Source organism: Bos javanicus, chromosome 23 (assembly GCF_032452875.1).
Source record: "Bos javanicus breed banteng chromosome 23, ARS-OSU_banteng_1.0, whole genome shotgun sequence".
NCBI classification, from domain to species: Eukaryota; Metazoa; Chordata; class Mammalia; order Artiodactyla; family Bovidae; genus Bos; species Bos javanicus.
The window spans coordinates 8,037,651-8,107,885 of NC_083890.1; the positions used below are offsets into that span (position 1 = coordinate 8,037,651).

General features: G+C 53.6%; 2 long non-coding RNA genes across 7 annotated transcripts in view; one reads left to right on the forward strand and one right to left on the reverse strand.

Annotated features, from left to right (window-relative positions):
* Positions 1-2,953: 2,953 nt before the first annotated feature.
* On the reverse strand, positions 2,954-23,773 carry LOC133236124 (uncharacterized). 2 transcript variants are annotated; one of them, XR_009732746.1, is made up of 2 exons: positions 7,335-23,773; positions 2,954-3,420 (listed from the first exon to the last, which is right to left on the reverse strand). It is a non-coding gene; the product is annotated as an uncharacterized LOC133236124 (long non-coding RNA). The 2 variants fall into 2 exon arrangements; XR_009732747.1 differs by lacking the exon at positions 7,335-23,773 and adding an exon at positions 4,558-5,270.
* Positions 23,774-61,001: 37,228 nt separating this feature from the next.
* LOC133236125 (uncharacterized) overlaps positions 61,002-70,235 on the forward strand; it is a 9,276-nt gene continuing 42 nt past the window's right edge. The window contains exons 1-4 of one of the 5 annotated variants that reach the window (XR_009732751.1): positions 61,002-61,433; positions 61,654-65,261; positions 65,801-69,190; positions 70,070-70,235. The exon at positions 70,070-70,235 is cut by the window's right edge and continues 42 nt beyond it. This is a non-coding gene — a long non-coding RNA (uncharacterized LOC133236125). Of the gene's footprint in view, positions 65,262-65,800; positions 69,191-70,069 lie in introns of all 5 variants that reach the window. The other 4 variants (XR_009732750.1, XR_009732752.1, XR_009732749.1 and 1 more) reach the window with 4 other exon arrangements.

Sequence of the window (70,235 nt, forward strand, 5' to 3'; positions counted from 1 at the left end):
GCACGCAGCCTCGGTAGTTGTGGCGTGCAGACTCCTGGAGGTGTGAGGGCTCTGGAGCGCTCAGGCTTCCGTAGTTGCCCCCGTGGCCTTAGTGGCTCTGAGGCGCGTGGGATCTTTGATCCTGGACCATGGATCGAACCCATGTCCCCTGCACCGCAAAGCAGATTCTTAGCCACTGGACCACCAGGGAAGTACTATGACCGGTATATTTTATATTTTATTTTTTTAGAAGACCTCATAGTGCGGGAGAAAAATCACCTAATTTGAAGTCTGACCAATCTGGGCTCAATCCTTAGCTCTGATTCTTGCTAACTTCAGTTTTCCCCTTCCGTAAAATGGGATTTAAAGAACTCTCTCCCTTCCTTCCTCCTTAGGTTATTGTGGGATTTGAGGGGTTCATCTCTGCAACTTGGCCCTGGGTTTAGCACATAGTTGGTGTTCGTGTGTTGAAGAAGACTCTTGAGAACCCCTTGGACTGCAAGGAGATCAAACCAGTCAATCCTAAAGCAAATCAACCCTGAATATTCACTGGAACGACTGATGCTGAAACTGAAACTCCAGTACTATGGCCACCTGATGCTAAGAACTGACTCATTGGAAAAGATCCTCATGCTGGGTAAGATTGAAGGCAGGAGGAGAAGGGGACGACAGAGGAGGAGATGGTTGGATGTCCATGAGTTTGAGCAAGCTCGGGAGCTGGTGACGGACAGGGAAACCTGGCGTGCTCAGTGCCTGGGGCCGCAGAGTTGGACACGACTGAACTGGCTCAGGTCGTGATCAGCTTCTCTGACCTTCCTTCCCTCTGCTGCCCTTGGACCCTGGACCAGAATCTAAACAAGCCTCACTTGCCACCAGCCCTCAACCCAAGCTGTCTGGTCCCTGCGTCCCACTACACTTGTCCGTCTTGGGCTGCCAAAGTCAGGACTGCCCCGCAGGTGGGCCACTGCCCAGAACCCCACTGTTAGGCTAACTGCCCTCATTCCCATGCCAGTCTCCCTGGGCTCTTCTGAAATCAGATGACACAACAGGTGGGAAAGCCCTTTGCAGGCTCTGGACATGTGAGGGGTTAAGTTGCTGTCTGCACTTGCCACAAGAACCAAGGGGGTATGCCCGCGGTCCCCACAGAGCCCTGTGGGAGAGGGACGTCCTTGGCCCACCTCCTCCTCCAGAGCCGGCCTGGAGGCCTCTCCCTGCCGGCGCTCTTGCCTCTCCATCCTAAATGCCATTTCCCCTGTCTGCCTGAGCCACTGCCTACTGTCTGGGGCGGCTGGAAATTTCTCAAATGTCGCTTTGATTTATGGCTCTAGTTAATTCTCCAGGAGGCCTGTGAGATGCCCTGAGCTCTGCAGCCTCAATGGGATAAATCATTTAACAGGTGGTTAAATATTCTTTAAGGTCTGAGGAGCACAGGCAGGGTGTAGATGGAAGGGGGCTGGGGGTGGGGGCCAGCCTGGAGGAGACTTGACAGATTTCTAACCGGAAAAAGGGAAAACGATGTGGTCATTTCAGAACCCGTGAGAGTCGTTTGTCATAGCTATGGCTGGAGGCAGTGGGCCCCTTCCTGCCCTCGGGCCCAGGAGGCTGGGGGTCTGGGGGCGGGGGTTGGAGGGTGAGGGCTGGGCCCTCCACAAGCCATATGTTTCACGCAAATGATCTTCCTGTTGGGAGGTACCCACAGGACCCCAGAAGCTTCCAGTTGGGAGTGAAGACTTGATATTAACACGACAAAGGCAGGCTATGATGCTGCTGGCTGCTCTGAGAAAGTAGGCGGAGGGGAGGCCTGGCGCACACCAAACTGGCTGCGCTCTGCCTAATGGCATCCAAATACGAGATGACACCCGGCCAGCCAAACAAAACGGAGCCTCGCTGGCACCTGGAGACCCCAGAATTAGGCAATCCCGCTACCGCACATCTGTAGCGGCTTTCGTGGTTTCAAAGCACATTCCCATTCTTTGTGGGGGAAAAGAGACCCTCCTATACTGTTGGTGGGAATGTAAGTTGGTGCAGCCACTATGAAGAACTCTATGGAGGTTCCTCAAAAACTAAAAATAGAGCTGGCAGTGATCCCGCAATCCCACTCCCGGGCATATGCCTGAACAAAACTATAATTCGAAAAGATACGTGTTCACAGCAGTACCGTCCCCACAGCCAAGACACGGGAACAACCTAAATGTCCACTGACAGAGGAATAGATAAAGATGTGTCTGTATATACAGTGGGATACTCTGTGTATGAAAGCTCATTCCCTCTGCATGTCTGAATTTTTGCGGCCCCAATGGACTGCAGCCCGCCAGGCTCCTCGGTCCATGGGATTTCACAGGCAAGAATACTGGAGTGGGTTGCCATTTCCTTCTGTAGGCAATCTTCCCAATTCAGGGATTGAGCCCACGTCTCCTGCGTTGGCAGGCAGATTCTTTACCACCGAGCCACCTGGGAATCCCCACAATGGAATATTATTCAGTCATAAAAAAAAGAATGAAACAGGGACTTCCCTGGTGGTCTGGTGGTTAAAAATCTGAGCTTCCACTGCCGGGGGCTGCAGATTTGATCCCTGGTTGGGGAACCAGGATTCCCCATGCCGTGTGGTGTGACCCCCCCAAAAAAAAGAAGGAAATAATGCCATTTGCAGCAACGTGGATGGAACTAGAGATTATCATATTAAGTGAACTAAGTCAGAAAGAGAAATATAAATACCATACGATATCACTTCCATATGTTGGATCTTAAATATAAGTAAACCTATCTACAAAACAGAAAACAGACTCACAGAGAACAAACAGACTTGTGGTTGACAAGGGGAAGGAGGGTTGCAGAGGAGAGTATTGGGATTTGGGGATTAGCAGATGCAAACTATTATATATAGAATGGATAAACAACAAGGTACTACTGTATAGCACAGAAAATTATATCCTGAAATAAGCCATAATGGAAAATATAAAAAAGAATGCATATATTCATACCTGAAACACTTTACTGTACAGCATACATTCAGTTCAGTTCAGTTCAGTTGCTCAGTCGTGTCCGACTCTTTGTGACCCCATGAATCACAGCATGCCAGGCCTCCCTTGTCCATCGCCAACTCCCGGAGTTTACCCAGACTCATGTCCATTGAGTCAGTGATGCCATCCAGACATTTCATCCTCTGTCCTCCCCTTCTCCTGCCCCCAATCCCTCCCAGCATCAGAGTCTTTTCCAATGAGTCAACTCTTCGCATGAGGTGGCCAAAGTACTGGAGTTTCAGCTTCAGCATCATTCCTTCCAAAGAAATCCCAGGGCTGATCTCCTTCAGAATGGACTGGTTGGATCTCCTTGCAGTCCAAGGGACTCTCAAGAGTCTTCTCCAACACCACACTTCAAAAGCATCAATTCTTCAGTGCTCAGCCTTCTTCACAGTCCAACTCTCACATCCATACATGAACCCTGGAAAAACCATAGCCTTGACTAGACGGACCTTTGTTGGCAAAGTAATGTCTCTGCTTTTGAATATGCTATCTAGGTTGGTCATAACTTTTCTTCCAAGGAGTAAGCATCTTTTAATTTCATGGCTGCAGTCACCATCTGCAGTGATTTTGCAGCCCCGAAAAATAAAGTCTGACACTGTTTCCACTGTTTTGCCATCTATTTCCCATTGTAAATCAGCTATATTTTAATAAAAATTTTTTTAAAAGAATTACATTCCTATCCTTGATAATGTTTGACCCCCACCACAGGCTCTGAGGTCAGCAGAACAACGGCTTTGAGCCCAGTGTACAAAGGAGTAAATGAGCCCAGAGAGGCTAAAATCCTGCCTGAGGCAGCACAGCTGGCTAGCAGCCAAAGGGAATCCCAGCCAGGGGATGGCAGGATGCAGCTAACCCAGAGGGAAGGGGCCCTAGAGATGACCAAGCCCAAAGTACCCATTTTACAGATGATGAGACTGAGGTCCTGAGAAGGTTAGAGAATGGCCCAAGGAAAGGACAGTGGTGAAGATGGGGATGAGGTCCCAGGCAGGAGGGCTGAGGGTGGATGCCTGCCCACCACCCCCGACCTTAAAGTGTCCCCTCTTTGTGACCTAAGTTCCCTAAATGAAGGTTGCTGGTAGAGTCTAGGAAGACTATATAAATGGAAGTGGCAGTAGCCCTGGTGGGAGGGGAGGGAGGTGTGGGAAACCCTCCCTGGGACATCCTCCCCTCCCTCCCTGTCACCCACCCCCCAGCCCGAGGCTGGTTGTTTTGTGTACTGGCATTTCGCCTCTGCTCCCCCACCTCCATCTGTCCAAGGCACCCCCGGGGCAGGCTGGGGTGCTGTGGCTTTGTGTGTGAGGGAGGGTCCTCTTGGACTAGGGCTGAGCTGTATGGGGTGCAGAACAGGACAGGCCCAGCTGCAGATTGCCCCCTGGCTGAGCCTGTGCCAAGAGAGCCTAAGCAACCCTCCCCAAGAGGCAGGTCTGCTCTGGGCCCCTGGGGCCCTGGCATTCCCAAGGGTGACTCCTGCCCCAGCACTCTGAGCAGGTCAGAACACACAGGAGTGGCTCGAGGGGCCCAGGGCATACACAGGGATGGGGCAGGCTGCCCTTACCTACATGGCTTCGTTAGGAAGCAGCAAAGGAGGTGTTCATTCAAGTGGATGAATGGGACATTTTCAGGACTCAGGAGGTGGTGGTGGACACGGAGGATGCCCAGGTTGTGGACGTGACTCTGGCTTTCAAGACAAGGCTTAAGTCATCCCTTCCCTCTGCTCTGACCAAGCCCTCCCTCAGGGTGCCCTGGAATTGCCAAGGAAAAGTGCTGGGGGATGGAGGGTGGGGGAAGATCTCAAAGGCATCTGATACTCTCACCCCTGCAACCATCTGTGTTTGTGAGAGAGAGAGACAGTGTGTGTGACAGTTGGGCAAATGTCACAGGGTGGCACCCATGCCTGCCTCTCCAGCCCACAGCGGCCAGTGCTGTGTGACTGCCAGCTCATGTCTGGTTGGGAGTGTATCGAGCCCGTGGTCAGTCCCTCTCTGAGGCTGGTGCCTCCCGCGGCAGGCTGAGGTCTTGTCTGCTGCACCCCCGGAGTTACATGGCCCAGAGCATGTCAGAGCGGGCCACCGAATCCAAAAGTGATGCCAGGACTAGAGATGGTGAAGGAGGGGCCCAAAGCCCCCCAGTGAGCCCGGCCAGGTCACCCCTGGGCCCGGGCCAGAGCTGAGGGTAGGAGCAGAGCAGCAGTTCCTTCGGGTGAGAGGCAGTACCTGGAACACCCCCCGGTCTCGAGACCCTCAAGTCTCACTCTTGCTTATTCAGCTGTGCGGGCTCTTTGTTGCAGGATCTTTAGTTGCAGAAAGTGAACTCTTAGTTGCGGCATGTGGGATCTAGATCCCTGACCAGGGACCAAACCCCCAGCCCCGGCATGAGGAGCAGGAGTCTCAGCCACTGGACCACCAGGGAACTCCGCACGTGGCTCTGTCTTAGGACCACCAGCGCCTGGTCATTGTCGTTGATTCAGGGTGAGCGTGTGGCCTGTGGGACCCACGAGGCTCAGTTATTATGTGGCTTCTGCTGGGACTTGGCGGGGGTAAGGGCGCAGAGAAGCTTTTGCCTCCTCCTCTGGGGTCTCTCAGCTGGTTCTTACAGGATCTGAAGCTAGACCCCAGCTCTGTTTTGCCACCCTGGGAGGTACATGACGAGGAGAGAAAGTCTGAGCCCGAGGGATGACATTTGGATGGCCTGCAGTCAGCTCTAGCCCTGGGTGTCCCAGTGGTGTCAGCCAGTAAAAGTCACAATACACTCTGAGGAAAAGGGTTCAGCAGAAATGAGCTAGTCAATGTTTAGCAACCAGCATTTGGGAGGAAGGTCCTGATGTGTGGTGTTTGCCAATTCCCACAGTGTAAATGCTCTCACTGTAGCTGGTTCATATTACCGCTGGATGACATTGAATGTGGAGTCGGGAAGGGAGGCATGTTTTGCTCCTGCAAGTCCCTGCAGACCAGCCTCTGCACACAACTAGGGTGTAAGTGACGCTGGCCAGGTTTTCTGTCATTTATCACCAGAATAATCTGACCTGAACACCCAGTCTTGCTGTTCTGGGAGGGAACTTCTCAGTGACGCCTGGGCTCCCCATTAAGGTCGTGCAAGTATCTGCTGTCTCCATTCACTAAGATATGGGGGCACTCATGGTTTCTTTGAACTGTGGTCTGCTGCTTGGGGCTCTGGAGGAGGCAGAGCACCCCTCGGAGCCCCTCGGAGTCCCTCCACAGCCTGGCCAGAGGCTCTGCCTCGCCTTCCCAAGCCCCACCAGACACTGGCTCGTCTTTGAGCTCAGGCTCTGACAAAAGGCAAGAAAAGCCCCTTCAAGCAGTTTCTGTTCTCTGTCTTCACTACCTGGCTGTGCAAGTTTTGTCTTGGTTTGTTGTGGGGAGAGGGCACAGGGAGGCGAGGAGGAGCAGAAGGAACGCAGAGTCATAGCTTAACCAACTGTCCAGCCAAAGAGTGCAAAAGCAACACTTCCCTCCCTGGGTTGTTGGATTAAATGAGATTATGAGTTTAGAGGGCTTGGGCTGCTGGAGCCTCACGTGTGCGCGGTGCTCTCTTCCTGCCGGCAACTATCGTATCTCTGTTGCTGTCCGATCTGCACCCATCTCCCCCGCAAGAAAAAAACCCCACTTGCTCCTCCTGAAGCTTCATCTCCTCTCGCGGAATGGCAGCCCCATCCTTCCGGTCAGACCCCGTCCTGGGAGCTGTCCTCCATTCCTCTCTCACACCCCACACCCAGTCCATCAACTGGCCGCCAGCCCCACCTCCAGATGCGAGCCAGGTCTCACCACCTCCACACCTTCCCCGTCTGGTCTGGAGGCTCCCTGCTCCTCCAGATGGATGGCAAACAGCCTGGCCTCGCTGCTCCTGCCCTTACCTGACGCTCCGTGCAGCGGCCGGGCCGTCTTGTTAGCTCCAGTTGCACCATGCCATTCTTCTGCTGTAACCACTGCAGTTCCTCCAGTCTGCACTCAGGAGTCCAAGATCTCCCGATGGCCCATGGGGCCGAGACCTTCTCCACCCTCAGCCCTCTGGTTCACCTCCTGCCTCCCGCTCCTCGCTCACTCTGGTCCAGCCACACCAACTACATCCCACCTCTGCCTCTTTGAAGGTGGAACCTTCTCCCCGCCCAGTGTTCCCCCAACTTGGTGCCTTCAAGTCACCTCCTCGGGAGGGGCCTCCCTGCATCCCTGGTAGCTCTGTCTTCATCCCCACGGTGCCTGCCTTGTTTCCCCCAGCGCTGATTGCCATCTCTTTCTCCTGGGTTTGACGAATCACCTGCTTCTTGTCCACCCCTCCCGCACTGCTCCAGGAGGGCAGGGTGACTAAGCTACTTACCTGGCCGAGATGACATGTTCCTGGCTGTCCCAGAGCCTGGCACAGAGGAGGTGGTCTGTGCACGTGTGTTTGACTGGCTGACGGCATGGCTGTCTTGGGATAGGTTTATCGCAGTTGCTGCCAAGGGAGTTAGTGTTTGGCGAGGGTCCACCATGGGCCTGTGCCCTATGGGGTGTGTCGGGGTCCTGAGAAGCAGGGAGGGAAGCACGGCCCTTGCCCTCCAGGCACTGCATTCTGCTCGGTACATCCGCACCTGTGAGCCAGAGATGACCTGGCAGGTTTCGTGCCAGGGGAACAGTACCCAAACCGGGGCTCACGGAGGATGCAGGTCCTGTGGGCTGGAGAGGGAGGTGTGGGCCCCCTGGCCCAGCTGACTGTACTTTTTACACCTTCCTCAATTCAGATCCATTTCCTTACCCCTGTCCATGTCTTTAATATCCCCATCTGGAGTGTTCCAGCATCCCTCCCACCCCCCAGGCAGCTGCCCTTAAATCAGTTATTCCCACACTGCCAGCGTCCCTGTTATGAAAGACAAAGAGTAGATGCTGCTGTCCTGATCAGGGTGCCTCCACCGCCCACACCAGAGCCTTAAACTGGCGGCCTGTGGGTTAAACATAACCTGCAGTCATGATTTATCAGGACCTTCTTGGCACTGGCCTCCCCAGTATTTCTGAGAAATTTAAATTCATTATCTTTTGAAATCAGGAGATTTCATACATGAATCTGGGGTTCTGGCTTTGCTTGAAAAAACAAAACCAGATGTGGCCCCATTGAGTCCAAATCCCTGCAGGCAACAGGGCAGAGGGGCCAGATGGGAGCCTGTGCTCTCTAGCCACAGTCCCCACCAGCCCCTATTGCCCTTCAGTCCCACTGGCCTTTCTCTGCTCTCCTCTCGCACGTGCCATGCTTCCCTCCACTCGCTCTCACATTTGATTTTTGACATTTGGGTCTGTGATCCTTGATTCAGAGAATGTCTCACCTCCAAGTATACCAGGTCTCCTGTGAGGGGCCCCTCCTCACAGCTCTGGTCACCTGCTGCTCCTGGGTTTCTCCTGGAATCTAGTAATAATGAGCTGCTCATGGCTTCCCATAATCACGTGACCTTATACGTCTCTGGGCCTTTGCCACCTCTCTTAGTTCCTACTCATTTCCCCTCTACTCATCTTTTAAAGTTTGACCAGAGTGATTGCCTGGTGTATGAGACTTACATTAGTGCCAGAAAAGCCTGCAGAACAGGGCCAGGCATGAGAGGATGGTAGCTCCTGCTCTGAGCACCCAATGGTAGGCGCTTGCACTGGGGCCTTTAAGCCTCACACCTGTGTATTAAGTTCCATCATTAGCGTCTCTTCTGAGTTGCCTAGGGCCTTACATCCAGTGAGTGGAAAACTGGGAATGGAACCCACGGGACCAGGGAGCCTCTCAGGGGCCCAGCAGGCAGGCTTCTTTCCACAGCTCCCCTGTCTTCCACAGTTAGGCTTCCAAGCCTGATACCACTCAATAGTTGTCCAGATGTCTTCCAGAAGCTCTAGGGGCTGTGTGCTTTGAGTTCATTTATGCAGGAAAGAAAGTGAGAAAGAACAGCCAGTGTCCTAAGCTGCATTCTAGCTGGACTGGATAGATATGCAGGTCACCTGACCAGAAGGCATTCAGTTGGCTCACCCCAGGTCATGTGGTCTAGCCCTGGGGTAGCATGTGCCCCCCAGAACCCTAGGATCCCCCAAAGAGAGCAGAGGCTCTTGACACAAAGAGGGAGGGGACACATTGAGGGAAAGAGCCAGGGTTCCCCACAGACGCCCAAGGGCCACTCCCTAGGGTCTCCCCTCTCTGGGCCGTTCTGTGGGGCAAGGATGGGGGCAGGGCGGTGTTGGATGGGTAAAAAGAGGGGCCCAGAATCTGAGGGGAAAGGTCCTTCAGGCAACTTGTGTTGTCTCTATATCCACTGAGCCCCCATCCCCTCCATCAGCCCACTTTTGGCCCCATCCAGGATTCTTGGGTCTGGGCTGGGGGGTGGGGGAGGAGGGCAGGCCTGAATACTTGGAGGTAAGGAGGCTTGAGGGAGAGACCCAGGATCTGAGGGGGTACACCTCTCCCCATGCTGGTTGGGCTTTTCCCTCCCTGGAGCCTCATCCCCCTAGAGAGGGGCACCTTCACTCATGCAGTCTCCCCTCTAAAACGTCAGAGCAGTGACTTGACTGCAGTCTGGGCAGCTAATGGATAGCCATTCTCTTCCGACCTGACCTGAGCCTCCCCCCAAACGCTGGGGAGCCCCTGCTCCGTCTGGAGCCTTCTCCCCGCCCCCCACCCTTGGGGCCACCCAGCTTTTCCAAGAACTTCACATCTTCCCTGGACGCCCAAGGCCTCTGCCAGCCGGACAGCCTCTCCCTTGGGGCCCCTGAGGCTTCTGCGCCTTTCTGTGTGGGGTGCTGTCCTTTGCAGGACTGTCCTGGTGCCCGCCCACCCCTCCTTGGGGCTCATGGCTGCCAGAGCCCACAGGACCCTGTGTTGTCGGGGTGGCCCGGCTCTGTCTCCCATCAGAGGAGACAATTCAAGGCCGGGACTCGATTCCGATGTCTCAAAATTGCCAACTCTAAACACGGAGCATGGGACACAGATGATTCAGGAAAGTTGCAAAAAATGAGTGAATGCACACAATGTTGCACAGTATTGGGTTCAGTCGACCCCAAAGCCCTCCAGGTGATGAGCCTCTAGAGCCAGGGATCTGGCAGCAATACGGAGCTCCTGCTGCGGCACTTGCCTGTATATGGAAATTACCAATGAGAGCAAATCGGCAGGTCTGTGGGCTTTTAGTGAGCCCAGAACCCAGGTGACTGGCTGGTGCCTTTGACTAACTTTTCCTGAGGGGGCTGTGCAGACAAACCATGAATACTGAGTCTCTGCTGGTCTGTCGTGTGTCCCTGTGTGTGTATCTGAGTGTGCTTGAGTGTGTGGGAGAGTGTGTGTAGTTTAAACTGATTCTAACCCCCTCCCCACCCCATCCTAACCCCCAGGAACATATCCTAGAATCAAAATAGAAGTTTGCCCACATTCATACAGAAACATTAAAATCTGGACAAAGTCCTAGACTATCAAACAGCTTCACATTGTTTTGGAAAAAAAAAATACACAGGACCCATATATGCATGCACATAAAATTTCATAGAACCTTACTCTTCACTGCTTGCCGTACCCACTGGTATATTCTACCCTGTGTGTGTACATGAGTGTGCATGTGTGTGTGTGTTGCGTGTGTGGGGTCATGCTGGTTACAGCCCATGAAACTGATTTCACTACTCACCAAAGGATCCCCATCTTGCTGTGTGAAATCCGTCGTCTTAGGGCACCCCCACCCTCAGGTTTGGTAAAGGTGGACACGAGGCCAGCTGCCCTGCTCGCCTGGTGGAGAGGAGGGCGGAGAGCAGCACAATGGCTCTCAGAGGATGAGGTGATGACACGAGTCGTGGCTCCTGAGAGGCCACCACCGGTTCTTATACAGCCATCAGCAGATGAAGACCCCAGTGGCCACGGGGGCTCAAGAGAGGTGGAGACTGGCACTCAGCTGCCAGCCTGGAGGTCACGCAAGTGCAGGCAGTTTCCCAAGGCTGGAAGGGAGACCTCCCCGCCTCCCTTTCCTGCAGCCTCCCTGCCGTCCTCACTCCCCACTTCCTGGCCCCAGGCTCCCGCCCTTCTCTTCCCTAACCTCCTTTCCTCCTTCTGGGCCTGCTCGGTCACCACCCAGGACCTGCTGGGCTGGTGCGCTCTGCACCCTTGCACGCCAGCTCACGGCTCTGGCTGAGCCCCTTCCTTGCTCGAGGCCCTGGGTGTGCCCCTCGCCCCCGCTCATCATTTCTGGGAGCCCCTGGGGTGACTGACCACCAGGGGCCGGTGGGTGAAGAGCCTCAGAGGCCTGTCCATGGGTGGCTGGGTGCATAATAAGAGGGTGGGGGGGTAGACTGAGATTCCCCCGATGCTGGTATTTGTTTTAATGCTTTCTAGATGCGCAGCCCATCCCAAGCATATAATTTTCATTACACGATATCAACATTTAGCTTCAGCAATGGAAATGTCAACTTTAATTATTTTCAAGGAGTCTTGATGGCTCTGGGAATAAATCAATATAAATAATGTTTTCATAAACTCTGAATCATGCTCCTAATAGCTTTATATCTATAATTCTAATATTCAAAACAATTTTTCTTTGCATCTCAGCAATTAATTGTTGCCAAGTGCTCGCTTTCCTGTTTTCCCCGTCGCTGTGGGCTCAGAACCCGGGGCTGGGGTTGGGGGAGGGGACTGACATATTGGCACAGGGGCCGTGTCCTCAATCTCGAGTCAGTTCCTAGCTCTACTGTCCGAATAGTCAGGCTTCGTTTAATGTCTTTTCTGCAGAAAACCATCCCCTTTCCTCTCGGCCCATTTCCTCACCTTTCCGACCCACCGTCTCCACAGTCTGCTCTCACCGCCACGCCAGGCTGGGAGGGACGTGTCTCTGGCACACACGTGGCCTTTGTGGCTCCCTACAGCTCCTGGGCTGACGGCAGGGCACGCAAGGTGGCACCGGGAGCTCGGGACTTGTCCCAGGTGTGCCGTGCCCAGCGGTGTGACTCTGGACAGCTGACAGGTGGCAGTGCCAAGGAGTCATCTATCAGGCAGGCTTCTTATCTGCAGGTCGCAGAGAAGGACACCGGTGGATGTGAGCAGAAATGGAACTTTAGACTAAACAGACACCGGGCAGTTCAGACTCTGCCAGGCAGTTGAGTAGGAACAGCACCCGAAATGCAGCCCTGGAGCTGGTCCAGAGGCCACCACTCTCACCCCCAAGGCCCTGGCCCCTGCAGTTTGCACAGCAGATAGACAGGCCTGGAGGCTGTGGGCTGCAGAGGCTCTTGGAAGAACAGCTGGTCTTAGAAACCAGCCCGGTCACCACTGTCCCCGGAATGGAGACTTCTCCACCCCCAGCATCTACTTGAGGCCTGGGGTGCTGTGCACCACTGATGGGCTTGGGGCTCACCCCACAGCCAAGCTGCAAAGGAGCATGAAAAGTGAGTATCTGGTAGTTTGCCTTTCTGTAAAAGGGGGCAAACTTTCTGCTTCGTGGGGGGAGAGGGACCCCCAGGCATCAGAAGAGGCTGAGAAGCTAAGAAGTAGGTCAGAACTCCTTTCTGGGGCCATGGGCCTCCCTCTGTCCGATGGCTGAAGCCCCTCCATAGCTGTTTTGTTTGATGCTGACATTTTCTCAGTAGAGAACTATACAAATGCACGCCTAAGGGCCTCGCCTCCAGTCTGACTTCTGCCCCAGACGTTCAATTATCATTTACCTTCTCACAGCAACTGTTCTCTGAGGGAGTGTGCTGATGGGTCCAACAGGAGGCTCTGGTCCCCATGACAGTTATATTCTCAATGTAAATAAATAACTGGCATTTGTTCTTTGGGAACTGGCTGAGATTACAGCCCATGAACCAGTGCCCCAGGCTCACTCAGTCCCTTCTGAGCCATTGAGGGTCCCCTTTTTCTGAGGCTGGAAACCTGGCCCCAGTTCCTGGCGACAGGATGGGTCTGTCTGGACTACCACGGGCCCCACCCATGACCTGGACCCAGCAGTATCTTCCCAATTCACATGAGTGCTGGGCGGTGCCCTTCCTCGGTCACGATGCCTTTGGAAGCAGCCATTATACCTGTAGCCTTTGTGAAGTCACTCGCACAAAGGTTTAAGAAAGATCAAGTCCATAACGGGTTTGTTGAAATATATCACCTTCCCTTAAAAAATGAAATTATATTCAACTAGGACTCTCTTGGAAATTCCAAGTTCCATGCTGTGGGAAAGATAAAAGAATGGATCGAAGGATGGATGGATGGATGGATGGATGGGTGGAGAGCATGCCTTCCTTCCTATGCTAAGACATCAGGGGAGGGAGGACTTGGAATACATGAGTCTCAGCTGTGAAAAGCTTTGAGCATGAGATTATTCCTCCTTTGTTTTGGGTGGTTGAGGGGATGAGTTGGGGTCAAACCAGAGGTAGGGGGATGGGTAGGATGATTTCCTGGGTCCCCTTCTGGGAATTTTCTCAGAAGATGATCAAAGAGTCAAGACCTGATAAAAAGCAATAGACAAGCAGAAGGTGACAGAACTGTCATTCATCCACATGCACATTGTTTTTGGGGATCCACCAAAAAAAACAATGTCAAAATATCTTCCCTTCATGCATGGAGAGCAAGGAGCGAAGTTTGAAATCTCTGCTTTCAAACTGTGTTCCTTATAATAAACAAAGAATACAAGTGTTCATACAGTAGAGCTGTGCGTTTGAGTGCTATACCCAGGATGACCAATTCATATGATTCCTGGGCAAGATCTCCGGAGATCCACTCTACCTCCCATAGGGTATTTATCTCCAGGGGTCAGCTCAGTATATTCCCCTGAGAAGTCTCTTCTCAATGGCTGCACTGTTTAAAGCTTCACCTGCTTTGCTCCATAACATCCTTTCCCCTGGGCTGCCCAGGTGGTAAAGAACCTGCCCGCTAATGCAGGAGACATAAGAGACTCAGGGTGTGGAAGATCCCCTGGAGGAGGGCATGGCAACCCACTGCAGTATTCTTGCCTGGACAATCCCGTGGACAGAGGAGACTGGCGGGCTGCAGTCCATGGGGTCGCACAGAGCTGGACACGACTGAGCGATGGAGCACGCATGCACCTCCTTTCCCCTTGCTTCCCACCTGCCCAGATTTTCCATGACAAGCAGCTGCAAATAAGAAGGGCCTGCAAGAGAGAGGCCCTGAGCAGGAATTCCATGCCCCAAGAAAAAGGGCAGTGAGGTGGCACTGTAGCTTCAGCAGAGGCAGGCGGTTGTGCAGAGTCGGAGATGCGAGACAGGGCCTCAGCCAGCGAGGATCTGCAGGCTTTGGAGGCTCAGAGGGAGCAGGACTGAAGAAGACAGTGTGCTTCTGTCTTCCGGGGCTGCTCTGACAAAGCAGCCATCTGGGAGAGGAGGAGGAACTGGGGAGGACTGGCCAGGCAGGGGGTACTCGGCCGAGGTCTTGGGGACCAGACCCTGGGATCCCACCTGGGCCTTCCCCAACGGCTGAGCAGAGGAGGCCCATGGGACAGCCAGGGGACCCTGCCAGGGTCAGAACTCCTCACCCACCAGGCCTGGCTTGGAGGACCTCTAGGGCAAGTGCAGGAAGAGGAGTCTAGGGGGTGCTGGCCCTAAGGAGAGGGGTCTGGCTCCCTGGGGCTCCTGGGGGAGGGCAGTCTCTCTGTAGGCTGGCCCCCACAGGACCGTGAAGGCTCCAAAGAGGATTCTGGCTCGCTCTCGGAGCCTTCCAGTGATCCTAGGACTGGCTAGAGAGATGTCCCTGGGGGACTGTGGGGCTGGGGGCCTGGGGAGGAGATGGGGTGCTGGGTGGGCCAGCAGAGTCTATGTTACTCTTTGCCACCCCAGGCACCCTGTCCTTTGTGGAGGGCCTCTGAAACTGTCTGCAGGGGTGAGGCAGGGGGGGAGAGAGGGTCCCATGCCTGGAGCAAGGGCCCTCACCTGTTGACCCCTCACTTCCTTGCTTGGCTGGGGGGTGGGGGAGGGTGGGCACGTTCCCAGAAAGCTGCCCCACCCTTCCTGACCAACCCCCATGGCCATCCTCATCTCTCCAACCACCCCCGCCCTCAATTTAAAACCAGCAGAAGGGCTCCTTTCCCCTTGCTGGGCATCCTCACCTCTCCAGCCCAGAGGTGCCAAGCTTCCAGAGACCAGAAGGGCCCATGGTGCCTTAGGCCCTCCTGTGAATGCCCTGTCTGCTTCAGCCAAGCTCTGTGCTGACTCAGTGCTCCCCATGGCTGGGCAGACCCTACCCAACTCAGAGGGTGTCCAGATGGCTCTCATCTGTCCTGGGCCACAGACAGCCATCTGGATCTGGGCCTGGACACGAGCTTCCCTCCTGGCTCGTCTCTCTGGCCTTCACTTCCTATCCCACCCCAAGCCCCAGTTCCACCTTTATTCTCCCAAGATATCCCAGCTGGTCAGAAAAAGTTATGGGAGCTCTGGCCCTTAGTGATAGAAACGGGGGTTCATTCTCAGAAACACAGCAGCCATTGCCCATCCCTGGGACACCCTAGTGTTCTGTCCTGAAGAACCACCTTCCCAATGATGGCCGCAAAGTGGCTTTTCCTCTTTTCCTCGCTTGCCACCTCCTCACTGAAGCCACCTTCTCCATCTGCTTGGTGCGTGCTGGCCAGGCCGTGCACCGTAGCACTGGGGTCTCGGGGCAGGGAGTTCTCCTGTCACCTCGGTGACCTTGGGCAAGTCACCCCTGCCCAGAGGGCCTGATTCTCCTTATCTGTAAAGCAAGGGGGTGCAGACTTCACCGCCTCTGAGATTCTCTGCTGCCAAGAGTCTATTTCTATGATGGGGTTTCCTTTGTTAATAAGATGCAGAAAGTAATAAATCCATAGAGACAGGGAGTGTGAAGGGTTTTTGTCTTCAAGGGACCTGTGTCTTTCCTGGGATCAACACTGTCATCCACTTTCAAAGAAGGAGAGGGCCAGACCAGTGGGTGTGTCAGCCCAGCCTGGAACGCTGGGTGCCCCGTGCCCCCCGCTTCCCCCATCACTGCTCATGGCTGCCTCCTCAGGGAAGAAAAGCATGAGAAAGTCTGTGCCCAGGTGCCCCAGAAACAAAGGCCCGGACAGCTCTGCAGAGCTTAGTGCCTGTTCCATCCGGTCATGACGGCCCGGCACAGCCCTACCCTCTAGGGAGCCGACTGGGGTCTGCACAGGGTCCTTCACTGCAACGGTAGCAGGGGTCTCCCAGGGCTCCCTGTGTGGGAGAATGAACTACTGGTAAAGGGCCAGAGCAGTGGCAGGAAGGGGACCGTGAGCCCACCATGGAGCACAAGGGCAGTGGGCCCTGCTGGAATGACAGCTAGAGACGGCAGGTGAGGTGAGCCCGGGAGCAAGGCAGCCTCGTCTCCACGGCCCAACAGGGGCTTTCCTGGAATGCGTGTGGGGAGGGAAAGTCTCCCACAAGTATAGAGTGGATGGATGCCCACCGACAGAGGTGGAGGGTCCCCCCCAACACACAACTTTGAAGTAGAGAAGCGAAAGGCTGGGCTTCTGGCCTGAATCTGGGCAGAGAGCAATTCCCAACTAGGAGTCCATGGGGGAAGGCTGGGGACTTCCACACACAGGTCACCGTGCTTTGGCTGTGTGACCACACCACGACAGGGCCCGGGGGCACGAAGCCAAGGCAGTCCCAGCTCCGCGGTGGGGGGGACATATTCTGAGTACAGAGGGGCTGGGGAGAGTGTCCTAGTTGGCATCGGGGCTGGGGATGGGGGCCTGGCAGGGCGGTGTCCACACCCCGGCCCTGCTCTCTTCCCACCAAGCCTGTCTCTTGGAGCCCAGCTACCAGTTGATCCAAAAGAACCCATCTTCCACGTTGCCCCACTTCTTCCAGCAGCCTGGACGTGCAGAGTCTTAGAGCCAAAGCAGCAGAACTGGGAAAGCCCTTAGAATGAAGGGGGCTGGGGGGGTTGGATCCACGGCCCTGGACCTGCCGTGCTCAACTCCGTGACCAACTCCGTGACCAACTCCGCTGGTCAGGGGTTAACTGAAAGCAGAGGTGTGAGCTTGCAGGACTCCAGGCTGTTTTTTAATGATACTTCCATTCATAGGTAAACCTCACCCTGTTTGCATCACCTTATCAGCTCTTACATCAACCCAGGGCAGAGGTTGGGTAGCTAATTTATCTCCATTTTACAGCTGAGGAACCAGGCTTGAGGAGGTGAAGGACTTCTGAGAGCAGAAACTCTAATGGTGAAATGGCAGGCGGAGGGCTGACGGTTGAGAAATAAGGGGGCTCTTGACGCCCCCACCCACCCATCCACCTTTCTCAGGGCTTTCCACAGGCCTGCGATCCCCCGGCATAGCAAAGTTTTAGAGAGGAGCTGATCAGAGCCCTCAGCCGGGCCTCCTCTCCTGGGTGTGTCATGCACCTTTAAGGACTGGCTCTCAGACAGGTAAACAAGGGGACTCAAGGGGTCCCCAGAGCACTGCTGGCCTGGAGCGAGCGGTGCTGAGATGTGTGGTCTGCGTGGAGGACGTGGTGTCACAGCCTTACAGAGGAGCAAACCACCGCCACCCCCGCCCCGCACCCCGCCCCCTTCCTGCCCTTCTTTCATCGTCCCTCCCAACCTCCAACTCCTCTTCTGCAGAGAATGAAGATAAATCACTTCGCTCCGGAAAACCACATCTAGCGTCTCCTGCTCTTTGCGGGGCAGGGACGTCCTGACGGCGCGTCCGCACTGCAGATGGCTTGCCATATGCTGCTTGCCCGCACGCTCTCACCTTATAAGCAGATTCTGTCAGGTTCTCGGAGTAAAAGCTTAATTAACAAGTGGTGTGTACAATGATGTACTTAATTATCTCCTGCTTTTATTTCTTTGTTGCTTCTTGGTTTTTCAAAAGTTTGGTAACAGTTATAGACAACTATTCCCAACCGCGGTTTTTGCACCTCTTTTTCCTACCCCCCCCCCCATTTAGAGACTGTCAGTGGGATAAAGAGGAGAGCTTTCTCTTGTCTAAGTGAGGCCCCTGCTTCTTGCCCCCAAGCTCAACAAAGCCCTCTCCAGACTTGCGTGGCTGAAAGCTCTGGGAGGTGGTTCAGGTGCCTGTGCTTCTAGAAAGCATTTCCTGTGGCGCTGACCAGCAGTCCAGGCCAGGGGCCCAGGCCTGGACCTCCCTCCCCCTGTGGGGGCCGTTAAGGTGCTGCCTCATCTCGTTCTTTTCCATCTCACCCTGTTGGTCAATCCTGAGCACAGTGGGTGTGGCTGGGCTGGGGCGGTAAGAAGAACAGGGTGCCGGGGGCAGATAGGGGACCCTTCTGCCTCAGGTTAAGGACAGGGGCAGCTTCGGGACCGGAGCACAAAAAGAGCAAGGCGACTTCGAACAGAAGCACAAAAATGTAGCAAGTTGCAGGGCATTCAGTATAGGCTGAAGCCAGACCCCTGAAAGGAGAGACTGCCTCCCTGGGGACCATTTCCGCTTACAGTCCCCATGACCTGAGGTCAGGAAGCCCTGTTTCTCCTGCAGGTGTCTTTTGGAAGCATCTGTGTGCGAGGTGTCCTGTTTTAGTGACCTTCCTTTACAGCTCAAAACTGTTATTACCACGTGGAGGCGGAGAAGGCCATGAGCTGACAGCTGCAGTCTGAATCACGTCGGAGGCGGCCCATCTAACTTCCCCGGGGCCCGAGGGCTGGCTCTAGGCTCCTCAGCCAGCAAGGACTGGGGGAACCCGGGGCCCCCCGGTCCTTGCATGCCCTCCCCACCACACCCACCCGTGTTAGCTGAGACGGGGTGCAGTCTGGCGAGGCCTGGGGAGGGTGGATGGGAGGAAAGGACAAGATGCAAGGGCAGAAGAATTGCAGAATCAGGGGATCGGGGCTTCCCTTTTATCCCTCCAAGCTGGGGGAGAACGCTGATGGACACTGCCCTGAAAAGAGGACAGAGGCCACAGCCGGCACCAGGCCGGGCCCCCGGGGCAGTGCCCTGTCCCGGGACATCCATGTCTTTGACTGTATCAGGTGGCGGGGGGCGGGTTCTCTGTGTGCTGCAGACACTCCCGTCTCCTGTCTGTCAGAGAAGCGTCTGCCGGACTCCAGAGAGGACTGGGCCCCCAGACCTCGCAGCGTACCTAAGCCCGGGACAGTTCCTGGCCCGTGGTTGAGTGCTCAGCAGACATTGGTCATGTCAATCAGAGTTGAATAGACCTTCCAGTGGCTGCTGTGCCGTGCTCATGGTTCTTGTAAAAACAACCGCCTGGCCCCAGAGAGAGAGTCTTAGCTGTGTGTACCATGCCCCGGCCCAGCTGACCTCAGGGCAGTCAGTGGGGGCACGTCAGCTTGACATGTGGCTGGGGGTGGGGTGAAGAGAGAGTACAGGGCAAAGGGATTCTGCATCTCAGAAGGCTGATCTGGGAGGCGCTAAGACAGGAGGGGATTAGGAAGAATCGCTGGGAAGGAAGCAGGGGTGCGTGGTCATCCGGAGGTGAGGAGGGGGCTTCTGCCCGAGGCCCCCAATCCCCATCCCACTCGGTGTCACTCACGGCCTCCTGTGCATCTGTTCAACCTTCCCCTGTGACTCCCCTTCGCTTCAGGAAAGGTCAAGGCAGGACGTGGATATGATGCATTAAAACCAGGACCAAGATACCAGAGCCCGAGCAGCCCCAGAGGCAGACCCAACCATCAGGGGACAGGTGTGGGACAGTTTCACCCGAGCCAGGGTGCAGGGAGAAGCTCTGAGAATTGCTTTTTGGGCTTCAGCGGGAGACTGAACAGATGATTAGCAGGTCGCGTCTTCCCCACTGCTGGGATGGCGGACAGTCAGGCGGGGAGTCCAGGGGTGACTCCATGCCCACGTGCGGGACAACACAGCTTCTTTAGATTTTTGCTGAACAAGGAAACACTGAAGGAAACACTGGGCTTCTCTCACCTCCATGGGATAGGAGCCCCCGCCTGGCTTGTTACCCATTAGAGAAAAAAGCTCTTCAAACACATGGCCAGGGAGGCTGGGGGGAATGGAAAGCAGGGAAAACAGGAGGGCAGGCTCTTCTGCTGACCTCACCTCGGTGCCAGGGGCCCAGGTAGCAGGGCCCTCTCCTGGGTGGCTTTCAGCCATGGATACAGCCTCTGTCACCAGAAGCCATGACCCCACTCTAGTCCTCCCCGGGGAGGGGTAGCGTGGAGAGGAAGCTGCCACATGGCTAACGGCCGTTTGTGGAATGGACTAGCCCCCTCCCCAAACTGCATGGCGGCCACACTCAGGGTCAGAAGAACCTCAAGAGAACCAGACTTGGTGCACTGGGATGCTGGGACACCTCCCCTGGGGCAGGGGACGGCTGGGAGGGGCAGGAGGAAGCCCCGGGGCAGAGGCTGTCAGTGCCCATGTGGGGACCACTGGAAAGGGCGGGTGCTCTGGCCTCCCTGCAGAGGCAGAGACCACAGGGAGAAGTCCATACGGCAGGTGCCGGCGGGGCCAGGCTGGTTTCCCTGGACTGAGTTCCCCGCTGCTCCTAAGCACGGTCATTGTGGTATTCTGTATACCAGGCCCCGGGATGCAGAGCAGGGAGGAAGCCCGCTTTCTGCTTACTCCTGAGTGCTTATCATTTCTATCCCTCCTACCCAGACTGGAAGCACACGCCTTCAACCTCCCTGCCCCCGCCCCACCCCCACAGGGCCAGTTTGCCCTCTCATATCCAGTCTCTCCCCCCTCACTGTCCTCTCCTCTGGGGTGGCGGCCCACCCTGAGCTCATGGAAGCCTGCCCTGCCCACCTCTGCCAGCCCATACTGCTGATCCCCAGCCCACCGCAGGGGAGTCTTGTGACTTCAGGACACCAAGAAAGGAAAAAGGGCTGCAGGGAGAACCTCACAGTCATCTAAATAGCAAACTCGGTGGTCCACGTCCTGCCCCTCTCCCATGCTGGCCAACCCCTCCAGCCAGGCCACACTTGGGCTTCAGCCCAGCTCCGTGAAACATCTTGTGAACCCACTGGCTTCTTCTTGTCTACAGAACACTCTGTGTCTCCCTAAGAAACCGTATCACGTGCTTTAATTTTAAATTGTTTTCGGATCGGTCCCTTACAGAAATCTTAGTCCTATTCACCTCTGTGGTGACAACATTTATGTCTAATAAGGGCTTCTCTCTTGATGATGAATTTAACATGGGGTGGGATGGGGTGGGGTGTGAGAGGCCCAGATGGGTTACTGGGCCAGGCCCCGAAAGCAGCGGCTCGGGTGCCAGGGTAGGTGGTAGGTAGGGGGATAAGTAAGGGGGTGGATGGTGTCCCTGCCCCCAAGCTGATCAGATGCACCGCCCTTGGGTTTTCTCCTACAGCTTTACATTAGACCCACCTGGAAGTAAGTGTTCAGAGAAATTAACACCCAGATATGGGGCTTGCAGTGGTGCCCACTAGGGCGGTCTCCTTCCTGGGTTACTGGACTGGGTTATCCTAATGACATTCCTCATGGAGAAGGGGTTGGGGGTACAGTGTGTGAAGATGTGCCCAGTGGATGCCAGTGCATGCCATATAAAAAGCCATAGCTCTTTCTATGAAGCTGGGTGTAGACCAGGAGGAGGTCACAGTGAACGTATCTGTTGGTGAACCAAACTCCGTCATGGGTGTGCACAGTCATCAGAGAAGGACTCTGGTGGAAGACGAGGCAGTGTAGGTGAACTCAAGTTTCTTTCTGACCCTGCCAACCTGGGGGCTAAGGTGGGGCCTCTGTAGATAATTCCAACTAGATGATTCTTTATGGAACTGACTTGAAAGTTAATGGCTGAATCCCACTGTATTTACAGCCTAGACTGTCAGAACCAAAGAAGAAACTCTGGGAAAGCTCTGGAATCCAACCATGAAGGAAACCAAGGCGTGGATGCAATCAGTAACTGCACACCCACTCAGTGATGGCAGCGTTGGAAGTAGGATCTAGGCCCTGCCTCCTTCCCACTCCACTAAGATGAGAACATCCATTTCCTGACCCACAGTCTCCTAATACCTTGTTGGGCTGTGCACACGAATGTGCCCGGCCACCCGAATTCACGTAACGCCTCCCTCTATTACACATAAGGACCAAGGAATGTCTCATACCTTCCCACCTGAGGCCAGCTGAGGTCCCCTTGAGTGGAAAGCCTGGGGCCGTGTGAGCAGGGGTCTAGAGCTGGAAAAAGCCAAAGAAAGGGAAAGTTTCAAGGGAGCAAAGACAAAGACCAAGCTTCCTTTTCTTTGCTCTGCCCAGCCTGAATGTTGCCTTTGGTTTGATGCCTATTTGGGATTTCTGCACAAATGAGAGATTTGCCAGGATGACTCCAAATTCCACCAGATGGAGGGTAGGAGGCAATCCTGGCAGCTAGAAGGAGAGGGTTCTGGAAATGCTTGGTCAGTTGGGGAACTGAGACAGCGCATCCTGTCTAACCACCCAGGAGAACCCGCTCTGCAAATCTGTGGCTGCCAGCCTGACTGGGTCCCACCAAGAGACCTGTGTGCTCAAGACCATGCTCTGCTCAACACCTCACAGGTCCCCAGGGGGTGGCAACAAGGCATCCCAGTCACTCCTCTGGCAGTCTACAGGTTTTAAAGCACAATTCCCATGTTATGTTAAGCTGCCTCTTCACCATGGATGATGAGCAAGGAAAAAACAAGCCTTCCTAAGCAGATAGCAAGATGGACGCATACGCACGCAGTTTTGGGGTAGGGCAGAAAGACGTCAGGTGGCCCTGCGTCTCCGTGCCACCCTGCGCCCCCTTTTCCCCTTAGAGCAGCCATAGCCTGACGTACAAAGGAAGCTGCTTTGCCCACTTTCGTCCCTCCAAGTAATCACTCTGCTTCCCACCAAAATCTCCAACCCAATTCCAATCCCAGCCCCACCCCAGCCAGCCCCAGACAGGAGGCTGTGGTCCGCTCCCCCCACCTTCCACCAGAGCCTGCCCCTGGGGGACCCCAGACCGAGCCGTAAGCATGTTCAGCAGGAATGCTCCTCGGGCCCAGTGGGGATTAATGCATCAATAGAATTGTCAGGCCGAACATAGGCAGAGGGAGGTTGTGGAGGGCAGAGGGCTGAGTGGGCTCTAGGAGACAAACAGCCAGACAACTCTGTCTGGGGAACAGCCAACTCCATCTAGTAAGCACCTCACCTGCCTTGTCAACGAAGAGATAAAGACACATGATCTCAGGCCCCGCTAATGAGGGACCTGCAGTGCTTGAGATCCAGCCCAGAGGCAAGTTGGCCTCTAATTCTAGGTCTGGGGAGAAGGGTCTGCAGAGCCTGCTGGGCTGGGTCCCCGCAGGCCCTCTGCATGTGATTTTGAGCCATTCCCTTCTTGGGGCCATCCTTGTCTTGCGTCCCTTACCAGATTGTAAGGTCCACGAGGACAGAGACTGGGACCAGCCCCACACCCACTCTCAGCCAAGCACACTGTGCCTCTGTGTTGCCAGAGCCCAGCAAACAGCCAGGCTCCTCCTGTGCTGACTCAGGGCAGCCCAGCCAGGCGGCAGTCGGGCAGAAAAGGAACCAGTTGGAGCTCCTTGGCTTTGAGCAGGAGGCCAGAGGTTTACATGGAGATGAGTGATGGGAACCACCTGTGGCTTGAAGCGCCCATGATCCATCTCCAAAAGGTATCCGCCTGGAGGGGCGTCCCCCTGCTGCCCACACCGCCAGGAGCAGCACCTGGAGGACCCCGGATAGCCCTGTTTGCAGAGCTTCAGGGGATGGGAAGGAGCAGACAGCTTGTCAGGACGCCAAACAACCAGACAGCAGGGAAAGCCAGGGAGCTCATTTCTGGACTCGGCCACAGAAACCCTGTCCTTTCCCTTGGAAAGTTTGGAAAAATATGCCCAGGCCAAGGAGAAATGGTTTGGGGGTTTCTTACAGCATGGCTTCTCTGTGGAGGTGGATAATGGGGCTTGGGGGATTCCCTCTCATGCATCCTCTGATCATGTTTTTGAATGGAAACAGACGCGGCAGGCCTGCTGTTTATTAAACACAGCAGGGCTTTTCCAAAGAGGTCACCACACTGCTAATTTTCATTCCTCTGGGGAATTCCCCTGGTCCCCAAATTCCTTGAGTTCAATTACTTTAAAACTTGATTCCTTTATAGCCGTCACCTTGTTGATCAACCTACTCAAGGAACTGAAGCTCTGTGAGGGAGCAAGGTGGCAGGGGGGTGGTGGTTGAAGAGTAGGAGAGAGGAAAGGGAAGCAATTCTTGGAGACCAGCAGGGCAAAGTTGGACACTCACGAGTTCAGCACGAGGGGCGCTTGTGTGTCTGCAGAGCAAGGGGAGGCTACGGGCCAAGGCCCTGGTGGTAGTCATTGCACCCGTGAAAAATCACTTTGGAAATTTCTGTGCTCTGGGTTAATACAGAATTGTATCCTTAAATGTCAACTGATTCAAGGGTTCACTTGGTTAAATAAGGGGGATCAGCCAGGCAGAAGAGTCTGGAATTCTTGGGATGGATTAGTGCAACAGCTGTTGCCCAAATCTGGTACCCAGATAGCCTTCAGGAATTCTGGGATGGGCCTCTGGGCAGCTGCTGGGCTGAACAGCCTCAATGAGAGCCAACAGGCCCCTCACTGAGGAGGCAGGGGGTCCTGGAGACTCCCATTCTAACCAACGAGTGGGGATCAGGACAATCTGATCTTAAGGTAGGGAGGCCGGGTGGACAGCGGGGCTCGAAGCTGACGTCCTCCTCCCTCCTCTGAGGGACCATGGGAAAAAGGAAGAGTGAGAAGAAAGGATTATGTGGGGGAAGGAGGTCTCGGGGGGATACTCAGTCTCAGTGACCCTCAGATTCTCCACGCTGGCCTGATGTACAGTTGAGTTTACTTTCCCTAAGTTTCAGGCTTGCCTTGGTGGGCCATAAACAAGGAGGTGCAGGTCCCTGGTGTGGCCGGGATATGGCGACAGCAAGTCTGGGGACTGACCATAAACGGCCTCCAGGCCCACGGTGCCTGGGTCGGGCCTGTTGTGACCTCTTTGCTCAGCCAGAGTGATAGTTACCGCACCCTACAACCCAAGGGCTTGGAAATTTACAAAGTCCCATCATATCTGTTATCTCCTGGGAGCTTTCCAAGGGTACTTTGAGATGGGCAAGGAAAGGCAAGTGGGTCTCTGAGAGGTGACTTCTCTGAAGAGATGTCACGTGATGGATTAGTGGTCCAGCTGGGGCTTGATTCTAGCCCCAGAGTTCTTGTCTCTGGCCCTTTTGCCCTCCTGCCCACCCCACCTCTAATCTGATCCAGCTAAAAGGACTGGTCCCGAGGGGAGTCTCCAAAATCACCCCCAGAAAGAGTCACACCAGAATGAGGTGGGGGGCAGCACCCTCTCTGCTGCCAGTCACCTCCCTCCACCTTCCAAACCCACCAGGAAGGGGCTCTGAGGCTGGCTGCTGGGGACAAGAGATGTCCCCATTCATTGGAATACTCGGAACAATTCACAACCAGTGCTAAGTGGGGAGAGGACTGCCTGAGCCCCTTGGGGCCCCTGGCTAACCTTTGTGGAGAGCCCACAGAGCCTCTAGGAACAGGGGCAGCCCAGGCGCCCCACAGGCTCAATGACTTGCAGGTGACCCAAATCCACAGAGGGGTAGGGGAGGCGGGCAAGTCAGAGAGGCAGCCTGTCCCCCTGTCGCCCATAGGATCTGTGGTCAGCAAGGATCTGCCGTCAGCGAGGTTAGCAGCCTCCCCCTGGGGCTGCCCTAGTCCACCACGAGGCTCGAAGGCCAGTTAAGAGTGGGTGCCCCCCCAGGTCTGGGCTCTGGCCTCCTGGGGCTTTCTGGGGGCGGGGTGGGGGTGGAGAACATCAGATATGGAGAAGAGCTTTCACTTAGATCTTGAAATTCAAGTCTTCTGTTCCTGGCAAGGAAAATGGGGTGGATTTGAGAAAGACTTTGATCTTGAAATAGGTAGTCCCGGCTCCAGGCCTTGGATTTGCCACTGACTAGCTGCGTGACCTTGAGCCAGTCCTGGGAGGTCTGCGTAGAAAGCCCTCACAGACTTTCACTGTCAGGATTTGGGAGCCCTGCGGGTGGGATTGGATGCTGTGGGTGAGGGACAGGGGCTCTCCAAAATGCAGGGGCAGCAGGCTGGGCAGGAAATGCTCAGCACAGTTAAAGAGCCGGGCGTGGAGAGAACGAACCGTCACCGGCTCCTCAGCTTCCCCTGCTCTTTTTATTGTGCATCATAAATTATCAGCCTGTTTTATTCTCATTTTATAGCCTCTTCCAGGTTGTTGCTGGCGATTTACTCTCTGCTCTGGGCCAGTGGTGTTAGAAACGGTTTCCTGGTCTTTATCTTTCTCTGTCGACACCTCAAATTCCTGGCAACTGACCCAGCAACTTGGCGGGGGCGGGGGGGGGGGCGCTTCTGTGACCACCTGTTAGTTGGCCAGGGAAGCGTCGGCATTGGCTGCTACAGGTGACATTAAAGTTGGACCACCTTCTGCCTGCCCTAGAGTAGTCTGGATGAGCCAGAGGAAAGTAACTCAGATTCCACGCATGCACGAGCGCTGGTCAAGCCCACTTCCAGAAAAGAGAGGCTGTCCTCCTGGGACCTTTTAACTCACGTAGCTGTCAAGCGGTGAAAAACTCTTCAGATTCCTCTCAATGCAGAAGAAAAGGGTACAAGACCTCTACATCTCTTTTCTAGTGTCACCATCCTGCATTTCTACCATTGTCAGATGCTGGGCTGGCAGTGGGGTGAGGTGGGCGCGGATCCTGACTTTGCATTTGACTTTGTGGAACTAGCCCCAGTTCTACTCTGGGTTAGTGGCCCTAGGCAAGTCCCTCCCTCTTGCTGGGGGCCAGTTCCCTCATCTGTAAGTCAAGGGGACAAAACACAAACTTTCCTGAGTTCTTTCCAGTTGTGGCCAAGCTATATAACTCAACAAAGTTCACTGCTCACATACAAGATAAGAAGCGTTTGCAAAGTGACAGGTTCACATGACAAATTAATATACTGTCAGTGTCGCGGACCGGAGAAGGTGACGGCACCCCACTCCAGTACTCTTGCCTGGAAAATCCCATGGACAGAGGAGCCTGGTAGGCTGCAGTCCATGGGGTCGCAAAGAGTCGGACACGACTGAGCGACTTCACTTTCACTTTTCACTTTCCTGCATTGGAGAAGCAAATGGCAACCCACTCCAGTGTTCTTGTCTGGAGAATCCCAGGGATGGGGGGAGCCTGGTGGGCTGCCGTGTATGGGGTCGCACAGAGTCGGACACGACTGAAGAGACTTAGCAGCAGCAGCAGCAGCAGCAGCAGCAGTGTCGCAGACAACACTACTGTTTTTAACGAAATGCGGGCTCTTCAAATGAAGGCGGTGGATTAGGGAAGATTTGAATGATGTGAGCCTTTGATATAACATGTTTACTGAGTTTTTTGTATCCTGATTAAAGGGGAGGCGCCTTAGAATAGCGGCAACGTGTCTCCCCTGTCACCATCCCAACAGAAGAGAATTTTTGTTTGAGGTGATTCTTACAGTAAATGATCAAGTACCATTTTCTTAATCCAATTTGCTGGCATGACCTTCTCATGCCATGATTTTGTGGATACGAGTTGGTAAAAGAGCAGCATGTGCTGAGTTTGGGATAAATGGAAGGACACAGGTGGGGACCAGTACCACAGTACTCACAGTGGTGGAGTGATGGGGAGAAGATTGGGAAGAGGGAAAGAGACCTGCTTTTTTACCATGCCAAATAAAAGAGAGCGGCATGGCACCAGAGAGAGGCAAGGTTGGTGTCATTCATACTGGAAAGTACAGAGAGTGAAGGCAGAAGAGAAAAGTGATAAATGTTGAAACTGCTCTCTGGATTTTTGTTTATAAAAAGTAGCTCTCCATCCCCCACAAAACAGCAGGTACAGTTTCTGGAGTGGGTCACGGGGCTATAGAGAGCCCTCTATTCCACGCTCCAACCAGTCAAATGCCAGAGCAGTTCTTCTCAGGGTCACGTTCAAAGTCTGTTCAAATAAATCCATATTCCCATTTCAAGGTTGGCAACAAAATCATGCCAACATATGACCCATTAGGATCATATGTTGATCCTTAAGGATACCATTTCCCTGAAAAAATACACTTAAGTGTATTTGTGCATAATACACAATAAGTGTCTAATTGCGCATGTGTATGTGTGTGTGTTTAAATGTTAGGGGACATTAGAAAGAATAAGCTTTTCATTTTCTTCTTTTCTTCCTTTTTAATTCTATTTTTTCTTTGAAAGACTATGTGCCAGACTTGCAATGGTAACAAGGAAGCAGGAGGACTGAGACAGGGAGACATGGGGGAGATATTTTACAATTTATCAAGATATGAGTACAAGTCCCTCTGGGTTTAAACCCCCACCGAACTGTATTTTGAGCTTAAATTAGGAAGTAACCTTCTTAATGGCCACCCTGAGGCAAGGCTGCGGCTAGGAAAGAGCAATCTGAATGATTAACAGAGAGCAGGCCCAGGTGGCTCCAGTGCTGGCGGAGTCTGAGGTTTGAGCCACCCCAGGGATGCAGCTTCTAGAGACAGCATGCCTGCAGTGTGGTGGGGGCCAGGAGAAAGACTGGGGCAATGGGTGAGAAGTCTTGGCAAATCTTTGCCCCAGTCACCCCAAGTCAGGAGGCGAGTTTCCTATTGCCCTGCTATGAGCCCAGTTGTAAACTTCTGGTAAAACTCTGATTTGGACGTCCCCTTCCAGCTACCTGCCTTGATTTAACCCTTCTGGGTTTGGCAGAGAATAATTATTATAATCACAGCCATCTTGTGGAATTTTATATACCATCTTTCACATGCAGAGCATTTCACCCACTATCAGAAAACAAACATGCATATTATGAGACAACGCTAATTCTGAAGAGAATTAAGCAGCTCACAAGGCATTGAGCTCCACTTCCTGAGAATTCTGGAAGGAAGTTTCAAGGACTGTGAGATCAATTCCCATAACCAACAGAGAGTCTGAGAGAATCCCTTTAAAATGACTGGAAAAAAAAAGAATAAACTGAGATCTGGAAGAATGAGCTTGCAAATATACCACTGAAGGCAAATTTAATGTTTTAAGTAAAATTTAACTTAGTGCGGCAGGCACCTGGCTGAGGGTTACCAGGAATGGAAATTAAGACCAAGCTGCAACTCCTGAGGAGCCAACAGTCTTGCAAATTCACAGAACGAATCAAAGGGATTCGTTCCATCAAAACCTTGCTTCTCACTTGCTCCCACTCCCTTGTTCCTTCCCTTGTCACTCCTGGTGCCCAGACCTCTTTGCAAAATCCTCTGTTCCTGGGTTTCTCCATTGTGATCAGTGGCCAGCCACCGGTGATATCAAGGGCAGACCACCCATTGCTGCCCAGTTCCTCCAACCCAGCTTTCTTTCTTTATACAGTGGGCTCCCTCAAGGTTCAGTCCCTCCCATTTTGAGAGGAATCTAACTCTACTCAAAGACTAGTGGCCAGAAGGACGGGACGGTCTTTCTGCTCCCCACTTCCTTGCTGTACATTTTGGGCTTCCCTTGTGGCTCAGCTGGTAAAGAATCCGCCTGCAATGCGGGAGACCTGGGTTCAATCCCTGGGTTGGGAAGATCCCCTGGAGAAGGGAAAGGCTACCCACTCCAGTATTCTGGCCTGGAGAATTCCATGGACTATAGAGAGTCCATGGGGTCGCAGAGTCGGACATGACTGAACGGCTTTCACTTTCATTTTCAAGGCCTATCTACAGAGTTTTTAAAAGAAAAGTGTTGACCAAAATAGAAACATTCAGAAGTGTTAAGATTCAGGCTTTTCAAAGATCCCATCAGTTCTGGTCTCCAGTTTATAGCTTCTGATTCCCTTCCTGAAGCACCACGGAAGCTCCTTGTTCTCTGTTTTTAATGCCAAGTCTATACTAGCCAGGAAACAAAGCTGCCCCTCTACATGAGCTTTCCTGACCCCGCCCCTCCAGGAAGCCGGCAGAGGGCTTTGGAGGGAATCCTGGTATACTGCAAATGCTCCCTGCATTCTGAAGTCCTCCTGCTGGGGCCTTGCCATCTGGACCCCCCAAGCCTGGTTATCCAGTACTAATACTTGGCTAAGCCCTCCCACCAGGCATCTCCCCCTTTCTGTCATTACCAAGATCCCTGAGGACACTCCCTTAAGTGACATAAGGGAGGTGAGAGCCTGTCTTCAGGTGATCTGAAATGTACTCTTTCAAGGAAAGAATCTGGAAGGCTGTGAATTTCCCCCTCTCAAACCCCAGCCTAATTCCCCCTTGCAGCTCCATTCAAACCCACTCACTTGCAGCTCCATTCAAACCCACTCACTTAACTCACCCACACACAAGAGCAATGCACTTCCATTCTAGTCTGAGACCTCCTCTTTCCTGGGGCCCTGCCCTTCTGGTTTCTGTGTGGAGGGACCACCTTCACTTAATCACCACAAGCCCTGGAGAAAACTCCCCACCTTTTCTCTATATCTCTTTGTCTCTTCCCCGCTTCAGACCATCACAACACACATCTGCATTTTAAAGGTAAGTCCCTCTAACTCTGGCTACTTTAAAGTCCAAGCTCTAACTAAAAACGGATTTTTCCTTCCTTCCCTTTTTTAGGGTACACTTCCTCGCAATTTACCACGACTTTCTATGAGAGTAATAACCCTCTAGATGGATTCCGTGGGAGGGGAGGAAGGAGATTACTGCAAGTGGATGGATTGGGGTCGTCAATGAAAACATCGGATAGTTATAAACTTTGTTTTAATGGGTCTACACTGACAATGGTATAATTTCAGAGCCATCTTTAGCTTGCCTCAATTGCCGCAGTCAATTTGCTTTACATTTTGTAAAAAGTCTTCGGTAATTAAAAAGTAATGATGGAGGGGGGTGGGGTGTGGGAAAGTATGGCAGAGGTTGGTTGCGACCACTCTCAGTTTATTAAATTCCGTTTCCTCCAGGTTCCTATTAGAAGCGGTTAGACGGAAAGGAAATTACTTTGTCTTTTCACTCAGCTGCTCTATCTCCTCAGCTGAGGAAGAAGAGAGAAGTGAGGAAGAAGGCCGGAGAGGGAGGAGGTGCTGGGAGGGTGGGCAGCGCACTATCCGAGGCTCTGTCTGTAACAGAACATGGAGGGAAATGCAGTCTGCCCGCCCCCGAGGGAGGAGGGGGCTGGTGGAGAAACGCGAAGGTCCGCGTCTTTTTTCCTCGAGGGAGCTAAGGAGATCTCTGACTTCAAGGTGGATGGAGAGAAACGAGAGGGTTCAGAGAGGAGCGGGGCTGGACGATGCCCCAAATTTCTGGGCAGGGTTCTCAGTCTAACTGGGCGAGGTGCAAATAGCAGGGCTGGGGCAGACCCCCTCTTCTCTCCGGCTCACTCCACGGCCTCGGCCTTGGCACTGTCCATTCCTTCTCAAGGCCAAAGACTTGGGTCGGCCTCTACAGCCCCCTTCCCCCCTGCCCCAGACGTTTCTGACCCAGGGACAAATCTGGTGGATCAAGATATCTGGATTAGCTGGGACCTTCCGCAGCGACGCTCAACTATAGAGCTTAATCTGAAGCCCTTTAGAAAGTGCATGAAAGGCGCCGTTGTCCAAAGCGCAGGGAGAACAGCTGACTCTGACGACGGGACAGGATATTTGAAATCAGGGATGTCTTGGGAAACCTCTCAGTTGGTCCTCAGCCCCGGGCCCAAGAGTCCTGATAGGCAGAGGTCGGTACAGACCCAGCAGTGGGAAATAGGGGAATCGCAGCCGGCGTCGGGTGACGGGGCAGGAGGGAGTGGGGCGCTGGGCGTGGCGCTGGGCGTGGCGCGGTGCGGGGGCGTGGCGCGGTGCGGGGGCGTGGCGGGGGCGGGGTGGGGCGCGGGGCAGGCCGGGAGTGTAGCACCGGGCGGGACGAGGGGCGGGGCAAGGCGCTGCGCGAGGCGCGGGGGCTGGGCGCGGTGAGGGGCAGGCTGGGGAGTGTGGACTGCGCGGGGCGAGGGGCGGGGCGCTGCCGCCTCCACCCCCGCGGGGGAGTTCTGGGCGGTGCTGGCCGTTGGAGGCGGGCAGGGGCGGGCCGTCGAGGTCCGCCCCCTCCTCACCCCGCCCGGGAGTAACTGTCACCCTCAACTTCTCCCTCAGTCCCGCCGTGAGGCAGAGCCACGCAGAGCTCCCAGGGGGCGAAAGAGGGTCTTAACTAGCAGACGGGTCCGAGGACGGGACGCGGGAGGAAGTGGGAGTGGGGCGCGGGGTCTTCCGTGAAGGCTGGGCGGCGGGAGGAGAGGCACCCACGCTTCTCGGCTTGCGGTCCCCACAAAGGGAGAGGGCCACACCACCCATCGGCTGTGTCCTCGGCGACTCGTGGCTGTCACACCTGCTGCTGCCGGGAGCCTCTGTTCTTGGTCACTGCTGCTGCTAAGTCACTTCAGTCGTGTCCGACTCTGTGCGACCCCATAGATGGCAGCCCACCAGGCTCCCCAGTGCCTGGGATTCTCCAGGCAAGAACACTGGAGCGGGTTGCCATTTCCTTTTCCAATGCATGAAAGTGAAACGTGAAAGTGAAGTCGCTCAGTCGTGTCCGACCCCCAGCGACCCCATGGACTGCAGCCTTCCGGGCTCCTCCGTCCATGGGACTTTCCAGGCAAGAGTACTGCCTGGTCCCAAAGCAGGAGCGAAGGGCATGCTGGGACTAAAGCCGGGGCTTGTGGGCTTCTGAGTGGAGGGTAGGCATCAAGTTAGATGGAGTATGTTGTTGGGGCGGAGCCTGCTCGCCACAGGGGTGCAGGATCTGGGGCTCAAAAGAAAGGCAAGCACTGGTCGTAACATTGTACCAGAGCTCGGGGGCCGGGACCTGCCAACTCTATATCACTTATAAAATTGCTCTTAAGCATCTATATGACTCAGCCCACCACTTGATTCCTGTGAAGTGAGCTTGCTCTGCAAGGGCAACTGTGGGCGTCTTGAAGAAATACTGGCATGGAGGGCTTGAGGAAGAGGCAGGGAGGAGCCCATTTTCAGGGAATGGGCTTGAGGGAGCGCTTACAGAGCAGAAGTCAGTGGCAGCTCCAACAGAGGGGCCCTGGGGGTGGGAAAGGTGGAAATACGATGAACTTCAATCAGCTAACAACACAGGCAAACTCCAAGGTTATATTACATGAGGACCAGGGAGGATGTGTGGTGTAGAAGGCTATGGGGGCGGGGGGAGTGCTTGAAGGGAAGAGGGTGGGGCAATGCTCCAGGTCACCCAGCACCAGCCATCTCCCTAGCTTTTTGCTAAGAGTCCTCAGCTATCCTTTCAGAGAACATTTTCTGACCATGGAATCTTGTTTGTCAGCGAAATGGAGAAAGAGGGGAAGTTTGGGCCTTAGCGGGTTCCCTATTAAGTGCCTCAGAGAAATAATCTTTCTTTCACAGATTAAACCAGAGTGCAGGAAAATCTTTGAGTCTGACCCAGACATGAGTGTTTGCATCTTAGTTTTTTCATCACAAGCCTCCGGAAAGGAGCTCTTTTCACCCTAATATTCTCTCTTTTGGCTAGAACCCAGAGGTGATAAGAAACTGCCTCATGACAGCCTCCCTGGGGAGAAAGTGAGGGGCGTGGGGGTGGGCTTTTGAAGTAGGCTTCCATCCTCTGGTTCTGGGAGGATCACAAGGCATCAGGCCAGGACTCAGATTAGCTGTGGTTCAAGACTTTGCCTGTGTGGCTTCTGTGGAAACATACAAGGTCACCGAGGTGACGCTGTCCCCTTATAGTCAATACCTGATTTTCCAACTTGAGATTCCCTGATGGCCTCATTCACCTCTGGGCCCCTGCAGCCCCAGCACTGAACTGGCACCTGGTTGGTATTGGCAATGCATCCTTACAGTATCTTAAAGGCCCAAACCGTAGGCCCATGTATAAGATCCACATCAGCAGCCGGATGGGGAGGCACTGGGGAACTGATTGAAATCACGTGATGTATCCGAGGAGTTGGCTCAGCATGAGATTTAACTACTGGAGGAGGAGCCTGAGTGGGCCTCATTCGCTCACACTTGTAGATAACTTGGATGTGCCCTTCAGGAATGTAAGAGCCAGTAGGAAGTTCCCTTCCTGCTGGACTGTGAAGGATATCTGAGTGGACACTGGGTTATCTACGAGCCTTGGCAGTAAATCCCCCTTGCCCCAAGGTACCTTCCTAGTCCCTAAAAATTGCATAGAGATTACATATTCTTGTCTGCCCAATCAGCCTGAACTAGCTTCCTGTAGACAGGAGTCAAGGAAGCCCTGGGCCTGCCAGCCCAAAGAAATCAGGATTGAAAGGGAAATGTCTTTGGGAGGGGTGACAAATGGTCCTGACATTGGGTGGAATCTCAGATCTGGAAAGGAAGGGAAGGCCCTGTGCCCTTGCTGGTGACTTGAACCTCCAGCTTCAGTATCCACCCCATTGTGCTCTCTGGAGTTGTCCCCTCTCCAGGGGCAGCTAGCCATTCTCTCCTGGATGCTGTGCTCTTCTCCGCTTTGTCTTGTTTTCATTGGCGTGGCAGAACCTTTGGTCTCCCAAAGTCCAGGGAACGTAGCCCCCACAAGACCATCCCCAAAATGTCCTGAGACAGCTTGCTGCTCCAGGAACATAGGGACTCATGTGTACTGTGAGGGCTTTAAAGGCTATGAACTGGGAGCTTCTCGGACGTGGCTCACAGCTGCAGGCCCCAATGTCATGACGAGCCTTATATAGAGATCATGTTAACCTGTGTGCTTTCTAGACCTTCTTCTGAGGCAAACTACCTCACCTGCTCTACAGAGTTCACCGTGCGGATGTGGGGACTGAAGAGGGTTCTCTTGGCTCAGTGTAGCCCCATCGCACAGGGACAGTGGTTTTCCAAAGGCAGATAAGAAAGAAGCAAGATTAGACCACCCCCCCAAAACTGAGAATTATCAGAGAATTCTGGACAGTGGTCCCTGTCGGGATCTATGTTGGGGGCTGGGAGGAGGAGATTGTCTCGCAGGGACCCCCTCCCCTCAAGTGGAGAGAGTGACAAGTAATCAAACATTAGACCAGGCCAAGGGGGACTGTCACATCTGGGTCACAGTCATGACTTCAGCCAGAGGCAGAGCCCCCAGCCCCCAAGCCCCTCACAGCTCTGCCTGGGAAGAAGTGGGGATGATCATTTCTCTCCTCAGCTCCAGGATCACAAATCCCCTTTTGGGGAAGCCAAAAAGGCTCCTTCCCTGTGCATGAGGTCAAATGGAACCTGGGTGTCAGCTATTTGAAATGATGACTTTTGTTTTTGTGGTCCTTGTATGTCCTCTGTGCCCAAGACATCCATCCATCCCTCCCTTGGCCCCCACATCTCCTGTTACTGCAGAGTCTTCCTCCTTCCCTGGATGCGTGACTCTAATATTTACAGTGGGGCCCACAGATAAACATTAGCCACAAATACATGACAGTGAGAAACTTACCTCAAAACATAGTCCTGAGGCAGTGATTACCCCTGGGGGTCTGGATAGAAGTAAAGGTACCCTTCTCTGGGGCTCCTCCTCGCTCAGGCCTCTCAAGTAAAGGTGGACTCACAGGAGGAGATGCTCTCACACTGAGACTACAAACCTTAGACTATGGACCCATCAGAGAATTCTGGACCATGGGTCTAAGTGGGATTGGTGCTGGGGAGGTAGGAAGATTAGTCATGGGGTAGAGGGGCTCATCCGGCCAGGATTTACCTGCTCCTGCCCCTGCGTCTGCCTTTTAGACAGTTTCTCTGCTGCTGCAGAGCCACTGAGGCCAGAGGGCAGCTGCTGGTGGATGCAATGGGGCTGTAGTGGACCTGGGAATCTCTGTGAACTTCCAAAACACCTCAATCTCTCACCTGCCAGGAGTGATTCCAGATGCAGGGTCAGTCCCCGAACTGGGGGCAGGCAGTCAGGGAAGAGCAGGTCGCTGGAGAGAACTCGCCTTCCCTCCCTTCACCCTGATTGGGCAGGAAAACCTGAGATGCAGACTTGACCATCTCCTGGGCTGTACATTCTTGGGGGAGAATGGGGCCTTTGCCTGTTTGGATCATTTATCACGCATACCCGGACCCCCAAATGCTTTAAGCTTCCCCAGCACTTAGCCAGTCCACCCCCTAAGTTTGCTGTGGATTTAGGGCTGGAGGGACAAACGCACCCCAGCTTCCCCCGACTGGCTGCATGAGAAGAGCCCTTTGGGGATGTACACATGGGGTTCTGTAACTCTGCAGCCCTGTTCATTTAGGTTTTCAGGCTACTACTTGATGCACATTTTAACGGCCTCGCCTGAGTTTCATCTTTTCTGGTTGGAGAAAGACAATTCTTTCTTCAGATCAAATTAGAATCCCAGTAAGAGTAGACTCCTTGGTGGGGATGGGGAAAGTGAATGATCAGGCAGCAGGCTAGAGGGGACAGGGGTGGTGAGCTGGAAATACAGCACAGGTTGGTGGGAGCATGGGCTTCCAGGGCCATAGACATCTCCAGTTCGGTTTGTAGTAAGTTCGTAAGCCTGTTCAAATAAATTGATTAGCAATTGATCTTATTGATCAATTGACTAGTTGGTCTTCACTCAACACTCTAAACAGCTAACATCTGTTCCCAATAAATAACTCACATAGTAGATATTAATTAGAAGGTTTGCGAAGAGGGGGTGGCAGCTTAAAAAGCACACTTGAGGTAACTTTTTGCCCAGAAATGCGTGCTAAAACCTGCACCCCGACATGGAGGACAAAGTGCTGTGAAGGCACTGCCTCCCTTCTCCTTCCCTCAGTCACAAGGCGTGGGCACCCCCTGCCCCCAGCAGGCAGGCAGCTTGACTCTGCCTCCTTGACACTGCCTGCGTACCTGTAGCATAGAAAAGCCCCTGGGGATAGCTGCCCCAGCACAGCTGGCGGCTGCCCACAGCCACAATAAGGGTGTCTGTGAAGTCCTAGAACTGTAAATTGTGGAAGGCAGCCCCTGGCCCCACCCACCCCCTCCCACAAGCGCCTGATCCTGCCAGTAAGCAAACTGCCAAAAGTTTGCTCAGGCATTCACTGGGGCCTGGAAAATATCATGTCCCGAATGCAGCCTGGAGACCCAAGTCCTCCTTACCTGGGCCCTCAGTCACACACACACCTTCGATAATGGGCAGAAGTCAGGGGTCAGCGATTGGAAGATCTGAGACCAACCCCGAAAAAGACCCTCCCTTTCCACTTGGTTTTCCTGGTGTTCTAAGTCCCTTGGCTCCTTTTCTTAGCAGTGTCCTTTGGAGAAACTTTCTCAGTTTCCTTTGGAGAAACTTTCTCAGCAGTTTCTCAACAATGTCTTTTGCAGATCATCATTGCTTTCAACTTTGGAAGGAGCAGGGCTTCTGGGGAGCCCATCAGAGGCCTTGTATTTGAATTCCTGGGCAGAAGTGGGTGGCTGACTTCTCTGGGCTGGGCAGCCCAGTTCCTGTTTCCATGGAGTAGGAGGGGGCATTGCTCCCACCAGTCCTGGTCAGTGTGTGGGAGGAAGCAGGTCCATCCTACCTTCTCTGAGTAGTGTACAGCTCACTGAGAACAGTTGGGGATGGACAAGACATCCAGGAAAAGCACTTCCACACTTTGCTGTCTACTCTCCATCAAATATTGGAAGTGTTTCTTGAAGTCTGGACTACAGGAGCTGCTGAGGGTGGCCTGGGCCCTGCACCTATCAGCAGGTGCTACCCTTGTGGGAAAAGAGTATTTGCAAGGTTCTGTGGGTGAAGCGAGGTCAGTGAGGGCTTGTCGCCACTAGCACTTCAGCCCATTTTGACCCAGGAAGCAGCAACCCCTGGCTGGGGGCCCAAAGTGCAGAATTCAGGTGAGAGCCACGTGCCACGTGGCTGCCCAAGCGAAAGGACTCCAGAAATCACCCACATATCTTTTTGCTCTGTGAACTAACTGAGCATTTAATTCCTGAAAGCTTCGGTCTCCTCAAGGGCTCTCAGCTCCATTTTTGTCCCTAAATTTCTTAGTACTGTTATTGCAGGAAGCATTTGCCTTCTTATTGGAGGTCTTTGAAATGGAATGGAACCAGCTCTTATTTCCACACTTTCAGAACCAAAATCCAGAAAGGAGGGTTGTCTCCCAGACAGGTGCATCCGTCTCGGGGATTCCCCTCTTTACTCCCAGGTCAAAGTTAGAGACCCAGCTCTCAGCGGCTGCCTTCGACTCTGAAGGCACGGGTTAGTGATTGGTAATCAGTGTGGACAGCTTGAGGGTGAACTCAAGTGATGTGTCACAGGAGGCTGACTAATGCATGCAGGGCTGCTGTGGATTAGGGGGCCTGCTTCTTAAAGAACCTTTCAGCCCTCACATCATGGGCCTGAGAGGGCCACAGACAAGAGGATGAGATGGCCAGGGAGGTGGGCTTGGCTGGGCTTGGCATTTCTTGTGCTAGTTGAGGGGGGCTGAGGCATCAAATACAGGATTGCCCAGGTGCTGTGAAAGGGAGAACGGCCCTGATGTATTTCAAAATTCAGTGGCGGTGTTGGGGAAGAGGACTGACCTCTCAAGGGCAGAGGCCTATGGAGACAAGAAGAGGTCTCTTGGCCTCTCGGGGTAGATAATGGGTGGTTCTTGGACGAAAAGGCCAAGAGGTCAAGAGGTGGCTGGGGTGGGGGGCTCCAGACCCATGCCCCCATTCTGTTGTTTAGGATGGTGCCCCTGGAAAACCCTGAGTGGCCTGTGGTCAGACCACCATTTGGAGAGATTTAAATTAGATGGATAATGGGACCCATGGCCAAGTTAAGTGACTTTCTTTACTCTGCAGGGATCAGCATTTCTTAGCCTCTACTGAGAGGTGCTCAGATTCCAAGAGCAGAATATATACCAGTGAATGAAAAATATATACCAGGGAGAGAGCATTGCCTGGCACAGATCCCCAGAGGTGAGAAGAGCACGTTCTGGTGGCCAGAGGTGGCCTTGGCAGAACAGAAGAGTAGATTGATTGGTCAAAAGCCAGCCCAGCCTGCCCACCCTCGCTGCGGCCCAGATGCTAACTCTGTCCCCGGTGACTTGTGGGAGGATTTAGAGCATCCAGTCAAGGGACGGGTGGCTTCTGCAAAGGCAGAGTATAGGGCTGGAACCACGATCACCGCTGAAGGGTAGGATGAAGGCCCTGCTTCCTGCTGCTCCCCTATCAGTGCATCCTGAATCCAAGGTCCCGTGGTCTGAGAGGGCAAAGCAGGGCGAACAAGTGTTTTTCTGTTATTTCCTGTGGCTAGAAGTGCAGGCAAGGTCAAGAGTAGGAATCTCACAAAACTCACATCTGATTTAGCCCACTGCCTGCCTCTCTACCCACAAGGCTGCCCATGCCCTCAGGTAAATATCAGACTGTACTCTCTTCTTGAGTTCCCTGGAATAGGTCTTACTCCCCTCTGGCCAGGCCTTCTGTTCCAGTATGGAGAGCTCGTCCACCACCTGCCTCATCTGCTCAAAGCCTGCCCATCATTCAGATCTCAGTTCCAGTGTCCTCCCTGAGGGACACCTTCCCAAGCCCCTTGGACCCGGCAGCCATCAGGGACATCACCACAAGCCACTCCCTTGTGGCATTTAGCACACTTTGAAATTACACACTTATTTGTGTGATTATTTGATTAATGTCTCTCTCCGCTCCAAGACTGGCCTTGCCCAGTTGGGCTTACCATTGCCCCCTGCCTCTTTTGCCACTCCCTGGCACTTAATTAGGTACTCAATAAATATTTGTAGAATGCATGAATGGAAGGGCCCGTCTGGGCTCTCCTCTTCCTCACACTCACCCATGCAACCCTCGTTCACTGGGCAGCTCACTTGAATGGCTTGGCTGTGCAGTTCCTGAGGGCACCTGAAAAGAAGTAGGTCTGGAGGCTGCAGGGAGGGGTTTTAAAAAAGACCCATCTGAAGCCCATTAGCATAAAGATGATATAAGAAGCCTCTCGGAAAACACAGGGAAAAGTCAGGAAACAACTTTCAAGAGGTTGGCAGAGGAGGATGGCCCAGTGTGAAGTGGTAGAGGAGGCTTGAGAAGGAGGAGGTAAGAAGTAATTCAACCACAGAATTTGAAGGTGGAAGTGGGAGGCAGGGCCTTTGCTGCAAAAGCCAGCCCCCAACTCCACCCGCTGTGCTGCAGGTGGTTGGGCAGGGAAGCTGGGACAACCTCACTGGGGCGTTTGAAGCATAGAAAGCGGTTCCACTGTGGGGACTCTCTCCAACAGAAATGCTTGAATAATTTTGTGAGGATCTACATGCAGGGACAGTTGCTGCAATGTTAAAAATGACATTAAATCCACAGTACCTCCATAGGATAAGATACAAGGCAGCTTCACTGAGAGTGATGGAGGTGCATCACCAACTAGGAAATCCGTGGTCCGTTCATTGAATCTGTGTGCTCTGTTCTGTTCATTCAGTGTGTGCACCTGGATCCTATTTCTGTTTTTACAACAAACTTCCATTTGTGTACATGAAACTACATGTGTTTGTGCTTAGAAAAAAGTCTGGAAGGCCCCACGCGTCCTCTAGCACTTCCCTCTGGAGAATGGGATTCAGGGTGGGCTCAGAGGGGAGTGACACTATTTGGCTCTCTGGGGTATGATTTGAATACATGTGTATTCTGTGATACAAAGGAAGCAGAAAGGTGGTAGGATACGGAAGGCTGAGGGAATGTTGCACCGTGGGAGCTCAGAGTCACTCGCCTCTAGGGAGCCAGGGCCAATGGCCTGAGTGGAGGCGACGGGGTTGGGGTAGGTAGGCAAGACCTCTGTGGACTATGAAGATCTCTCCAGAAGTTTCCTGGAGAGTGGCCTTTTTGAAAGAGGATTCTAGCTAAGAGGTACGGTAGAGGGAAGCTCTTAGAGCTAATTGGAGGGTGGTGGCAAGTTGGTGGGAAGAAGGGAGGGAGGCAAGATCAGAAATAGTTTCTTGGGACACTGGGGAGAGGGAGACTCAGCTGGAGGTGAACCCACGAGCCCAAGCAGAGGAATTATCCTAAAAGGGTGAGAAGTGTTTTGGGGGTGAGGGAGGGGTTTGGGGTGGATAAGCTGAGGTGGGAGGGCCAGGGAAGAGAGTTCAGAGTTGGTGACCCCAGTTCTCATCAGGGAGCTGAGTGGCTATGCTATGGAAAGGGACATGGCTGGGCTGCGGACAACGCTCTGGGGCAAAGGTCTCGGAAAAAGTGCTCCCGAATGGACTGCTCACTGGCGGCGGAGGGGGCTCAGCTGCCTGGTGGATCACACCTCCGTGATGGGACAACCTGGCAGTTCTGTGTTTTTCTCTCGTTGGAACCCAAGTGCAAGACTAGAAAAAATGAAATTTCACGTGGTTCCCAGGCTAGGGACTGGCCCACAGGGAAGGGAGGGGAGGGCTTTCGATGGACTGACCACAAGGTAGAGAAACAACAAGAAAAGAACTGGAGACCTGGGAGCTGGGAAGAGCAGCTGCAGAGATGAGCCCTGGAGAGAAGGGCTTCTACAGCCGGGCTGAGAAGGGCTTCTCTACGACCCGGGATGGCCCCTTAAGGGATGTCTGGGCTCAAGGTGTGGCTGTGGGGATGGGTTGCCCAAGTGGATAAGAGTGAGGACCAAGTCCCTCAGGAGGTGTTAAAATGGTCGAGACGGAGGCAGTATGAAAGCGAAAGTTGCTCAGTCGTGTCTGACTGTTTGCAACCCCATGGGCTATATATATATAGTTTATATAATATAGGTGAGAACCCCGGAGTGGATAGCTGTTCCCTGCTCCAGGGGATTTTCCCAACCCAGAGGTTGAACCCAGGTCTCTCGCTTTACAGGCAGATTCTTTACCAGCTGAGCCACCAGGGAAGCCCAAGAATACTGGAGTAGGTAGGCTTTCCCTTCTCCAGCGGATCTTTCGAACTCAGGAATCGAACTGAGGTCTCCTGCACTGCAGGCGGATTCTTTACCCACTGAGCTGTCAGGGAATCCTGGGGGGCGGTATTGGGGCAAAGATTAAAACTTGAGTCCAGAGCGTCAATTCATTCATTCAACAAATATTTATTGAGCACCTACTATGTTCCAGGCACCCTTTCAAGCCTCAGGGTTGAGGGGTGGGTGGCCTCGGGAGGCCCTGGGACTGCTGATAGATGAAGATGGGAGGAAGAGGGTCAGGTCAGGTCAGGTGGTGGTGGGGTGGGATGTGGTGGTCGGGGGGTGGGGTTTCCAAGAGGAAGAGGAAGCATCACCAAGGATGGATTTAGAATGGCCGGGAAGATGGGGCAAGGAGCTGATGGGGGTGGGCGGGGTACGCTGGTGGACTTGGGATGGACGGGAAGAAGAGCAGCCTTGGTCTTCTAGAAGAGTTGCCAGAGGAGCACTGGCAGGGACTGGCAGGCTCCAGATGAGGGGGTGGTGCGAGCCTGTGTGTTTCACGGCTTCCTCGTTGCACACCGCCCCCAGACAATCCCATTGCAGCCACCTTTCCCCAAGCCTCGGGCCTCACAGAGGGCACCTGGGGGCTGACACGTGGGGAGAGGCAAGATCTTCCTCCACACCCGGGACAGTGACACTCTTCCCTGGGACTTCAGCTCTGGATTCTGGCCCTTAGCCATTGTGTGGAAGTGAAGAGCCATGGAGGGACAACCAAGGTGCTCCTGAGAGAAGCAGGCGGGGGAGACACTCGCACGAGCGGGGTGACACCAGGCATGTCTGGTTCAACCATGTCTTGAGGGTTTCCAAAGCTCCCTCTGATGGCTTCCTCCTGTCCTTTGGGCCACCTTGAAGCCACAGTGGACAGGGGGGTGGGAGAAGGAGGTCTGGGGCAGTGGTGGGGCCAGGGGTGCAGAAAGGCCTGGAGGGAGGTGGGTGGGGATGACCTGGGTTCCCTGCAGGGATCTTGAGGAGGGCGCCTTTCCTTCCACCTGAACACCCTGACCCTGGCGCGCTCCCTTTATGTCACCTTCCAGGTCAAGTGCCACTTTCTAGGATCACCTGCTGTCACTCTGTCCCACTCCCTACACTACTGACCTTGTCATTTGACTTGAACATCCTGGTCTTCATCCCCCCTCCTGGGGAGTGGGTGTGGGGCTCCCCCCAGGCACTGGTGACCTGCCCGTCTGCACAACACGATCAAGCTGGGCTTTTTAAGACTCCAGATGAAGATTCCTGGCAGGATGACAGGGACTTCGGCTTCCCCTGCAGGCCAGGAAGGCTCTGCTCTTGGAGGAGGGCCACTCCAGAAGAGGTGGAGTTGCCAACTGAAGGTGGGAGGGAAGCTGAACTCCAGGTGGACAGAAGTCTTTTTCTCCTCCTTTTGCCCTCCAAGTCTTTGGGATGCCAGCAAGGCCTGGGGCCTCATCCATCCACCAGCAGGTGGTCAGGTCACTCTTCCTTCCTCTGGTTCTTGTCTCAGCAACTGCAGCTTCTGGGGAAGGAAAACAGCAACAGCTGAGATGGGCAGGAAGGGAGAAGAGAAGGCTGCGGAAGTAAGGACCGAAAGCCAGAGCCCCAGGGCAGGGACACTTGTCGGCCCAGGGTAAAGAGGGATAGGCAGAGGACTTGGCCTGCCTTTCCATCTGCAGATGACCACGTGCATGCAGCAGCTAGGGGAGAAGAACAGGAAAGGCCAAAAAAGCTTGAAGCGTGGAAAGCGGTGCTGGGGACAGATCTGCTTCTGGGGCTGGTGGCATAGGACAAGGACACATACTCATCTCCACCTGCAGTTAAACCTGCCGGAGGGCCCTTTGCCGGGGCATGGTACTGGGAAGCGGCCCCTTCAGGCACCCCTCTCCTCCTCTCTGCACTGCAGCCCCACGTGTGCACGGGTGGGTGCTGCTCCGTCACAGTGCTCAGAATGGCCTCCAACTGGCATCGGGTCTCCACTCGGGGCCTCAGGCCTGGACCAGAACTGGGCGCAAGGAATAGTGGGGTTGTCCCTCACTTTCCTGCTGGACCGCCCAGCCCTGCCCTGTCATATCTGCTTGAACATCAGGCTAACGGCTGCTGGGAAACCACTCTGGTTTCTTATAGACCAAAGCTCTTCCCCTGCCTTTTCCTCCCCACACCCAGGAACAGCTCCTAGGCAACAATGCCATGCACACTCCACAGTGGCCCAGAATGCCTGCCACACCCAGCCGCCCCCTGCCAAGACTGGTGGCCCCACAGCGGGGTCTCCCTGAGCCCTCCCCATAACTTATGGAGCTCTTTCCTGCTCTCAGTGTATCTAAATCCTACTTTAAGTTTCTTTTCAGCTTAATAAACTCTTCCTGAAAGTACCTGCTTTGCTAAACGGGTTCTTCCAGCCCCAAGGGGGGTTCTGGTCTTCTTAATCAGTTTTCTAGGATTTGAAACTGATTCACAATCCTGCTGAGACATATCCTTAGAGACTGGAAGACACCACACACAGCCTAGTTAAGCCCTCTTTCTTGAGCCCCTTGAGCTTCCTGGCACCCTTGTCTTAGAAAAGGCGTTGTAATCTGCTGCGTGAGGTCGAATGAACCAAGCCTTACGTGTGGGAGCCACTTGCTTTGTATCGGGTTCAGATGAGGTTCTATTCTGCTTTCCACCTTTTCATCAGCGTCTTGTGGTCGGGTGCCCAGACCCTTGTCCTTATCTCGAGGCCACCCTGGAGGCCATAATTCTGTCCGCCTTGAAGTTCAGGTCTGCCACTCACCCTCCTGCCCCTGAGCTGTGGCTCTGCAGCCCCTCCCCCTCCTGCAGCCGGGAATTGAATTATTCTCTTTTTCTTCTCCATCTCCCGCCCCTCCCCCCACCTCTTACGGAAGAGTTCCTCTTACCTGTGCAAGTATTGATACATCTTCTTTCTGTCTCAGATTTCTTCCTCTTCAAACTCAATCCCCAAGGGCCTGCCTATTTCATCTTTTCCCATCTGCCTTTCTGGACCTTCTGGCCTTCTTGCTTGGGCCCACACATTTTATCCCAGAGAGAGGGGAATGGCGATCTGGCTACCCCAGCCTTGCCCTGGCTCTCCCCACGTTGGCGCACAGGTCCTCCGGAGGGAGTGATGAGTGACTGATACAGACCAGACAGGATGGATGAGGAGGAGGTGAGACGGCCCCGGGCATGTCACTGGGTCCTGCTGGTTTTACTTCCTGGTCTCGATGGCAGTGTCAGTGACGGTCCGCAGTCCTCATTTTGTGACTCAGTGAAGGTGATGCATCATCACCCCGCTCCTCCTCCTCATGGTCTTCTCCAGAGCCAAGCTCCAGCCCCTCTGAGGCTCCTGGGCCTCATCACAGGAGGCAGGGTGAACGGACTACGGTCTCCCAGTGCTGCGGTCCAGGGGAAGGTGCCACCATCAGGAGGGAATGAAGTTTGCAGAGAGTGGGCACTGGCCGGTCCCACAGTGGGAGGCCATCGCTCTGGCCCAGCTGCCCTCCCCAGCAGAGCTGCGTGCGCCCTTGCTTTTAGGTCTTCTATTTCTCCCTGAAGCATGTCCCAAATCCCCCCACCTGTCATGGTAGAGAGCAGGATGGCTGAGCTCTGCTCACTCCCCGACCAGGCGGCCCTTCTCTCCACTGTGTCTTCTCAGCTTCTTAAACCCATGTTCCCTTTCAGGGAACACACAAGCCCGGCGCCCAGCCAGGCTTTCTGATGCCCCTCCTGGGTAGGGAAGGGCCTCCCACTCCGCACGACCAGGCGCCGCGGGTGCTGTCACTCGGCGGCCCACCCGCAGGTTTTGCTGGGCTCTGCATGGTTAGGACTGTGAAAATAATAGGTCTCATTAGCTTGTGAAAACAGTGGACGGCTTCATCTCCAAATGTAAAAGCTGAACTCGAACACGCTTTTTATTGAAAAGGCATCTCCCTGAGATGCTGAGGCTCTTCTGGGAACTCCAGACGGAATGGCTGGACTAGAAGCCTGAACTCGGGGCTGGGGGGGTGAGGGAAGAGGGGGCACCAGAGATGGGAGGTGGTCCCATAGTTGGGGTTGCTGAGAGGAGAGGTCCAGCAAAGGAAATGAACCCAGAACTTAGGGGAAAGTTGATACTTCAGGGGCAGGCCCAGGGACAGAGCAGTGGGGAGGGTTAGGAAAGGGCAGAGATGGGGCTGGAGAGAGAACCAGGAAGTCAAGGGAAGCGTGTCAGCAGAGGGAGCACAGGAGACTATATCAAAGGCCATTGGAGGTTGCCTTTTGAAGGGCTATGCCATATCCTGTGGCCCTCACTGAAGCTGCTTGTGTAGTGGGTGTGGGGAAGGAAGGGGCTGCCAGTTAGCAGCTGGGAGGAAGACACCCTCAGAGAGGGAGAAGCCGAGTTTCCGTATTGAGGGAGAAGACTGAAGGCGTGAGTTCTGAGTGGGCCAGGGAGGGGGTCTTGGGCACCAGACCCATCCCCCACCTCTACTCCCCTGCTGGAGACCTTGGGAGGGAAGTGGGTGTGCTGGGGACTGTTTCCAGGTTGGGGGACTGAAAGGAGGCTGAGACAAGTGGGCAAGAGCCCAGAGGTGTGAATGTTGGTGAGAGAGGGTTTACTCATCGAAGGAAGGGAGTGAAACCCAGATGCAGGGACCCCCAGGGGACGCCAGGACCTGGGGCCTCTCTACGAGATTGAAAATGGGGATATTTTTATACTATTTGTTTATCTTTGCAATAAGGAAAAAAGTGATTAAAAAGAAAAGTGGCCCAAATGCCCATCAACAGTATAATGGATAAATAAATTGTGGTATATTTCTACAATGGGATGCTATACAATTCCATGTAACAGCGTGGATACATCCCCAAAACATATACCTGTTGAGCAAAAGAGGTCAGACATAGAAGACTAGGGACTATTTGCAATCACTTCCGTAAAGTTCAAGAAACAGGTGAAAGTAACCAGTGGGGATAGACTTCAGAAAAGTGGTTTCCCTTGGGGAGAGTGGTTTCTCGTGGGGAACGAGTGACCGTTGCTGTTTTATGAGCTGACTTCAACAGGGCCGTTCGTTGTAGAGCATCAGCCTAGACATTTATGACGTGGACATTTTTCTGTGTATATGTTCTACTTCAATAAACAGTTTACTTTAAAAAAGAGAGCAAGAGAGACTACGTGAAGTCATGTCTTTGGGCTACAAGGCCAGTTACTTCTGAGGTCACCTCCAGCAGATGCTGGGCCTCCTGCGGGCTGGAAACGGCACAATCAGCATGGCAGTCGTTCTTCCCATGCCTGTGCGGTGCCAGCTGAAGACCTGGCCGCCTCTGTCTGCTCCCCCTGCCCAGCGGTGGTGAAAGATGTTCCAGATGACTAACCCCATCATGGATACTAGAGGCCGTTTCCCCTCTGGAATCTTCCAGGCCTTGGGGTCATGCCCCCTGTGGCAGCGCCCCCAGGTATGGCCTGACAGATGGGACCAGCCCTCCCAGCAGGCCACGCGGGGCCCAGCTACCCTGGATCCACCCAGAGGGGGTGCCTTTTTCTAATTTGCCCAAAGGTGCCCAAGAGATTCTCAACACCGCTGCTGGAATTGCCGGGCAAAGATTCTTCAGGTCTGATGATGTCTGGTCCAGAGAAAAGGGAATGTGAGGGTTGTGCCACAGCATCACACTAACAATAGCGCAGTTCTTGTGCACGGCAGTGCTTCTTTAAGATCTTTTGCTTTTTCACGGCACTTGTGTGGACAATCCGTGATCAGGGCTTTGCCCAGGTTCTGGCAGGAAGGACAGAAGCGTCTCTCCTGGCTGTGATCCCTGGAGCCGACTGGGAGGCCATGAGAGGGCTTCTTGGCCACAGGAGCCCTTCTCCTTCCTCTCTGCGTATCCCTGGCAGATTGGGCAGATGTCTGTCACTAGTTTGCAAGATGTGCATGTCCGTGGCACTATGCATCCCGCCATCATCCTTTTGCTGATGGACTCCATCTGCAACCCCACTTACTCTTTAGTTCCTGCTTTTGAGTTTTGTCAGGGGCTGCTGGCTCCCAGACCTTCTCTCTGCTCATGGCGGCCTTGCGTTCAGTTGCCAGTGGCATCTGGTCATGGATGGGCCTGGACTTTTTGTGGCGGGGTGGTGATGGGGGAATTGGTTTGTTTGAGTTTTTTCCTGTTTTCTAGTATTCTCCAAGGCTTCCAGTGGGGTTTTGCTCTTTTTTACCTTACTATTAGCCACATTTGATCAAAGTTCTTCCTTAGAGGATGCGCGGGGGCGTATCTGGGCTTCCTTTCCGACTGCCGCTACACCGCCTTAAATGGTATCAGGTGTTGTGAAGGGACAGCAATGACCCAGGGACCCCTCCTGCGCCAGGGTCTGTCCCCTGGAGAATGAACCCAGCCTATTTCCTCTTTTTATGGGATGAGAAAACTCTGGTCGGGGGAGGCATTTGTCTTAAGGGAGTGAGCCTCACCTCAGTGTTTCGTCCTGAAGAGAAATCAGCAGTTGGAGCCAATAGAGAGGAGTTTTATCTTGAGTAGTGAAGCGGCACCTGACTGATGGGAACACAAGGAACCAACTCATCATCCAAAAAATGGTGCAACTGGAAGAGAGAAAGTTCTAGAAAGCTTTGGGGACACCTCAGGGCAATTAGTGAAATGAGATTTAGTTATTGAAAACCCATTCACTGCAGCTCCCTCACGACTGTTGGCTTACCCAGGTACTGTAGGGTGGGCCGATGGACCAGCCCCAGGGAGCAGCTCCTATCTTCCTGCATTCTGTAGAACCTCCATTTCCGGTCATTCAGAGCCGTGGCCGTGGGTCAACTCCCTCCTGGTCTGTTCCACCCGATTTGGTCAAGGCTGCACTGTCCGTCCTGTCCCCACTCATGAGGTGCGCAAGTTACATACTTTGTCTATAGTTTTCTGCCACTTCCTGGGCCTGTTGGTTGTCAGATTACGTGGACACATTTCTTCGTTGCCCTGATTTTCTTCAAATCTCTTTACATTCCCTCCTGATCCCTGCCTGTCACAGTGTTGGTACCAGTCAGAATCTCAGAATTGGTTGATACCAATTGACATTTGCTCCATTTTAGTTGAAAAACTACCCTGATTGCATTTGAATCTCACCACCAGCATCTTAGAACCATTCATTCAACTCATCCATTCAGGCTCAGAAGGCCTGCCTTCTCTTGTGTCCTCTGTTAGAGGACTTGAACAGGAAAATGGTAGGCTGGGGAAGCTGGTGTTGAAAGTGAATCCAGACGGCCTGGGGGAGTGGGGGAAGGATGAGATGGTGAATCCTGCCTGGAATAAATAACCTGGTCAGAGGGGCGGCGGTGAGCACTTGCCGTGCGCAGATTGATCTAGAGCTGGAAGGTTCTAGAATTCAGAGGCAAGTTAATTAAGGGGCTGAGGAGACAGGATGAAGCAGGGAGAGGCAGCAGGAGAAGACCCCAACCTATGGAAAGAGAAGAAGAGGTATGAAGGTTCACGCCGGGGTGAGACGCTCTGTGGACAAGAAGTGGCTTGGGAGGATGGGCGTTCTGGGCCCTGGGAGCAGAGAAGCAAGTCTGGGACGTGGTGGCCCACACACCCGCCAGTGATCGGTGAGCTGATGGAATCGGCTCTGGGGCAGCCGCATGCACGGGCGCGCTCAGGGCAGGGTGGCCTCGCAGCTCCTTTGGAGGGCTTGTCTCTGGCGGTGGCCCCTGCTCCTCCTGCCTTCCCTACCCCTCCACCTGAGCCTGTGGCAGAGTCCGCGGTCAGCCTCTTCCTCGGGCGTGGAGGTGGCCCAGCGGCACTTGGCCTGCCTCTCCCCACCCTGCACAACCTCAAAGCCAAATGACGGAAGCCCCTCCCTGCCAGGGGCCTTCCCCGCCTGCCTCCTCATCTCTCGCAAGCTGACTCTCTCCAGAATTTGGCCCGGCCCTCAGCGGCTGTGTCCTCTTGGGCACAAAGAGTGGAGGGCGGCTTGGGCCTCTCCAGCCCATCCTCCACTTGTCTTCAGAAAAGCAACAAGGAGCCAGCCCTCCAAAGGGGTGCATCCGTCCCAGCCCCAGGACTCATTCTGTAGTGTGTCTAAAGAGTGAGGTTTTTTTGGTTTGGGTTTGGCTTTCTTGATTTTTTTCGGTATCTGGATACCAACAGCTTCCCACCCCGCCCCTCACTTCATCACTCTGCCCCAAGTCTGCCTGGGGCCCTTCTCCTCCAGGAAGATATCCTGGTCCATTCCAGCTTATCACCACCCTCCAGTCTGTTGACTGCAGAGGGCTTTTATTATCTGCATCTCTTATTTTATTTAGTGCTTCATTATACTCCATTGATGTCTCAGCTTTGTTTTAATCTCTAAGAGTTCCTTGGGCATTCTTTTATCTAGCAAGATAATAAACTCCTCGAGGGGAGGCCTGACCCTGCATTTCTTTTAAAGCCCTTCACCCCTCACCGTGGGGGATAAAGAATTTCGAGGGAAGTGGGCCTGTGTGCCTGCTTGCCCTGTGTGTGGGTGCTGGGTCCACCTGGGCGCTAGCTGGAGGTACAATGCCATTGGCTCCGACAACTGATGGCATCTCATTGTGGGCGGAAAAGAGGGGTTCCAAGGGCAATGAAGAAGCTAGAGCTGCTGCTCGGGACCCTCTCGGGATCCAGGGAATGTAGGAGAGGCTCAGATGACCTGCAGATGGGGGTGAGGCAGAAGGCAAGGGGGCCAAAAAGGGAACGCCTGCCTGGGGAGGAAGTAGACTCAAGAACTGGGCTGAGGAGACAGACACCAGGGTTTCTAAGCCAGACATTGTCTAAGCTGGCGGACTGGGCTTGGGGACTGCTGCTTTGTGTATGGGACGTGGGGGGCACTTAGTCCTCTCCCAGCCAGGTCAGCTCAGAGCTCAGGCTGTGAAGGGTAGTGATTTGATAGGGTCTGGGGTACAGGGAGGGAAAGGAATAAGGTCCCTCCCAGGTCCACAGCCAAACCTCCAGGATGACACGAAACAGGGCACAGCCCTGGGGCACACAGGGTGGCCAGCGAATACAGGCTGAATTGAACTGAACAAAAGGGTGCTCATCCCTCCGAATCCCCTTAGCTAACCCCTCAGGAAAGTCCTCTCTGATGCCTCACAGCTCCTCCGGGCTTCCTCCCGCCACGGCCACCCTCGTCACCCTGCTGGTCCTGTTGTCCTCACAGCACTTAGCATTATCTGGATTTATCTTGCCCATCTCTGTCTCCTTGTTGGTTGTCTGTCTCTCCTCCCTGGAGAGAGCTACGCTCCAGGCAGGCAGGAGCTGGTCATTCTTGGCTGCAGCCACACCTTCAGCTTCTAGAATGGAGCCTGATACCACCGGGAACTCAATGAGTATTTGTTGAATGGATGAATGGGTGGATGACAACAGGGGGACAGACACAGGTCTTGAGTGGGACGGGGGTCAGAGCAAAGCTCCCCGACTCTTAATCTAGCACGCAATCCAGGGGAGCTGGCCCAGCCAGGGAGGGGCCTGTCGGGTGCTGGTCGAGAGTGTGTTCTGGGCCAGGGCCAGCCAGCGTTGTCTGACAGATGGCATGCTGAGAGATGTGTGGAATGGAATGCAATTCCAGTTTCATTTGAGCCTGGACTCTAGGAAAGGAAGCGCCAAAAATATGTAGTCCCACTCCCTCTGCTCAGGTATGGGATCCAACAGTCTCGAGGGGTCTCTGAGGGTGGGGAAGAAGTGAGCCCCGACCCCAGGCCATCTGACAAGAGAGGGGTGGCACTGGGTGCAGCAGTTTAGGGGACACTGGCCAGTCCCACAGCAGGCAGAGGGGAGGGCCTGGTGCTGGGCACAGGAAGGGCAGGACTGTCTCACTGCCATACCCCGCCCCAACCCAGCCTTCTGGGAGAACCGGATGGAGGCTTTGCCCAGGGCCTCTTCGAGCCTTAGCACGCGGGGCCAGTCCTGCTCTCCTCTCCAGCTAGCCACACTGTCTGTGCTGTATCTGAGCCCCCAGCCTGGCCAACACAATGAGAAGCTGAAGGAAGAGAAGGTACCTTGAGATTTCCTCCTTTAAGGCCCCAGGGGCCCCTTAAAGTTCAGGAAGTATCAGCAGAGGCAGGGATGGGGCAGGGAGGCTCAGAGAGGGACTCAAGAACTTCACTGAAGGTAGGTTCTAGAATAGGTTGATGATGCCTTTTTCCTCTCTTCTAAGGGGTTCCTTCCCTCTTTCTATACTAGCTAGGGAGTTCCAATCTTTTAAGAGAGACAACATCTGAGTTTGGAAAGCAGAACCACAAGCTGAATACCGGTCTGGATGGGGATATTTGGGGCTGGAGCATGGTTCATACAAACGTGTCTGCTGGACAAAACTGTATGAAGAGCCAGGGGTAGGGGTGGCAGACTGCCCTTCTCTTCATCTGTGTCTTCTTGATCTATCTGGTCTTGCCTGAGCCCCTCACCCTTAATGGAAGGTCTGTAAGCTTCCTGGTGTGTCACCCAAGAACACTCAGGACTCTGAACTTTGGAGGAACCTCTGGGGTTTGGCATCTGAGCATAAGTGGTGGAGGATGAGGCTTCGTGCTCCAGCCTCTTCCCTTGGGCATCTTATTTGATGAGCTTCTGGGGCCTCCACACCACTGTTCCTACAGAGCAAGGTGCCTGCTGGGCATCTCCTCCCTGTGGACCCACTGCCCTCCAAACCTACTTCCTTCCTCATGTCACCTTCAACTTCCCCACTCTGCTTGCTTCCCACTCATCATCCCTGACCCCTATGTTTGTAACGGGGCTTTTGCCAATTAAGCCCCAACTTGCTTTCTGATCTTGTGTCTAATCCCTGGCGGTCCCTGTCTTGTCTGGGCCTCAGGGTCTTGGTGTGGCCCCCTCTTCCCTTCACAGCTGCAACCACCTACCCTACCTTCTGAGGCTCCTCTCCCTGCTTTGCCAGTGGCCACCCATGGGTGCTCCAGCTCCCTGCTTCCTCATCACCTCCAGTCAAACATGGAAGGCAACAAATCTATTTTCTATTTTAACAAAAAATATTTATTAATAAATATTTGACTGCACTGGGTCCTAGTTGTGGTACGCGGGGTCTTTAGTTGCAGCATGTGAACTCTTGGTTGTGCTATGTGGGATCCAACATCCCGATCAGGGATCAAACCCGGGCACCCTGCCTCAGGAATACAGAGTCCCAGCCAGTGGACCACCAGGGAAGTCTCAACAAGTCCATTTCCAATGCCTCTCTGCCAACGACAGTGGGGCAACAAACAACAGAAGGTGCCTGAGAAATCTCAGAAACGATGATCATCGAGCGTGTCCCTGACCAGCAGAAATGTCAGTGGCTGGGAAAGCCCCACCCTCTCTTGTGTTTCCTGGAGTTCCAGGCTCTGTCTTCATTTTCCTACGTCTTAGGATTTTCTGGTCTCCTTAAGGTCAGCTGAGATCTAGTTCATTCCGGACATTGTTTGTGAATTCACAGATGGCAGGAAGTCAGGGGGCCAAAGTCGGCCGGTGGGAGCAGCACAGGAAGGAGGACCACTGTCCCAGACAGTGGGAACTGGGACACACCACCTGAGACCGACAGAGCCACGCAGGTCTGTGTATCCACTTCTGAGCCTCCCTGGCAGCCCCTGGACCCCCATCGAACAGAGAAGACCTAGTCAAGGGTCTCAAGCAACCCTCCATGGATGGTCTAGGGGGAGGGGATTTTCCAGGCAGGAATGTCCACACAGAAGGCCTTCAAATGAGGGGACCCCCTTGGGAACTGATCCTGCCTGGTAGTCTGGCTCATAAGTGAGGGGTAATGAAATCCAAGTTGGGATATCTGGTTGCCAAGGTTTGGAGAAATGCCATTTTGTAAGGATCAGTTATTAGAGATTCCAAGGTTTACATCACTGCAGTTCTAGTTTCTGAGGATATGTATGCTGAGGAAGTTCGAGTAAGTAAAGCCAAGGGGATGGAGGGCTGGCAGTTAGCCCCAAAGAGCTGCCACAGCAGAAACTTGTCTGCAGCACCCGGGATCCTGACGGGGGAACGTGCAGGAGTGACAGTGGCACCTCTGGGCCCCTCTGCTGGCAGAAAGCACAGTAGAGTCAGGAAGGGGACGAAAGCCCTGTCCCTGGATGAACAGCTTGGAGGGATGGAGAGAGGCTGATGGCAGGGCCCTGCGTCAGGTCAAGTCCCTGGAGCCAGGCTCCTCCAGATCGTGGCCTGGCCCTGAACTTGATCTGGATGGCCAGAGATGCTTTGGCCTCTAACAGAGAACTTGCATCCCACTAGCCTCAACTTTGGAGAAGGCAATGGCACCCCACTCCAGTACCCTTGCCTGGAAAATCCCATGGGTGGAGGAGCCTGGTAGGCTGCAATCCGTGGGGTTGCAAAGAGTCAGACACAACTAAGTGACTTCACTTTCACTTTTCACTTTCATGCATTGGAGAAAGAAATGGCAACCCACTCCTGCGTTCTTGCCTGGAGAATCCCAGGGACGGGGGAGCCTGGTGGGCTGCTGTCTATGGGGTCGCACAGAGTCGGACACGACTGAAGTGACTTAGCAGCAGCAGCAGCCCCAACTTCTTGGGGGGAAAAATATACACAAGAACTGGGATGCGGGTGGTTTCGGAGTAGAATGGGGCTTTGGGGTTTTGTGGGACTAGGGGGCTATCAGCTACTCTGGTGGGCTAGCCAGTTTTCATGCCAAAAAAAAAAAACCCACCTAAGAGCCAAGGAGCAAATCCAGGAGTAAAACGCAGCTGGAGGGGTGGACCGGCACTGCCGCAGGGATGAGATGTGGGAGTGTTCCACTTCTTCCTGTTCTGATTTGTCCCAGAAACAGTGAAAGAGGCCAAGGAAGTAGTCACCAGCTCCTGGTTCTGAGCAGTGTATAAGCCGTCCTTCCAGGAGTTAACAACTAGGTTTGGATTCTGAAAGAAGAGTGTCTAACCTCCTTAATCACCCCCAGTAGTATGCTGAGGGCCAGGCCCAGTGAGCTGGACTATGGAATTTTTACTTAAGTGAGGTCCAGGTGGAAAAGGAAAGGCGCAAAGCCGGCACTGCCTGCCCAGGGCCCTCTGGGAAAGAGAAGGAGAGAGAGAGAAGGCCCTCTCCAGGGCTCAGCCCCAGAGCAGGGCACACGTTACCAGCTGAAGAAACCAAAAGCAAAGGCGGGCAGCCCCGTGGTCACCTGGGCACAGCCCTGTCCCTGGGCCATCTTTCCTGCAGGCCGAGGGGGTCACTGAGTCTGTTTTCTTGATCTGCCCTGGTCCGCACGTGCGATAGGCTGGACCCAGAAGCTCTTTGACTGCAGAGGTACCCAGGGCGGGGGTTCCTCCAGCGTGGATGGTGGGTTGGACCCCACGTGGAGGCTACAGTTAGCTCTGATGGCCAGAAGGAGCCACAAGCCTGTATCCAGAAAAGCAAAGAGCCCCTCCCTGGGGACGGAGAGGCCACATCTGGGCCTGGAGACTCTCCCATGTTGAATGGGACTGAACTTTTTCAGATTGGGGATTTGCGCAGTTTTTTTTTAAAGCTATAGACCAAATAAAGAAATTTCGTTTTCCCTGTGTTGGTGACAAGTGGTGGCTCTGCCTCATCAGCCAAGGTCATCAGGGAACTGGTCCTTCTACCTCCAAGAGACCGCCGTGGCCGCCAGAGTCCCCGGTGCTTTTCAAGACATTTACATGGTTGTTAGTGTTGAGAAACGAGTGAAGTGCTGGTACTGACCGGGCCCACAAATGGCTATGGGCTGAGAGTCCCGGGTCTTGCAAGACTGTCTTGGGCCCCAGGCCCACAGTGGGTGTGCCAAACATGCCCATCTGGGCCTTGGGGCAGAGAGGTGGGCCTGAAGGCCGCTCCCCAGACCCAGCCTCAATGTCCAGATCATCCCCAGCGGTTGGGTCAGTGAAATGCCTCCTCAGGGCCTCCTAGTGAACCGCCAGGGGTAGCAGGACAGTAATGGGGGTCTCTAGCAGCCGCAACCCCGATGGGCAGGGGAGCCAGATGGGCCAGAGTTGGAGATCAGGTCACATATCACCCACCTCCTCCAGGGGCTAGCAGGACCTCAGCTCGGATGGAGGATTAAAGCATAAAATTTTAAAAGGCTGTAAGAGCCTGGGAATACCCCAACTGGGCACTCAGCCCAGGAGCATGCCTGGAGTGGGGTCTCCTGTGCAAGGGGATGGCACAAGGACAGGGAGAAGAGGTGCCTACAGGTCCGACCCCAGTGGGCAGCCAGGACATTGAGAGGGGCAAAGGAGTCTCCCCAAGGGTCTTGGCCAGTGGCCCAGGCACAGCCCCCCTGTCCACTGGGAGAAGAATTGTGGACACTGGCAGGCTTGGGGCCCAGGCCATTGGGATGTTGCCCATCTTTCTGCCAACCTCTGTGGGTCACCTCCATCCTTGTGGTTACAAGATGCTGATGCTCCACTAGGTACCATGCCCAGAGAGGAGGGACAAAAGGCCTAATGGGCAGACCAGGCCTTTTTTAGGTCTAGCGCCTTCAGCTTACAGCTCATCAGCTGGAATCAGCTCATGAGACATCGCTCTGTTCTGTCACTGAGGTAGGTAGGGCCTTGGGGTGCAGGCTAGCACCCCAGCCAGCTGTGCCCTAGCATAGCTGCCTCCCTGTCTCATCCTCCATCTCACATGGGTCCTCATATTGAGGGCAGGATCGTGGCTTCACCAGCTTTCCCGCTGGCCCCTAAAGTGTTGACTGGCAGAAAGCAAGATGGATGTGGCCTCTGCCAGCACGGAGTGGGCAGCATGGTGCAGTGAGGTGCAGGCCGGGGCAGCCTGGGGGGTTGCGAAGCAAATAGGAGCCCAAATGGAAAGCCCACTGTGGAGAGGCGAAGGGCAGGGAGAGCTTCCAGGAGGCAAAGGTGTCCGAGCCAAGATCTCAAGATGGACAGGAGCAAGTGAGGGTGGCAAAGGACAGCCAAGAAACCTGAGGGCATTCAGCTGGAGAGGAGGCTGGGCCAGACCAGGGGCCCTGGGGCAGAGGTGGGCTGGAGAAGAGCCCTGGACCTGCAGGGGCACCAGCTGGGCTGGGGGCAAAGAGCAGACGACTGCTGTTAGAAAGGCAGGGGTGACAGAGGCATGAGCCAGGGGAACGGCGGGGAGGGAACGAGATTCCAGAGACAGAGCCCTTAGGCTTGGAGTGAGGAGGGGGCACGTAGGACTTGCAGGTGTTTGCTAGCCCAGGAACGTGGCTGCTCGGGGAGCTGCCTTCAGCGTGGGAGGGGACGCAGGGCGGAGCCCGTCTGAGGCGGGAAAGGCCATGTCTGGTGGAGAAGGCTGGGTGCAAGCATGCCAAGAGAGAGATGAGAGAGACGGGCATCCAGTCCCGGAGCTTGGCAGAGTTCCGGCCTGTGCCGTGCAGCCCTCCAGGCACCCGCCTAGCGTGAGGCTGTCTCCAGGGACAAAAGAACGGTGTCTCTGGCTACCAGGAAACAGGAGAAGGAAGAGGGAGGTGTGAAAAGCAGTCTTTGCTTTCTTCTGGGCCGCCTTTCAGGCCCGGCGCTGGGCCTGGGCATCTAGGAGGTCTCCTTGGCTAGCCCTCCCTGCTGCCACCCCGAACTTGGTCCACACAGCCTTCTGGCTCCTGGCTCCACATGGGGAAACTGGTTGAGAGGCTTTGAGGCTAGTGAGGTGGGGTGGGGGGTGGGGTGGGGTGGGAAACAGCAGCCTCTTGGTTGATCAAGGGATTTGTAGAGGGCAAGCAGCTCCCACCCATCTCTGGAGGCCTGTGCCCCCCACAACGTGGGCTTTTCGCAGGAGGTCACACCCGCCAAAGCTCTGACTCCTCACAGACACGCTCACTCTGGTTGGGGAGGCAAGGATAGCTTTCCATGCTGTGACTTAACCATCAGGGGGACTCCAGAAAATTCCCACCCCTAGTCTATGGGGTCACACAGAGTGGGACGACTGAAGTGACTTAGCAGCAGTAGCAGCAGCAGCTTCCTTAGAGCCAGGTGGAGGCGGTGATCTGGGGTCCATCCCGGGGCACTGCTGTGAGTCTGCCCAGCAAGTTCCGTCTTTCAGAAAATGAGGGACTTTTGACTCTTTGCAAGGCTTGGTGGGTAGAGCCCATGAAGTCCAGTCTCAATGACTCAGATGCCGAGAGGGGAGACGGGGTGGGATTAGTCAACCGATGGCAAGGTGAAACTGAGTGCTGCCGCTGGGAGCGCCTGTCCTGAGAAGTCCCTGCTGCCCAGGCTTGAGAGCTTGTATTCCAGTGGGCAGTCTTCTTTCCTCTGGAACCAGCCTGAGGGGCTTGTTAAGAACCCTGCACATGAGCGCAAGTGTGGGAAGGAGGAGACACAGCTGCCCCACGACAAACGATGGGCTTCATGGGATGAAGTGAACCAAGAGAGACAAGGACCTCTCGGGCCAAACACAGATGGAGACAGAAAAGGAGCCCAGGATGGAAAACGGGGTGCCCAGGGCCGAAGCTGGAAGACTTGAGGAGCTGGGGAAGGGACGAACTGCTTTAGTTCCTCACTGGTATAAACAGTGATAGGAAACATTCTCTCATAATCATTCGCTGAACAAATATTTATGGGCCGCATTCAAGGACCCATCTGTGAATAAGACAGGCAAGCCCCTACCTGCCTAGACCTGAGGGTCCAGCTGGGAGGGTCAGGGACAAAATGAATATTATTGAGAGAAGCAGCTTAGGCAGGGAGCCCAGGTCCCTTGAAGAAGGTGAACATTCTTGCTCATGCTTCCCTCATACAACAGTGTATCTTGCCCGAAAACTGGCCTTGCTTTAGGTCCGGAGCTGATAATTACACAGGGAGACAATGTCTTACTATGTTAATGGTTATAATTGTAACATATCTTGCCTGGGAACTTGTTTCTCTAGATTTGTACCCCTAATTGCACAGCAACAGTATATCCAGCCCAGAGTCCTTGCCCAGAACCTGTGCTCCCTGGCTCACCTTGTGTTGAAGTTATCTTGGGATTTATGCCTTGGGAAAGGGTCTGGTGGAGCTCTCCCAACCTTGAGGTATTTTTTTCTGGGATCAGACAAGATCGGGCGCCTTCAGGCTGATATGGGCGGAGACTTGAGGTATTCTTTTCGTCTATTCTCAGCAGCCAGTTGAGAAGTCTAGAGGCCCGCTTAAACTCGTGAGGGTGGGTACTCTCCTACCCACTTCCAGTGCCTTTTGCCGACGGCTTTCTCTATCGTTTTCTTTAAACTTTGTTACACAAAGCTCTGAGCAACTGAGACCCATGTCTTTTGAATACTGGAGTGAAGTTTTCTCCTTTGGAGGCCATGAATACCGGCACCATCCACCGTAAGCTATCGTTATGTCTGATGGCTATGTGTGGATCAAAAGAACTACAGCCAAAGCCCAGCAGGGCAGGGCAGAGGCGGCGGACAGTTCCTCCTGGGCTCAGAGCCTCCCTGGCTCTTGAGGAGTAGGGGGCTGTGTGGGGTGCGGGGGTTGGGAGCAGTCTGGGCAAAGGAAACAGGGAGCATCCCTCAGCTGCTGCAGGGTCCCTGGGAGGTCAACAGTCAGGTCTCCCCTGTGTCTAAGGTTTTCACAGAAGCGAGGGTGGTGTTCCCATTGGGAAGCCAAGGCCTCCGGAAGGAGAGGGTGAAGAGGGCGATATGGACAGGAGGTCAGGGTCCTCTTCTCTGCTGCTCATCATCTGTGAAGTGGGAAGGCTCTGAGGATTAGAGGGGACTATCTAGACTCTGCCTAGGTGCTAGCTAGAGGCTAACTAGGAGCCTGCCTGACCTGTTGGTGCATGTAGTTGGTCTCAGTGGTGCCCAGCTGCTCTAGGGGCGGGGCTGGCAGAAGAAATCTGATGAGATGACTTGGCGGAGGTGAGGGTTTGGCCAAGACAATGGGCCATGAGGCAGGCCCAGCAGCCAGACGCAGAGAGGACCAGAGTGAGATCAGGAGCCCTGATCAAGGGAGGAGGAAGGACCCAGGGGTGGAGTGGACGTGCCACTTTCTGGTGGAGCAGAATCAGCAAGTGGGAGAGGCCAGGTGTGGCAGGGGGTGTGACCACCACGCCCAGCCCGGAAAGAGGTGACCCACGCCGTCTCCTCCCTTCCAGAACACAGGCACGTGGATCTGCTCCAGCATGGCAGTCAGAACCTCTGGGCCTCAAAACTGTGTATCTAAACATATTCAGCTTCATAGCGCATGAAATTTGGGGGGAAATTAATCTTTCATTTGCTTAAACTCTCATAAAAGAAGATATTCACAGAGTTTTATGAATAACCAGAAATTCTCTCAAAGCTCTTTGTGTTTTGATGGGGAAGAGCATTGACTGGCATTAATTTAGTGTATACCGTATGCTCTCTCCCCACTGTGGGTAGCAGCATCCTGTTCCTCACCCACACCCCTCTCAGTTCTAGACCACGCCAAGGAGCACAGGATAGGACCCAGGGATGGAGGCACAGCACCGGCAGCCTCCCCTTCTGACAGCCTCCCCTTCTGACAGCCTTCTGAACCCTGAGTTGAGCCAGGAGGTGGGAGGAGGAGGTACCCGGAGGCACAGGTTTTAACTGCTGGAGGTCGGGGGAGGCCAAAGGGCAGTGGGTGCCCCAGGGAGCCTCCCCACAGTTACACAGGAGGCGGGGTGGGGGGGGCGGGGTTGGGGGCAGCAGCTGAAGGGTGGAACCTGAGTGCGTGGGGATGGGTTGGACCTTTCCGGGCTCTGCAGGGATGGGAATCCCAGGGCTAAGGACAGCACTCTGGGCCCTGTATGGCCCTCCCGGTACTTCCCAGCCCCTGAGCCCAGCACAAAGGTGACTTCTTGGCCGTGAGTAAGTGGCAGCCCCCGCACCCCCACCCCCAACCCCGGCTTGGCAGCTCTTCCTAACAGGGCCCTTCCCTCAGGGCCTCACTAGCCTCCACTGTGAAATGGGGAGAAACTCCTCTCAGAGGAACTCAGTTCAGTTCAGTTCAGTGGCTCAGTCGTGTCCGACTCTTTGCGACCCCATGAATCTCAGCACGCCAGGCCTCCCTGTCCATCACCAATTCCCGGAGTCCACCCAAACCCATGTCCATCGAGTCAATCATGCCATCCAGCCATCTCATCCTCTGTCGTCCCTTTCTCCTCCTGCCCCCAATCCCTCCCAGCATCAGGGTCTTTTCCAATGAATCAACTCTTCTCATGAGGTGGCCAAAGTATTGGAGTTTCAGCGTCAGCATCAGCCCTTCCAAAGAAATCCCAGGACTGATCTGCTTTAGGATGGACTGGTTGGATCTCCTTGCAGTCCAAGGGACTCTCAAGAGTCTTCTCCAACACCACAGTTCAAAAGCATCAATTCTTCGGTGCTCAGCTTTCTTCACAGTCCAACTCTCACATCCATACATGACCACTGGAAAAACCATAGCCTTGACTAGAGGGACCTTTGTTGGCAAAGTAATATCTCTGCTTTTGAATATGCTATCTAGGTTGGTCATAACTTTCCTTCCAAGGAGTAAATGTCTTTTAATTTCATAGCTGCAATCACCATCTGCAGTGATTTTGGAGCCCCAAAAATAAAGTCTGACACTGTTTCCACTGTTTCCCCATTTATTTCCCATGAAGTGATGGGACCAGATGCCATGATCTTCATTTTCTGAATGTTGAGCTTTAAGCCAACTTTTTCACTCTCCTCTTTCACTTTCATGAATAGGCTTTTTAGTTCCTCTTCACTTTCTGCCATTAGGGTGGTGTCATCTGCATATCTGAGGTTATTGATTTTTCTCCCAGCAATCTTGATTCCAGCTTGTGCTTCTTCCAGCCCAGCATTTCTCATGATGTACTCTGCATATAAGTTAAATAAGCAGGGTGACAATATATAGCCTTGATGTACTCCTTTTCCTATTTGGAACCAGTCTAGGTGAGGGAAAAAACATGACTGGGCATTTCCAACTCCAAGCAAAATGCTTGACACAAAACAGGTACTCTTGGAACCCTGAACCTTCACGTGGGCTCCCTAACCTCCCTGGTCCACCTGGCTCCCCGCCCAGCCCACGCTTCTGGTCGCACCTAACTGCCAGCCTCACTCCAGACACCCCCTGCCCCTCTTTGACCTCTGCTGCTAGTCAGTCTGAAATGCCCTTGATGCCGTCCCTGACCTTGCCGCATGCCACCCTCCCACACTTGGTTTCTCCGTCTAAGGCCCATGGCTCCTTCCCGATCTCCTCCCTGCCCCACCACGGGAGCGTCCTGGGGGCCGTGTGGCCAGCTCCTGCCACGTCTCAGCCGTGCACCCCTGTGCTGTTGGAGGAGGCTGCCCAGCTCCAAGGTGAGAATGCTGAGTCCCGGGCCTGGAAGCAGGGAGAGGCTTGGTGGCCGGTCCGGGCTCCCCAGACTCCTGGATTCTGAGCCACTTCTGCACATCCCCCAGTAGCAGCAATGGTGGGGCATGAGCTGGCAGCAGCTATGGCCGGGAGCCCTTGCCCTCCTCACCAACGTCCATCGTCCTGACGCATGGGGTCCCTCAGCCACCCTGGGACAGTTGCCAGGCCAGGGTTCCAGGAAGGGCCTCAAAGGGATGAGCTTGCCCCTGCCCTGCCTGAAGGCACACAAGCCACGGCTGCTGCCTCTGCCCACTTGGCAGAAGGCACGCTGTGCGACTGGCTCCAGATGCCATGGCACCATCCAGAACCAGGCCGAGGCCACCAGGCCGCATGAAGGCGAGAGGGAACATGCCTCTTTCATGTAAGCCAGCACTGCTTCTGTGCAGGCCAACCTGATTCTGACATGGCCCCTGCCTGCCTCCCTTCCCTCCACCGACACTGTCACTGAAGGGAGCAGGGGCAGGACGGGAAGCTGTGAGAGACGATTTAGAAAGGGCAGGGGTGCCCAGGAGAGAGGCAGCAGGGGTGGAAGGGGCAAGGAGGACAGAGCCTGGGGAGGGTTTGTCAGTGCAGCGGGGCCCCGTTGAACTCAGCTGAGGAAACACTACATGTACACGGGCCCGAGCGCTGAGGATGTAACTCGAAGAAGGCCTTGCACTGCAGTGCCCAGGGCACAGCCCCCCAGCAGGCTTAGCTGGCTTAGCAGGTAAATATCTAACAGCCAGTTCTCCAAGCTGTAGCGTCTGCAGATTTCCCTGGTCTAAATCCTCCACCATGTCAATGCTAAACCTTGAATAAGTCCCTGAAAGCTGAATGGGGTGAGCTCCCCTACCCCCGTTGGCTCTCAGGGGCGACTCCAGCGTACCACTGCCAGGGCTTCCTGTCACAGGTCCCCAGTCCAGCCACAAGCCTTGGCCCTGAGTGCACAGGTGGCTTGGCCTGGGTATGGCCCCTGGGAAAGTAGAGACCGGGCCCCTGAGCCTTCCCACTGCACCTTAACCCTGGCAGGTCAGCCATGGCCACTGTGTAGAGAGGAATTGGGGGACAGTCAGCTACAGAGCACCCCCTTGAGGTGCCCACTCCCCCTGGCTTCTGCCACGGCCACCCACCCCTGCTAATCCTTTTCCTGTTCGGCCACAGCGTTCCCTCACCTCCTCATAGTCAGAAGGGACTCTTCCCCAACATATGGGGCACAGAGCTCACTCACCCTCCCAGGCTCTCTGGCCCGCCCCCACACAGTGCTGGGCAGCTGTCTTCTTCCTGGCCTCGCCTCCCCTCACCCCTGTGGCCCTGCTGCGGACTTCCTGCCTGTCCCCAACGATGCTTTCACAGACACTTGCTGAAAGCTGCTCCAGGAGGACTGCAGTTCTGTCGGCTCTCTGGGGGCTGCCACAAACTGCTGTCTTCAAGAGAGGGCGGATCATCCCCTCCAGCCTCCCTGCCTGACTCTGCCATCCCAGCCCCACGCCATCCACACACCAGCTACTCCACCTCCAGACAGCTCAGAGCCAGCCCCCGTCAGCCAGCGACCTGGGGGGACTGAGGCTTCCCGGGCCCTGGTGGGACACGGATCTAGGCCCCCAGGCCCCAGGCCCCAAGGCGCCAGCTCTGCAGGGGAGTTGCTTAATGACCTTGTGAGCAGTAATTACACCCCAGGGCCCACTCTTAATAACCACGTATTCTCCCTGTCAATGTGCCTTAATTGAAAATGAGTAGGCGATACAAGTTGCTGTGAAGTTGGCTGGCAAGCCCTTAACGTGATATTAATTGTAGTAATTAGTAGTCACTTTGTGTTGGAGTCATCTATAAATAGGGGGTCCATTAGTTTAGCAAAAGAGCATGATTTAAAATGCAAATAAAAGCCCAATTAGACAGATAAATCACTCGTCTTTCCCAGCAAATTATCATCTTGTGGGAAGGTGGGGACAGCAGTCACTCTGAGAATGCATTGGTCAGTTCAGGGACTCTGGAGTTTGATAGCACGCAAGCAACCCATCTGGGACACTGTCCCTTTAAGCAGGTTTGCCCAGGCTCCCTCAGGAGGCTGTCACTCTTGGGGTGTCCCCCCACCAGGCTCTTAATGGCTGTGATTGGTGGTCAGGCCCCCAAGTAGCTCCTCCCCCACCTGCTGATTGGTTCCCTCTGGCAACGTGGGTGTACTTTTTAAAGAAACAGTAGCACAGTGCACATTTGGTGCTGGGAGAATGGACCTGGGGTATGGGAGGAATCCCCTCGTTGGATGCAGTTCCTCACAGTCCAGAGTGAACCCATGGATACTGTGTATTATCCTGCGATACAAGAGTTTAAAAAAAAGTAGCACAACACTGTTCTGGGGGTGGACTATTTACTCTCCACTTCCTACAGCCTTCCACAAAAAACACTTATGGCAATTGTTGAAATCACACACACACACACACACACACACACACAGGCTTTGGGCAAACACTGGAGGTGGAAATGACTGGAAGTAGTAGGTGGCAACTGAGGAGGCATTAAGAGGGCTCAGCTTCATGGTCAAGGAGACTGTCTAGTTCTGCTTTCATTTGATTAGCACCAGTTCCCAATCCCTTCTCCCAGGATGGTATTTCCAGCCTCACATTTAGAGAGGCCTTTAAGATGTGCCCAGGAACCTGGGTGCTGGTCCTTCCCTCTCAGGTCACTGGAGCTGCCAGAGACCTGGTGTTCAAAGCCCCATCTGAGTACTTCACAGCCCCATTTTCACCTGCCAACCTCCCACCCCTATCCTAGAACCCACCACTGCTTTATGGACTATTGAGGCTGGCTCTCCCACACTATTTGCATTTTAATGAAAGCTAAAGCCATTGTAAGATAAAGTAGCCATTCCCAAACCCAGATAAGGATCAGAATTGTTCATTCCAGCAGTTTTTTCTGTCATCCAAGAATGAGGAGAATGTGGGCAATTTGAGAGTGTTAGCCTATATTTTAATTTATCTTTTATTATTCTTTTATGACACAGGGCTTGCAACAGGTGGAAGTACTTGTGATTTTTAATGTCCTATTTGACAGAATAGAATATTGGCAACCATATGTGGATCCTCAAAATAGGTGTTTTTGGAAAATTTTGCCAGTGTATCAAATCCAAATGTCTGGGAGATGCTGAGCTAAAAGACTGGATTAGGGGCTTGGGGCCAGATGAGTCAGAATGTGTGTGTGTGTGTGTGTGTGTGTGTGTGTGTGTGTGTGTGCGCGCGCGCGCACGCATGCACATGTGCTGGTATGGGGGCACTGGTGAAATAGGGAGGTTTATCAGCAGAGATTTCCCTCTCTCTGAAATAGCCCAGGACTACAACTAGACCATGGATAAGAAACTAGGAGGTGGCCCAGGCACTGTCTCGTCCGATCTCCTTATATCACAGATGAGGAAACCGAGGCCCAAGGAGGCAGAATAACTGGCCAAGCGACATGGTAAGTCAGTGGCCCAGGCTCTGGCCATCATACACTGAGGGTACCTCCTGCTATCCCCACATGCACCTTATTCCTGGGTTGGCCCCTAAAGCAAACATCAGAGTGGGCGTCATAGGATAGGCAGGGTCTGTCTTGGCCTGCTATCTAGTTCTTCCTTAGCAGGGACCATTTGTTAACTTCCGGAAAGTCAAAAACAGCCCTACTGACCATCAGTCAAGAAGTTTCCAAAGGAACCAAGACCATGATCAGGGAGCACCCAGACAAGGCCACGGGGCCAGGCTCTTAGAGGGACAGCTGTACTCCCTATTTTAACTCTCCCACCTCCCAGATAAAAACTAAGACCCCAGCATGAATAGCCTCCCTTCTAGGCAGTGCCAGCCCCAGATTAGCCTCTGCTTCCCCAACTTCTCCTCCAAATCACTCAGCACCAACCTCTAAGACGCCCCTCTCAGAACTCTTCCCTCCAGACACTCTGGGGAATCTTTGGTAGGTATGTTCTCCTTTGCTGCAGCAAACTAAGCCTAAATGTTTTGTTACAGGTGTGTTCCTGGTGGTATTTGATTGCTGGGCTTTGAACATCCCACAGATATTTGATCCACCATACTGCAGGCAATGTAGTGAAGAAAAGCAACAAACTCTGAAACAGTATGACTTAAGGATACACATATGATCAATGGAAAAGAATTGAGAGTCCGGAAGTAAAATCGTGTCCCTGGTCAAGTGGTTTCAACAAGGGTAAAAGGACCATTCAATGGGGGGAAAGAATAGTATTTTCAACAAGCAGTGACGGGATAACTGGAGAGCCATATGCAAAGTACAAAGCTGGGCCCTCACCCAACATCATTAAGTCACGTCAGTAACGTGAAATGGAACAAAGAACTAAACATAAAAGCTAAAACTATAAAGTTCTCGGAAGGGAACCGGGAATAGATCTTCATAATGTCAGATTTGACAATGGATTCTTAGCTGTGACACGAAAAGCACAAGTAACAAAAGGGAGAATGAATTGGACTTCATGACAAGGGTAAAACGTGTGTGTTTCAGAAGACACTATCGAGAAGGCGAGAAGACAAGCCCTAGAACAGGGCGAAGTATTTGCAAATCAGGCCTCCAGAGAGGACTGGTATCTAAAAGAACTCTTACAGGATTTCCCCGGTGGGCCAGTGGTTGGGAGTCTGCCTGCCAATGAGGGGGATGTGGGTTCAATTGCTGGTCCGGAAGGACCCCAGTGCCTTGGAACAACTGAGCCGGTGCTCCATGACAAGAGAAGCCACTGCAACGAGAAGCCCACACACTGCAACTAGAGGGTAACCCCTGCTTGCCATAGTTAGACAAAACCCGTGCACAGCAACGAAGACTTGGCACAGCAAAAATGTTTTTTAAACTCTTATAACTCATTAATTAAAAGAGACAAACCAGTTTAAAAATGGATAAAAGATCTGAATAGAAATTTTTCCAAGGAAGATATATAATAGCTAATAAACACATTAAAAAGGCACTTGACATCGTTAGTCATCAGGAAATGCAAATCAAAACTACAGTAAGATATCATGTCGCACCCACTAGGAGAGTTATCATCTAAAACTCAGATAACAAGTGTTGGTGAGGATGTGGAGAGACTAAACCCTCAGACATTTGTTCTGGGAACGTGAAATGGTACAGCCGCTTTGGAAAGCAGTCGAGCATAAAGAGCTAAACATAGTCGCCTTGTGACCCAGCAGTTCCACTCCCAGGTATATGAGAGAAATGAAAGCATACATCCACATAAAAACTTGCATATGAATATTTATAGCAGCATTATTCACACTAGCCAAAAGGTGGGGGGAAAATGTCCGATGAATGGATAAACAAAATGTAGTGTCCATACAATGGAATCACGTTCAGCCATAAGAAGGACTGAAGTACTGTTGCATGCTACAACATGGATGAAACTTAAAAACACCATGTTAAAAAGTGAGGGAAGTCAAGCACAAAATACCACATATTGTGACTCATGACATGTCCAGAGTAGGGAAATCTATAATAAAGACAAAGATTAGTGACTTGCAGGGGAGGGGGCTGAGTAAAGGGTTCAGTTCAGTTCAGTCACGCAGTCGTGTCCGACTCTTTGCGACCCCATGAATCTCAGCACGCCAGGCCTCCCTGTCCATCACCAATTCCTGGAGTCCACCCAGACTCACGTCCATCGAGTCAGTGATGCACTCCAGCCATCTCATCCTCTGTCATCATCATCTCCTCCTGCGCTCAATCCCTCCCAGCATCAGAGTCTTTTCCAATGAGTCAACTCTTTGCATGAGGTGGCCAAAGAACTGGAGTTTCAGCTTTAGCATCATTCCTTCCAAAGAAACCCCAGGGCTGATCTCCTTCAGAATGGACTGGTTGGATCTCCTTGCAGTCCAAGGGACTCTCAAGAGTCTTCTCCAACACCACACAGTCAAGAGCATCAATTCTTTGGTGCTCAGCTTTCTTCACAGTCCAACTCTCACATCCATACATGACCACAGGAAAAACCATAGCCTTGACTAGACGAACCTTTGTTGTCAAAGTAATGTCTCTGCTTTTGAATATGCTATCTAGGTTGGTCATAACTTTCCTTCCAAGGAGTAAGGGGTCTTTTAATTTCATGGCTGCAGTCACCATCTGCAGTGATTTTGGATCCCCCAAAAATAAAGTCTGACACTGTTTCCACTGTTTCCCCATCTATTTCCCATAAAGTGATGGTTAGGAGGTGGTAACTGAAGGGTATGGGGCTTTACGAGGTGTTATAAAATTGACTTGTTGTGGGGGACTTCCCTGGTGATCCAGCAGTTAAGACTGCACTTCCAGTACAAGGGGCATAGGTTCAGTTCCCAGTCAGAGAACTAAGACCCCACATGCCGCATGGCCAAATTTAAAAAACTGGTGATGGTTGAACTTATCTGTGAATATACTAATTCAATAAACTATGAGTAGGTTTATGGTGTATAAATTATATCTCAAATATTTTAAAACAAAATGGACTCAGCCCTTCCTTATGCAGGCTCCTTTCTATAGAAGAAAGTCTGCAGGAAGCACAGTGCCCCACAGACGGAAAGTTCCCACGTGACACAGGCCCATGAGGGAGATGCAGCATGAGCCATGAGACACGGCAAAGACGACTGGGGAACAGGTGTTAGCGAAGGCTGCTCTGGGGAAGTGACTTTTTAAAATATCTTATTTTACAGCTTTACTGAGATATATTAAATTCAAATGTGCAAGTCAATGATATTTAGTAAATTTACAATGTCATGCAACCATCACTATAATCCAGTTATGAAACACTTTCATCCACCTGATAAGATTCTTTAATCCTATATACAGTTAGTCCTATTCCACTAGCTGGACTAACCACTGATCAACTTTCTGTTCCTTTAGATTTGCCTTTTCTGGAAATTTTATATAAATGGAATCACAATATATGATCTCATATGTCTGGCTTCTTTCACTTGGCGTGTTTTGAAGGTCCACGTTGTACATGTAGCAGTAGTTTTGTGCATAGTACTCAATGGGATGGACAGACCTATTGTGTCCATTCATTCCACAGGTGATGGATACTTAGGTTGCTTCCAGTTGGGGGCTATTATGAATGAAGCAGCTATGAACACTTCACAGCTAGCCTTCACGTGGATGTGTATTTCCATTTCTCGGGTAGCTTCCTAGGAGTGGAACTGCTGGGCCACGTGGCACATGTAACCTTCTAAAAAACTGCCACACTGTTTTCCAAAATCTCACCATTTTACAGTCTGTAGGGAAGTGACATTGAAGCTGAGACCTCACAGATGAGACGGAGCTGGCCTTGCAAGAAGGAGGGAGCATACAGCTGCGGTGCAGACAGGGCCCGGCAGCACATGTGAAGGCAGGGGATGTAAAAACTTACCTGGACAGAGCAGCTAGTTCCCTCCGGGAAGCGGGTAAGATTCTTTGTTAAGCTCCCTTTGAGAATATGAAAATGCATCTGTCTTAGAACAAGGCCCCAAGGGTAGGATGGTGTATATGCTGAGTGTGTGGTGAACACAAGAGAATAGGACTGTGTGTGACACGCCGGAGGTCGGCCACTTAGGGCACAGCTGGAGGAGATGGCGCCAACTTTGGAGCAAGGCCAACTTTGGTTCAAATCCAGCTCAGCCTCTGGGATGTTGGGCATGTGTCCTAGCCTCCCCGAGCCTCAGGCTCCTCTGCTGAAGCTTCACCCTGTCACAGGAGGTTCTGAGCACTAGCAATAACATGTGTCAAGAACCTGCTGGAAGGGGCCAGATGTGCAGCAGGTGTGTAGCGGGGCGGGGGGAGGGGGGGAATCTTCCCAACAGTTCAGTGCAGCTGAAGTGAGGGAGGCGGCTGCAACTCTTATCTACCTAGGAGGCAGTGAGAAACAGCTGGAGGACTCCAAAGCTGGCCAGGGTGGGAGGCTCTGGTGGCAATGCAGAGAAGGGGAAGACAGGAGGGGACGAGTCATTCAGAGGTGACTGCCAGATGAGATTACAAGAGGCTGATGGAGGCAGAGGTAGAGAATGCTAAGTGGGTGGAGGAATGCCTTGGTGACGGGATTAGGGTGGCTGGGGATGAGATGGAGGAGTCCAGCATGTCTCCAGCTGTCTAGTTTGAGCTGGGAGAGGACTGACAGCTGGGATGTGCAGCAGGGTATGTGCCCATCCACAATACTTCCCAACCTTACTTGCTGTTGGATGCGGTCATATGACCAAGTCTTGCTAATGGGGTATAAGTGGGTAGTATCATTTCCAAGTGTCTATAGTGAAAAAGGTGTGACTGCCATCATTCTTCCCTCCCGACAGTTGGAATGCAGCTGCAATGTCTGGCACTCCAGCAGCAACTTTGGATCATGATATTGTGGAGAACTTGGGACTGGAAATCACACACAGTTAACAACAAGAAATAAGAAAGTTTGGGGCTATCTACATTGGCCAACTTCAAGGAGCATCCTTTATGTTGTATACTATG